The sequence below is a fragment of the Oncorhynchus tshawytscha genome, linkage group LG18, assembly GCF_018296145.1.
Source record: "Oncorhynchus tshawytscha isolate Ot180627B linkage group LG18, Otsh_v2.0, whole genome shotgun sequence".
Lineage (NCBI taxonomy): Eukaryota > Metazoa > Chordata > Actinopteri > Salmoniformes > Salmonidae > Oncorhynchus > Oncorhynchus tshawytscha.
In genome coordinates this window covers 804522-876610 of record NC_056446.1, presented here as the reverse complement: position 1 = coordinate 876610, position 72089 = coordinate 804522, and the positions used below count along the sequence as shown (strand labels likewise).

At 41.1% G+C, this 72089-nt stretch overlaps 1 protein-coding gene across 5 annotated transcripts; it reads right to left on the bottom strand.

The window, feature by feature from the left end:
• Positions 1 to 22295: 22295 nt before the first annotated feature.
• On the bottom strand, positions 22296 to 67656 carry LOC112217304 (C-1-tetrahydrofolate synthase, cytoplasmic). 5 transcript variants are annotated; one of them, XM_042300575.1, is made up of 28 exons: positions 67019 to 67649; positions 66041 to 66172; positions 65362 to 65446; positions 63725 to 63784; positions 63574 to 63627; positions 59683 to 59819; positions 56933 to 57033; positions 56462 to 56598; positions 51149 to 51260; positions 50699 to 50826; positions 48745 to 48842; positions 48174 to 48347; positions 47808 to 47944; positions 47315 to 47361; positions 47119 to 47226; positions 43880 to 43954; positions 43452 to 43538; positions 41472 to 41606; positions 41156 to 41224; positions 38653 to 38764; positions 37572 to 37711; positions 35657 to 35698; positions 34757 to 34857; positions 34124 to 34301; positions 30392 to 30499; positions 27822 to 27974; positions 23762 to 23850; positions 22296 to 23234 (listed from the first exon to the last, which is right to left on the bottom strand). In XM_042300575.1, the coding sequence occupies exons 2-27, from the start codon at positions 66139 to 66141 to the stop codon at positions 23779 to 23781; spliced, it is 2751 nt and encodes a 916-aa protein (XP_042156509.1). In that variant the 5' UTR covers positions 66142 to 66172; positions 67019 to 67649; the 3' UTR covers positions 22296 to 23234; positions 23762 to 23778. The 5 variants fall into 5 exon arrangements, with proteins under 5 accessions (XP_042156509.1, XP_042156508.1, XP_042156511.1 ...); XM_042300574.1 differs by having other exon boundaries at positions 22296 to 22865; positions 67019 to 67648; XM_042300577.1 differs by lacking the exon at positions 30392 to 30499 and having other exon boundaries at positions 22296 to 22865; positions 67019 to 67654.
• Positions 67657 to 72089: the final 4433 nt, after the last annotated feature.

Sequence of the window (72089 nt, the reverse complement as noted above, 5' to 3'; positions counted from 1 at the left end):
GTTTTCGATAGCAGTCACGTTCGTCTTGTTAGTTTGTTTTAGTGTATTTCGTGTTTTTTCCATCTTTCATTAAATCATGCATTCACACCACGCTGCGCTTTGGTCTCCTCAATACGGCGATCGTGACAGTAGGAGGAGGTGGTGGTGAATATAATCTATTCGTTATATTCCTGTTACCGAGGCTACATTGTGAAGTGTTCAAAGAAATAAATGAGATATAAACACAACTTTTCGGGGGCCTTGGCAACTAAAACTGACCACCTGAGGATACTGTACAGTTTTGAGAGCAAAATATAAAATTCAACATTGACAGAAGTCATGGCCATATAACCATATCAATATGGATATTGGCATCATAAAGAAACAGTCTCTAGGTGTTTTGCAATATAATCGGATATTAGGTAATGGTCAGGGTGGTCCATTAAAATGGCTGGTCCTTTAGAACATAGTGTGTTCTAAGTTCTCCTGGGTCAGAACACAAACACTAACTATTTGTTTTCAGACACTAGGTTTAGCCTCCAGCTGCAGAGGAAGGAAAATGTGTATCTTCTCGCTTTGACTTTATTTGTCAGCTTTTGGCTCAAACTATTTGAGATAAAATGGGCATTAGTACTTTTTCCCAAAAAAGCGCACATTTGTTATTTTTCCCTATAGAATTCTGGCAGGCTTTTGTTCTAGCCCTGCACTAGCACACCAGATTGAACAAACCAACTAATATAACAAACCCTTATTTTAAGATTGGGGTTAAATACACACACAACCCACTTTTTTTTCCACTGACACAATAGTTTACCAAAGGGCCACTCATCAGAAAGTGTTTTTTACTGAGTGTGTCATGTTGTGCTGCTGAATGATGTACAGTACCAGTCAAACGTTTGGAATTAACTACTCATTCAAGGGTCTACATTGTAAGAATAATATCAAAACTATGAAATAACATATGGAATCATGTTGTAATGAAAGAAGTGTTAAACAAATCAGCTTCACCTGGAATGTTTTTCCAACAGTCTTGAAGGAGTTCCCACATATGCTGAGCACTTGTTTGCTGCTTTTCCTTTACTCTGCAGTCCACCTCATCCCAATTGGTTTGAGGTCGAGGGATTGTGGAGAATAGATCATCTGATGCAGAACTCTCCTTCTCGGTCAAATAGCCCCTACACAGCCTAGAGATGTGCTGGGTCATTTTCATGTTGAAAGAAAAATGGATAGTCCCACTGAACCCAAACCAGATGGGATGGAGTATCACTGTAGAATGCTGTGGTAGCCATGCTGGTTAAGTGTGCCTTGAATTCTAAATACATAAATTCTAAATAAATGGCTGACAGTGTCACCAGCAAAGCACCCCCACACCATCACACCTCCTCCTCCATGTTTCATGGTGGGAACCACATGCGGAGATCATCCGTTCACCTGCTCTGTGTTTCACAAAGACATGGTGGTTAGAAACAAAAATCTCAAATTTGGACTCCTCAGAACAAAGGACAGATTTCCACAGGTCTAATGAACATTACTCATGTTTCTTTGCCCAAGCAGGTCTCTTCTTATTATTGGTGTCCTTTAGTAGTGGTTTCTTTGCAGCAATTTGACCACAAAGGCCTGATTCACGCAGTCTCCTCTGAACATTTGATGTTGAAATGTGTCTGTTACTTGATCTCTTTGAGGCATTTATTTGGGATGCAATTTCTGAGGCTGGTAACTCCAATTAATTTATCCTCTGCAGCAGAAGTAACTCTGGGTCTTCCTTTCCTGTGGCGGTCCTCATGAGAGCCAGTTTCCTTGTTACTCTCAGTGGTTTTTGCCGCTCCACTTGAAGAAACTTTCAAAGTTCTTGACATTTTCCGAATTGACTGACCTTAATGATGGACTGTTGTTTGTCTATGCTTATATGAGGTGTTCTTGCCATAATATGGACTTCGTCTTTCACCAAATAGTGCTATCTTCTGTTTACCACATCTAGCTTGTCAGAACACAACTGGTTGGCTCAAACACATTAAGAAATTCCACAAATAAACTTTTAATAAGTTAGCCCTAAATATTTCAAAAACTAAAAGCATTGTATTTGGGGCAAAACATTCACTAAACCCTAAACCTCAACTAAATCTTGTAATAAATAATGTGGAAATTGAGCAAGTTGAGACGACTAAACTGCTTGGAGTAACCCTAGATTGTAAACTGTCATGGTCAAGACATATTGATCAAATCAAATCTTATTTGTCACATTCGCCGAATACAACAGTGAAATGCTTACCTACAAGCCCTTAACCAACAAACCTAAAACCTAAAAATACCTAAAAAAATACCTAAAACCTAAAAATACCTAAAAAAAGTAAGCGATAAGAATAACAAATAATTAAAAAGCAGCAGTAAATAACAATAACGGGGCTATATACAGGAGGTACCGGTACAGAGTAAATGTGTCAATGTGCAGGGGCACCAGTGTCGAGGTAATTGACGTAATTATGTACATGTAGGTAGAGTTATTAAAGTGGCTATGCATAGATAATAACAGAGAGCAGCAGCAGCAGCGTGGGGTGTGCGTGTGCGGGGGGCAATGCAAATAGTCTGGGTAGCCATTTGATTAGCTGTTCAGGAGTCTTATGGCTTGGAGGTAGAAGCTGTTTAGAAGCCTCTTGGACCTAGACTTGGCGCTCCGGTACCGCTTGCCATGCGGTAGCAGAGAGAACGGTCTATGACTAGGGTGGCTGGAGTCTTTGACAATTTTTAGGGCCTTCCTCTGACACAACCTGGTACAGAGGTCCTGGATGGCAGGAAGCTTGGCCACGGTGATGTACTGGGCCATACGCACTGCCCTCTGTAGTGCCTTACGGTCAGAAGCCGAGCAGTTGCCATACCAGGCAGTGATGCAACCCGTCAGGATGCTCTCGATGGCGCAGCTGTAAAACCTTTTGAGGATCTGAGGAACCATGCCAAATCTTGTCATTCTCCTGAGGGGGAATAGGTTGTGTCGTGCCCTCTTCACGACTATCTTGGTGTGCGTGAACCATGCCAGTTTGTTGGTGATGTGGACGCCAGGGAACTTGAAGCTCTCAACCTGCTTCACTACAGCCCTGTCAATGAGAATGGGGGCGTGCTCGGTCTTCCTTTTCCTGTAGTCCACAATCATCTCCTTTGTCAAACCGACCCGATGTGTGTTCCTATCACGTCGTGGACAAGAGACCAACTGAATAGCAACCTTTCCCTGAGAAGTGGCTGGGCTATGATGCTCCAGTACAGACTAGAAGGCAACTTCTCTTTCTGTTGTCCACAATCATCTCCTTTGTCTTGATCACGTTGAGGGAGAGGTTGTTGTCCTTACACCACACAGTCAGGTCTCTGACCTCCTCCCTATAGGCTGTCTCATTGTTGTCGGTGATCAGGTCTACCACTTTTGTGTCCTCGGAAAACTTAATGATGGTGTTGGAGTTGTGCCTGGCCATGCAGTCATGAGTGAACAGGGAGTACAGGAGGGGACTGAGCACGCACCCCTGAGGGGCCCCGTGTTGAGGATCAGCATGGCGGATATGTTGTTACCAACCCTTACCACCTGGGGGCGGCCGGTCAGGAAGTCCAAGATCCAGTTGCAGAGTGAGGTGTTTAGTCCCAGGGTCCTTAGCTTAGTGATGAGCTTTGAGGGCACTAAAAGGTGTTGAACGCTGAGCTGTAGTCAATGAATAGTATTCTCACATAGGTGTTCCTTTTGCCCAGTTGGGAAAGGGCAGTGTGGAGTGCAATAGAGATTGCATCATCTCTAGATCTGTTTGTGTGGTATGCAAATTAGGGTGGGTATACGGTTTCTGGGATAATAGTGTTGATGTGGTTCATTACCAGCCTTTCAAAGCATTTCATGACTACAGACGTGAGTGCTAAGTGTTGGTAGTCATTCAGGCAGGTTACCTTAGTGTTCGTGGGCACAGGGGACTATGGTGGTCTGCTTGAAACATGTTGGTATTACAGACTCAGACAGGGAGAGGGTGAAAAGTTGGTCAGCGCATGCTCGGAGTACACGTCCTGGTAATCCATCTGGCCCAGCGGCCTTGTGAATGTTCACCTGTTTAAAGGACTTACTCACATTGGCTGCGGAGAGCGTGATCACACAGTCATCTGGAACAGCTGATGCTCTCATGCATGTTTCAGTGTTACTTCCCTTGAAGCGAGCATTGAAGTTATTTAGCTTGTCTGGTAGGCTCGTGTCACTGGGCAGCTCTCAGCTGTGCTTCCCTTTGTAGTCTGTAAAATTTTGCAAGCCCTGCCACATCCAATGAGCGTTGGAGCCGGTTTAATACGATTCGATCTTAGTCCTGTATTAACGCTTTGCCTATTTGATGGCTCATAGGAGAGAATAACGGTATTTATTATAAGCTTCCAGGTTAGAGTCCCGCTCCTTGATAGCGGCAGGTCTACCCTTTAGCTCAGTGTGAATGTTGCCTGTAATCCATGACTTCTGGTTGGGGTATGTATGTACAGTCACTGTGGGGACTACATCCTCGATGCAGTTATTGATAAAGCCAGTGACTGATGTGGTGTATTCCTCAATGTCATCGGAAGAATCCCAGAACATGTTCCAGTCTGTAGTTTAGCATCTGCTTCATCTGACCACTTTATTATAGACCGAGTCACTGGTGCTTCCTGCTTTAATTTTTGCTTCTAAGCAGGAATCAGGAGGATAGAGTTATGTTCAGATTTTCCAAATAAAGGGCGAGGGAGAGCTTTGTATGCGTCTCTGTGTGTGGAGTAAAGGTGGCCTATAATTTTTTCCCCTCTGGTTGCACATTTAACATGCTGCTAGAAATGAGGTAAAACTGATTTTCCCTGCATTAAAGTCCCCGGCCACGCCGCCTCCGGATGAACGTTTTCCTGTTTGTTTATGTCAGAATACAGCACATTGAGTGTGGTTTTAGTGCCAGCCTAGGTCTGTGGTGGTATGTAAATCAAATCAAATATATTTATATAGCCCTTCTTACATCAGCTGATATCTCAAAGTGCTGTACAGAAACCCAGCCTAAAACCACAAACAGCAAGCAATACAGGTGTAGACGCATGGTGGCTAGGAAAAACTCCCTAGAAAGGGCAAAACCTAGGAAGAAACATAGAGAGGAACCAGGCTATGATGGGTGGCCAGTCCTCTTCTGTCTGTGCCGGGTGGAGATTATACCAGAACTTGGCCAAGATGTTCAAATGTTCATAAATGACCAACCTGGTCAAATAATAATTATCACAGTAGTTGTCGAGGGTGCAACAGGTCAGCACCTCAGGGGTAAATGTCAGTTGGCTTTTCATAGCCGATCATTAAGAGTATCTCTACCGCTCCTGCTGTCTCTAGAGGGTTGATAACAGCAGGTCTGGGACAGGTATCACGTCCGGTGAACAGGTCAGGGTTCCATAGCCGCAGGCAGAACAGTTGAAACTGGAGCAGCAGCACGGCCAGGTGGACTGGGGACAGCAAGGAGTCATCATGCCAGGTAGTCCTGAGGCATGGTCCTAGGGCTCAGGTCCTCCGAGAGAGAGAAAGAAAGAGAGAAAGAGAGAATTAGAGAGAGCATACTTAAATTCACACAGGACACCGGATAAGACAGAAGTTCTCCAGATATAACAAACTGACCCTATCCCCCCGACACAAACTACTGCAGCATAAATACTGGAGGCTGAGACAGGAGGGGTCAGGAGACACTGTGGCCCCATCCGATGATACCCCCGGACTGGGCCAAACTGGCAGGATATAACCCCACCCACTTTGCCAAAGCACAGCCACCACACCACTAGAAGGATATCTTCAACCACCAACTTACCATCCTGAGACAAGGCCGAGTATAGCCCACAAAGATCTCCGCCACGGCACAACCCAAGGGGGGCGCCAACCCAGACAGGAAGATTACGTCAGTGACTCAACCCACTCAAGTGACGCACCCTTCTTAGGGACGGCATGAAAGAGCACCAGTAAGCCAGTGACTCAGCCCCTGTAAAAGGGCTGGAGGCAGAGAATCCCAGTGGAGAGAGGGGAACCGGCCAGGCAGAGACAGCAAGGGTGGTTCGTTGCTCCAGAGCCTTTCTGTTCACCTTCACACTCCTGGGCCAAACTACACTCAATCTGTGTGTCATCCGCATGTAGACAGATATGAAAAATACAGATGAAAACTCTCTAGATAGATAGTGTGATCTACAGCTTGTCATGAGATACTCTACCTCAGTTGAGCAAAACCTTGAGACTTCCTTAGATATCGTGCACCAGCCATTGCTTACAAATATGCATAGGCTCCCACCTCGTATCTTACCGGAGGCTGCTGTTCTGTCCTGCCGATAACCCACCAGCTGCATGTACTTAATGTTGTCGTTTAGCCACAACTCGGTGAAACACAAGATATTACTGTTTTTAATGTCCTGTTGTTATATGTGCTTTCAGTTTGTCCCAATTATTTTCAAGCGATTGAACGTTAACTAGCAGAATGGAAGGCAGATTAGCCACTCATCACCTGGTCCTCACAAGGCATCCTCATCTCTTTCCGCAAAACCTACATTTTATTTTCCACCGAATCACGGGAACAGGGCCTGTTCGGGTGTCTGTAGTATATCCCTCGCGCCCTACTCATTGAAGAAGAACTCCTCGTAAATTTTGAGGTGAGTAATCCCAGAACTGATGTTCAGAAGCTCTTTTCGGTCACAAGAGACGGTAGCAGCACCATTATGTACAAAACAAGTTACGAACGATGCAAAACAAACCCAACAAAATAGCATGGTTGGTAAAGAGCCGATACAGTAGTAGCTAAGATGGTGAGAAATCTGTCCATAATAAAGCAATGCTCTACCTTCTTAACAACACTATCAACAAGGCAGGTCCTACAGGCCCTAGTTTTGTCGCACCTTGACTATTGTTTAGTCGTGTGGTCAAATGCCACAAAAAAGGACTTTGTTAAATTGCAATTGTCTCAGAGCAGGGCAGCACGGCTGGCCCTTGGATGTACACAGAAAGCTAATATTAATCATATGCATGTCAATTCCTCCTGGCTCAAAGTGGAGGAGAGATTGACTTCAAATCAAAATCAAATCAAATCAAATTTTATTTGTCACATACACATGGTTAGCAGATGTTAATGCGAGTGTAGCGAAATGCTTGTGCTTCTAGTTCCGACAATGCAGTAATAACCAACAAGTAATCTAACTAACAATTCCAAAACTACTGTCTTATACACAGTGTAAGGGGATAAAGAATATGTACATAAGGATATATGAATGAGTGATGGTACAGAGCAGCATAGGCAAGATACAGTAGATGGTATCGAGTACAGTATATACATATGAGATGAGTATGTAAACAAAGTGGCATAGTTAAAGTGGCTAGTGATACATGTATTACATAAGGATGCAGTCGATGATATAGAGTACAGTATATACGTATGCATATGAGATGAATAATGTAGGGTAAGTAACATTATATAAGGTAGCATTGTTTAAAGTGGCTAGTGATATATTTACATCATTTCCCATCCATTCCCATTATTAAAGTGGCTGGAGTTGAGTCAGTGTCAGTGTCAGTGTGTTGGCAGCAGCCACTCAATGTTAGTGGTGGCTGTTTAACAGTCTGATGGCCTTGAGATAGAAGCTGTTTTTCAGTCTCTCGGTCCCAGCTTTGATGCACCTGTACTGACCTCGCCTTCTGGATGATAGCGGGGTGAACAGGCAGTGGCTCGGGTGGTTGATGTCCTTGATGATCTTTATGGCCTTCCTGTAACATCGGGTGGTGTAGGTGTCCTGGAGGGCAGGTAGTTTGCCCCCGGTGATGCGTTGTGCAGACCTCACTACCCTCTGGAGAGCCTTACGGTTGTGGGCGGAGCAGTTGCCGTACCAGGCGGTGCTACAGCCCGTCAGAATGCTCTCGATTGTGCATCTGTAGAAGTTTGTGAGTGCTTTTGGTGACAAGCCGAATTTCTTCAGCCTCCTGAGGTTGAAGAGGCGCTGCTGCGCCTTCTTCACGATGCTGTCTGTGTGAGTGGACCAATTCAGTTTGTCTGTGATGTGTATGCCGAGGAACTTAAAACTTGCTACCCTCTCCACTACTGTTCCATCGATGTGGATAGGGGGGTGTTCCCTCTGCTGTTTCCTGAAGTCCACAATCATCTCCTTAGTTTTGTTGACGTTGAGTGTGAGGTTATTTTCCTGACACCACACTCCGAGGGCCCTCACCTCCTCCCTGTAGGCCGTCTCGTCGTTGTTGGTAATCAAGCCTACCACTGTTGTGTCGTCCACAAACTTGATGATTGAGTTGGAGGCGTGCGTGGCCAGGGAGTACAGGAGAGGGCTCAGAACGCACCCTTGTGGGGCCCCAGTGTTGAGGATCAGCGGGGTGGAGATGTTGTTGCCTACCCTCACAACCTGGGGGGCGGCCCGTCAGGAAGTCCAGTACCCAGTTGCACAGGGCGGGGTCGAGACCCAGGGTCTCGAGCTTGATGACGAGCTTGGAGGGTACTATGGTGTTGAATGCCGAGCTGTAGTCGATGAACAGCATTCTCACATAGGTATTCCTCTTGTCCAGATGGGTTAGGGCAGTGTGCAGTGTGGTTGAGATTGCATCGTCTGTGGACCTATTTGGGCGGTAAGCAAATTGGAGTGGGTCTAGGGTGTCAGGTAGGGTGGAGGTGATATGGTCCTTGACTAGTCTCTCAAAGCACTTCATGATGACGGAAGTGAGTGCTACGGGCGGTAGTCGTTTAGCTCAGTTACCTTAGCTTTCTTGGGAACAGGAACAATGGTGGCCCTCTTGAAGCATGTGGGAACAGCAGACTGGTATAGGGATTGATTGAATATGTCCGTAAACACACCGGCCAGCTGGTCTGCGCATGCTCTGAGGGCGCGGCTGGGGATGCCGTCTGGGCCTGCAGCCTTGCGAGGGTTAACACGTTTAAATGTCTTACTCACCTCGGCTGCAGTGAAGGAGAGTCCGCATGTTTTCGTTGCAGGCCGTGTCAGTGGCACTGTGTTGTCCTCAAAGCGGGCAAAAAAGTTATTTAGTCTGCCTGGGAGCAAGACATCCTGGTCCGTGACTGGGCTGGATTTCTTCTTGTAGTCCGTGATTGACTGTAGACCCTGCCACATACCTCTTGTGTCTGAGCCGTTGAATTGAGATTCTACTTTGTCTCTGTACTGACTCTTAGCTTGTTTGATAGCCTTGCGGAGGGAATAGCTGCACTGTTTGTATTCGGTCATGTTACCAGTCACCTTGCCCTGATTAAAAGCAGTGGTTCGCGCTTTCAGTTTCACGCGAATGCTGCCATCAATCCACGGTTTCTGGTTAGGGAATGTTTTAATCGTTGCTATGGGAACGACATCTTCAACGCACGTTCTAATGAACTCGCACACCGAATCAGCGTATTCGTCAATGTTGTTGTCTGACGCAATACGAAACATCTCCCAGTCCACGTGATGGAAGCAGTCTTGGAGTGTGGAGTCAGCTTGGTCGGACCAACGTTGGACAGACCTCAGCGTGGGAGCCTCTTGTTTTAGTTTCTGTCTGTAGGCAGGGATCAACAAAATGGAGTCGTGGTCAGCTTTTCCGAAAGGAGGGCGGGGCAGGGCCTTATATGCGTCGTGGAAGTTAGCGTAACAATGATCCAAGGTTTTTCACCCCTGGTTGCGCAATCGATATGCTGATAAAATTTAGGGAGTCTTGTTTTCAGATTAGCCTTGTTAAAATCCCCAGCTACAATGAATGCAGCCTCCGGATAAATGGATTCCAGTTTGCAAAGAGTCAAATAAAGTTCGTTCAGAGCCATCGATGTGTCTGCTTGGGGGGGGATATATACGGCTGTGATTATAATCGAAGAGAATTCTCTTGGTAGATAATGCGGTCTACATTTGATTGTGAGGAATTCTAAATCAGGTGAACAGAAGGATTTGAGTTCCTGTATGTTTCTTTCATCACACCATGTCTCGTTAGCCATAAGGCATACGCATACGCCCCCGACTTCATCACTACTTGTATTTATGACAGGTTTTGACATGTTGAATGCACCGAGCTGTCTGTCTAAACTACTGGCACACAGCTCAGACACCCATGCACACCCCAGAAGATATGCCACAAGAGGTCTCTTCAGATTCCCCAAGTCCAGAACAGACTATGGGAGGCGCACAGTACTCCATTGAGCCATGACTACATGGAACTCCATTCCACATCAGGTAACTGATGCAAGCAGTAAAATTTGATTTAAAAAACAGATAAAAATACACCTTGTGGAACAGTGGGGACTGTAAAGCAACACAAACATAGGCACAGACACATGCATACACACAAACACGCACACTATACCCCAGAAAGGCTTGGGGGTAGAAGCTGTTAAAAAGCCTTTTGGACCTAGAATTGTCGCTCCGGTACCATTTGCCATGCGGTAGCAGAGAGAACAGTCTGTGGCTAGGGTGGCTGGAGTCTTTCACAATTTTTGGGACTTCCTCGGACACCGCCTGGTATTGTGGTCCTGGATGACAGGAAGCTTGGCGCCAGTAGTACCTTGAGGTCGGAGGCCGAGCAGTTGCCATACCAGTCAGTGATGCCTCCAGTCAGAATGCTCTCGATGGTGCAGCTGTAAAGCCTTTTGAGGATCAGAGGACCCATGCCAAATCACATCTCCATTTACACTGCTGCTACTCTGTTTAGCATACATCCTGATGCCTAGTCACTTTACCCCCTAGACAATTCCTTTAGAAAGTATTCACAACCCTTAACTTTTCACACAATTTTTGTTGTGCTACTGTCTGAATTTAAAATGGATTACCGGCCGACACACAATACCTCGTAATGTCAAAGTGTAAATGTGTTTTTTTGCAAGAATCATTAAAAATGATAAGCTGAAATTTCTTGAGTCAATAAGTATTCAACCCCTTTGTTATGTCAAACATAAATAAGTTTAGGAGTCAAAATTTGCTTAACAAGTCACATAATAAGATGCTTGGAATAGTTGAACATGACTGACTACCTCATGATTGTGGTCAATATGCCCGTGGTAACTGTCTTCGATGCTGTAACAAACCATGCTCTCTCAGATGTGGTATCACACCTGTCAATACCGGCATAGGCAGCCCCATTGAGGCAATTTCCATTTTGAAGTAGTATATTTTCTTCTTCACAATCACTCCAACAGACACAGACACCAGAAGACAAATTCTCCTTTCAGCAGGACAATAACCTAAAACACAAATATACACTGGAGTTGCTTACCAGAACGACATTGAATGCTCCTGAGTGGCCTTGTTACAGTTTTGACTTCAATCGTCTTAAAAATCTATGACAAGACTTGAAAATGGCTAGCAATGATCAACAACCAACTTGGCAGAGCTTGAAGAATTTTTAATAAATGAATACATGTAATGTAATTCATCCATTGACAACCATTCCACTTACTCGCCAACAAATTTGGATTTTCATTCAATAGGGTTTACAGTACATTTTTCTAAAGCCATCCCTTTTAATTCGGGGTGTGCCTTTCATGTGGATTTTGTCGACAGACACTAGAATATATCGAGACAAAATATTAGGTATCAATGAAAGAAAACATTCTAAATCTATTCATGTTCGTGTGGTACCACCATTTGGTAGATTTAAAAATACTCTGACCTTGTAGATTATTGAGGGTTGGGAAAGTAGTTATGAATCATACAAAAAACTGCTTTAGAAAGCCTTTACGCATGAAATATACAGCATTAATTAATAAAAAATACAGTGGTTTGATTCATCCTGAAAGTTGGCAAATTCAATTGTTCAATCCATCTGTAATGACAATGGTCCAGGGTCTCGAATCGTGCGTTAGGCTCCAGGCTTAACTGCACTCTATAATGATTAAAATAGGTTACATATCCCAAATGATTGCACAACGTTAGCCTTACGTATATGATCCACTCTTTCTAGAGACCCTCAGGAACAACCATAATGGACATGACAGAGGAAAGAAAGTAAAGAGAGTAATGTAATGTAATGATGCAAATACTCTACAAACTGAAGAAAACGAACACTCAAGTGCCAGTTATAAATGTATGTGGGTATTGCTGAAGGTGGCTACTGAAGGTGGCTACTGAAGGTGGCTACTGATACTGGATAATATTTAACATGATACAAATAAAAACAGAACTGAGAATAGCCAGAGCATACAATTAAAACACTAGAGCCCTTAAGTCAACTTGGTAGGTTCGGCGCTATGCCTAAACCTAAAGTTTGGGTCTCCAAATTTCATCCCTGGAAATGATGATGACATACAAGTAAAATTCTGAATAATGGCACAGCTATTTATAGCCTACTTCGCTTTGGAAACGGGACCGAAATACTTATGTTGATACGATATTCCGTTAGCTTCCATATAACTTGTTTCAAGTCTCCAGCGATCATAAGTAAAAATGATCTAAAACAATTGCTATTTATATATACATTCCCCTTCTCCAAATAGATTACTCATTTGTCTAGCTCTTGTCAATTAAATTACAGTGCATGGAGAATGGTGTTATTTCAATCTGAAAAAATGTATTATGTGTTTTTCCACTTAGAACCTACAGGAGATTGACCATATTCATGGTTTTCTGGCACTTATTTTTTAAGGTGACGTAATTATGAGGGAATAAAGTCAAGGTCAGTAGACCCACATCTGTAGACACACCCCCTGTAGACACACATCTGTAGACACACCTCCTGTAGACACACATCTGTAGACACACCTCCTGTAGACACACATCCGTAGACACACCTCCTTTAGACACACCTCCTGTAGACACACCTCCTGTAGACACACATCCGTAGACACACCTCCTGTAGACACACATCTGTAGACACACCTCCTGTAGACACACATCCATTTCTGTGATCTCCACCCCAAATGTTTAGCTGGCAGGCACATACGTTTCCCCATGCTTAAGTTCAAAGTCAGAATATGCATAGAGAGAATAGTGTATAAAAAGGGAATTAAGTTCCATTTATGCTTGTGGGTCTCAATTCCCCCCATGTCCCCTTTCCAGACAGTGCATTTGAGGAGGAAAGCGACATCTATTTCATAGTCCTAAATATTGAATGAAACAAGTCAAAATCAAGAGTCCCTGGGATTCAGAGGAAAATTTGATTCACAAATAAATACCAGAGAGAGAGAAAGAGAGAGATGCCGGATGTTAATCAAACAAATTTGAGGGCAAAAAAATTGAGGGCAAAAAAATAGTTGGATGTTGGTTCTAGTGAGTCACGCTTGGATTGGGAGTGACCTTGCTTTCAAGACTTACATAAACTCCCTGAGCTATTTGGGGTTTAAAAAGGCTTCTAAAGTTTGTAATTTAAACTTTGAAATATAAGATTTGATTTTCTCTTTTGAAAAATGTCTCAAACCCCCCATAAAATTCCAATAATTAGAACCCACATAGTAATTGACATTTCCTGTTGCTGAAAGAACAAAGGGGAGAACAAAGCTTACACTGGCCTCTCTCTGAAGTCAACATGAGGAAAGTGTGTGTGTGTGAGCGTGCACACATTTGTGTGTGTGTGTGTGTGTGTGAGTGTGCACACATTTGTGTGTGCGTGTGTGTGTGTGCAAGGAGATCGAGGTAAGTGGTCATTTTAATGGAGAATAACACAACAGATGTCTCATTATCACCGCTGAGGAAGAAGACTTCTTTTTTGCAAAACGTTGTGATGCCTTGACTCAATCGAATTAGCTCCTTTCTGTGCTTTCCAGTGGTAATAAGGAGAGGAGCTGAGGAAAGAAAGCAATGTCCCTTTCCTTATCTAATGAGCCTTTAGTTGTTGGCTAATCTCTCTCCATCTATGTGTGTGTGTGTGTGTGTGTGTGTGTGTGTGTGTGTGTGTGTGTGTGTGTGTGTGTCAATTCTGATAGAATGCAGTTATTAAATCTTGAACCTTAGTTGCTACATCAATTTTGGGACTTATAAATGAATGACACAGTACTGTATTTACCCATTGATCTTGAAGAATATAACTTATGAATGCCTCATGGGCTTAATTCAGCTGTCATACCCCATCAAAACCCCAAATATTAGCATCTTTTACTCTGTAAACAATGTAAACGTAAACAAAAAATTGCCTCACATTTTGATATCATGGATGGTCAGTCCATGCATCCATAACAGAATTTGAGTGTGGTCACATTTATCCAGGCCCATCCCTCAGGTGTTTACCAAAACACAGGCGAGATGACCTCTTTAATAAAGTTTTAATTAAGGATTCTACTTATAAGGTTCTATGCATGTGGCCGCTTTTTCTAAATTCTACAAGGATTGGAGATTCACAAGATTGTCAACATCAGAAAAATGTCACTAAAAACTGATTGTGAATGTGTTCTCACGGCTTCTTAATTTAGGGAATGACTGCATATTGGACTAATTCATTAGGTATATTGATTGGCAATTATAAAAGGCTAAATTATTACATTTAATGATGTTGATAAGTAAGTAAATTAGTACAGGTGGGATTAGCCACATGAAAAAAATACTACAGTTTATGATATATAGAATATTAATATAGAATTCTGTAGTAAATTGTAGAATACTATACTACACACTGTAGTATTCCTCAATCATATGTAGTACTTATTATAGAAGTTTGTGGTATACTGTAATATACTATAGTAAATACTACAGTATACTACAGAGTGCAAAACCACTACAGTAAATACTAAATTATATACTACAGTATTTAATTTGCATATATCCTACCCATTCCCCTCCCCCCATATAAAAAGTTGTGCCTCGCATAAGTGAGAAACCTACATGTCAAGTATAGACTATATATTGTGTTCCCTACAGCTTATGGAAAAGAGCAGAGGCCCTGAGCCTATCTGCTCAGATTTCAGTCCCAGTGGAATGCTTCCACTTCTATGTCAAATATAATAACACAGTAGTAAATATTACAGTAATGTCTGCAGAAACACTACAGTAAATATTATAGTTTGCCTCAGTCTGCAAAAACACTACAGTAAATACTACATTATAAACTGGGTGGTTTGAGCCCAGAATGCTGATTGACTGAAAGCCGTGGTATGTCAGACCGTATACTACAGGTATGACAAAACATTTATTTTTACTGTTCTAATTAAGTTGCTAATCAATTTATAATAGCAACATGGCACCTTGGGGGTTTGCGTCGTGCATAAGAACAGCCCTTAGCCGTGGTATTTTGGCCATATACTGTACCACACCCCCTCATGCCTTAATGCTTAACTATACTACAGTCACCAAATATACTACATTAATTACTACAGTATACTACAGTCCACAAGCACAGTAATTATTTTTACTACAGTATTTATTACGGTATACTAAAGTCATGTCCATAACACAGTAAACACTACAACATCACTGTACAGTGAATACTACAGTAAGGATTGTAAAAACACTACAGTGAATACTATAGTATTTATACCACAGTGTACTATAGTATTTTGTCATGTGGGTACTGTCACTAAAGTGACCATTTTATCATCATGCAGTTTCAGCTCTTGACTCAGTTCATTTACGTAGTGTACAGACTTTATATGTTGTAGGTTGAATTGAATACAATAAGTCCTGTGTGGCTCGGTTGGAAAGAACGTGTGGCCTGCAATATCAAGGTCATGGGTTAAAGTCCCACAGGGATCACATAAGCGTCATTGTTCATATGCAAAACATTTATGCACTCACTGTCTGGACATATGGAGCCTCATTTGGCATTTTCAAAAACTATTACCAGAGGATAAAGAGCCCATGAAATATGTCTTAATTGTATATCCTAAAAAGACAGCATATAACTACAGTACAAAAACACAACAAACAAGATATATTGTATTCACTCCTTCAATTATGCATTCACATTTCTGTAATACTTTTGTGGCCAAATGACATTTCCACATGAAAAGTCAGTAATGAAAGCCTGCAGGAATAAGAAAAGGCCTAAAGCGCTTTGGTGATATCAAAAGTATTAAAATATCAACATCACATTGGTAAAAGTGCTGTTCTTCTTGAAAGTCTTAATATGATCATATTAAACAGCATATGATTGGTCCTGTGGTATCTCAAATTGTGACAACAAAACAGCATATGAGACTTCATGCAAGTAAGTGCGTGCACAGACACACACATTTCCCTTTCAGTCCATGTGGCTAGCTAGGTTCTTCACAATCCCCTTTCACACTAAGTGCTGATGGACAGGCTGGCTAATTCTCCACAGCAGCAGTAGCGCTGCCTGGGGTCTATTCCTGGAGATGCTACCTATGTCTGTGTCCCAAATGGAACCCTACTCCCTTTATAGTGCACAACTTCTGGCCAGAGCCCATTTAGAGTTAGATAAACTTGGAATTTTTGGCAAGGACATATACAGGATACCTACCCTCCACAAGATAACCTTCACTCCAAATCAAAACTCCAAACCTACAACCTGATTTTGGACAAAATAACCTGGGAAGATGCCTACTGCCTGTCACGGATCCCTCTGGAACTTTCCTTACGCACACCTGGCCCCTATTCCCATTGATTAGTAATTGTACAAGTGTGTCCTTTGTTCACCATTGTCCTGTAGATTATTGTTACAATGTCAGTTGGTTCGTGTGAGTACCTGTGCTGTGTATTTAGGCTTTCCTGCCATTGTGGATTGCGCAGACGATTACGTGTCTCGTCCCGTATGTTAATCATTGTGCGCTTGTGTTATTTATTCGAGGTACTCCTCGCTCTTTTGTTTGGATTTCAACCCTGTGTTTGGTTGGTCTTTGTCCCCGTGCAGCAGACAGAGAACACCGGTATAAATACACAGGTAATAAAAGGATCAAAAATGGGAGACACCTGGTGTGGGGTGGAGACATGCACAAGAGAGGTGAAACAAATCAGGGTGTGTCTGTACATTACTTTACTACTTATATTTTTGACAACTTTTACTTTAACTTCACCTCATTCCTAACGAAAATAATGTACTTTTTACTCATTACATTCCCTGACAACCAAAAGTACTATTGACATTTTGAATGCTTAGCAGGACAGGAAAATTATCTAATTCACACACTTATCAACAGAACATCCCTGGTCTTCCCTACAGCCTCTGATCTGGCAGACTCACTAAACACAAATGCTTAGTTTGTAAATTATGTCTGAGTGTTGAACTGTGCCCCTGGCTTTCCATAAATACATTTTAAAAACTAGAAAATCGTATGGTTTGCTTAATATAAGGAATTTTGAATAATTTATACTTGTACTTTTAATTTTGTTACTTAAGTATATTTTCCTGATTACATTTACTTTTGATACTTAAGTAAATGTTAAATCAAATACTTTTACTAAAGTAGTATTTTACCTCGGTAACTAACTTTTACATAAGACATTTTCTATCAAGTTATCTTTACTTTATGACAATTGGGTACTTTTTCCACCACTGCTCATCAGACCATAGGACATATTTCCACCGGTCTAATGTCCATTGCTCGTGTTTCTTGGCACAAACAAGTCTCTTCTTTAGTAATGGATTCACGCAGTCTCCTCTGAACAGTTGATATGGAGACGTGTCTGTCACTTGAACTCTGTGAAGCATTTATTTGGGCTGCAATTTCTGAGGCTGGTAACTCCAATGAACTTACAGTGACTTGCAAAAGTATTCACCCCCTTGGTATTTGTCCTAATTTCTGTCATTACAATAGATGTTTGGGATAGCATTGATTTTCGTTTGTATCATTTGAAGACGCAAACAAGAAATAAAGGCAAAAAAATGGAAAACTTGAGCGTGCATAACTGTTCCCCCCCCAAAGTCAATACTTTGTAGAGCCACCTTTAGCAGCAATTACAGCTGCAAGTCTGTTGGGGGATGTCTCTATAAGCTTGGATTTTTTTCCCATTCTTCAAGACAAAACTGCCTTCAAGTTGGGTGGCTTCCGCTGGTGTACACCAATCTTTAGTCATACCACAGATGCTCAATTTAATTGAGGTCTGGGCTTTGACTAGGCCATTCCAAGACATTTAAATGTTTCCCCTTAAAAACTCCTTAAGGATCGGGGTCCCGGTTCGACTGGAGGGCGCAAAATTCAAATGAATTCGAATAAATATTATGGATTTGAACAATTAGGTACATATGTGTCTTATATCAGCTGAAAGCTTAAATGCTTCTTAATCTAACTGCACTGTTCGATTTACAGTAGCTATTACAGCGAAAACATGCCATGCGATTGTTTGAGGATGGCGCCCCAATCAAAATATTTTTCCACCGGCACAGGTTTCATACATTTACATGTAAAGATTAAATATTGAATTACTTTTGAAAATCTTCCTCTGATTTGTCATCCAAAGGGTCCCAGCTATAACATATACTGTCGTTTTGTTAGATAAAATCCTTCTTTATATCCCAAAAAGTCAGTTTAGTTGGCGCCATCGATTTGAGTAATCCACTCGTTCAACTTGCAGAGAAAGGAATCCGAAAAAACTACCCCTAAACTTTGTTTCAACAAGTCAAAATACATTTCTATTTACTCCTCAGATACCTTAAAATGTAATAAAACTATAATATTTATTTGGAAAAAAGTTAGGAAATTGATTTTTCGTATTTTCTTCATGGCGCGTGCAAACACGGATTTCCAAGACTGTGTCCTTCTACTAAAACTGTTATGTCTTATTCGTCTTTGAAGTTTCAAGCCTGAAACCTTGAAAATAGACTGCTAACACCATATGGAAGCCATAGGAATTGCATAAAGGGAGCTAATTTACAATATGACCTTTCTCTTGCATTTCTAAGAGGATGGTCTCTCTCTCAACAAAAAAATATTTTTTTTTCTTTGGATTTTCTCCTACCATATCAATTGTGTTATATTCTCCTACATTGAAATGTTAAAACAATGTGTTTTCTTTCCAATGGAATCAATTATATGCATATCCTGGCTTCAGGGCCTGAGCTACAGGCAGTTTTACTTTGAGCTCATCATTCAGGCGGAAATTGAGAAAAAAGGGGCCTAGCCCTAAGTTAACGGCTCTCTTCTGGATTTTGATCATTGGCGGGTATCGGCCTAATTCTGCTCACCGTGTATTATTCTGTGTTTTACGTTGTACAGAGGATATTTTTTGCATAATTCTGCATGTAGAGTTTCAATTGAATGTTTTTCCCAGTTTGTGAATTCTTGGTTGGTGAGTGGACCCCAGTCCTCTCAACCATAAAGGGCAATGGGTTCTATAACTGATTCAAGTATTTTTAGCCAATCCTAATTGATATGTCGAATTTTATGTTTCTTTTGATGGCATGGAAGGCCCTTCTTGTCTCTCAGGTAGATCACACCTTTGGAAGATACCTGTGGCGCTAATGTTTAGGCTGAGGTATGTATAGTTTTTTGTGTGCTCTATGCCAAGATTTAATTTCTAGATTTAATTTGTATTTGTGGTCTTGGCAACTGGACCTTTTTTGGGACACCATTACTTTATCTTACTGAGATTTACTGTCAGGGCCCATGTCTGACAGAATCTGTGCAGAATATCTAGGTGCTGCTGTTGGCCCTCCTTGGTTGGGAACAGAAGCACCAGATCATCACCAAACAGTAGACATTTGACTTCAGATTCTAGTAGGGTGAGGCCAGGTGCTGCAGACTGTTCTAGTGCCCTCGCCAATTCGTTGATATATATGTTGAAGAGGGTGGGGCTTAAGCTGCATCCCTGTCTCACCCCACAGCACTGTGGAAAGAAATGTGTGTGTTTTTGCCAATTTTAACCGCACACATGTTGTTTGTGTACATGGATTTTATAATGTCGTATGTTTTTCTCCAAACACCGCTTTCCATCAATTTGTATAGCAGACCTTCATGCCAAATTGAGTCATAAACTTTTTTGAAATCAACAAAGCATGAATATGTGGTCTGTCGTACGGTAATTTGCTAAAAAGTCAATTTGACATTTGATCCGTACATTGTTTTCACTGAGGAAATGTAAGTGTGTGCTGTTAATGATAATGCAGAGGATTTTCCCAAGGTTGCTGTTGACACATATCCCACGGTAGTTATTGGGGTCAAATTTGTCTCCACTTTATTTTTTGCATTACAACCTGTAAATTAAATAGATTTTTATTTGGATTTCATGTAATGGAAATACACAAAATAGTCCAAATTAGTTAACTGAAATGAAAAAAAAAAATCTAAACATTATATAAAATAAAAAACGGACAAGTGGTGTTTGCATATGTATTCACCCCCTTTGCTATGAAGCCCCTAAATAAGATCTGGTGCAACCAATTACCTTCAGAAGTAACATAATTAGTTAAATAAAGTCCACCTGTGTGCAATCTAAGTGTCACATGATCTCAGAATATATACACCTGTTCTGAAAGGCCCCAGAGTCTGCAACACCACTAAGCAAGGGGCACCACCAAGCAAGCGGCACCATGAAGATCAAGGAGCTCTCCAAACAGGTCAGAGACAAAGTAGTGGAGAAGTGGCACCACAACAGATCTGCCAAGAGAGGGCCTCCCACCAAAACTCACGCACCAGGCAAGGTGGGCATTAATCAGAGAGGCAACAAAGTGCTGCAATGCTCCACATCGGAGATCGGAGTATCTGTCCATTGGACCACTTTAACTTCTTATAGGCAGTGTTAGTGTCCCCACCTGGCCAACATCCGGTGAAATTGCAGAGCGCCAAATTCAAAATACAGAAATAGTCCAATTTAACGTTCATAAAAATATAAGCGTTATACATCGCTTAAAGAATAAAATTCCTGTTATTCCAGCCGCTGTGTCAGATTTCAAAAACGCTTTACGGCGAAAGGATACCATACGATTATCTGAGGACAGCGCCCCGCTTAAAAATCAAGTCCCTCTTTATGTCCCAAAAACAACATTTTGTTGGCGCCTTTTGTTCAGTAACCCACTGGCTCAAAGGCGGTCACGACATGCAGACAAATACATCTTAACAGTACAGGTAAAGTTGGGTACAGGTAAAGCACCTCATTCATCCAAAATTCAAAATACTGCCCCCTACCCAGGAGAGGTTAAAACATACACTCCAAAAAGCAGAGTTTACGGAAGAGTGGCCAGAAAAAAAGCCATTGCTTAAAGAAGAAAATAAGCAAACACGTTTGGTGTTCGCCAGAAGGCATGTGGGAGACTCCCCAAATATATGGAAGAAGGTACTCTGGTCAGATGAGACAAAAAAAATTGCTTTTTGGCCATCAAGGAAAGTGCTATGTCAGGCGCAAACCCAACATCTCGCATCACCCCGAGACCAACATCCCCACAGTGAAGCATGATGCTGGCATCATCATGCTGTGGGGATTTTCATCGGCAGGAACTGGGAAACTAGTCAGAATTGAAGGAATTATGGATGGCGCTAAATACAGGGAAATTCTTGAGGGAAACCTGTTTCAGTCTTCCAGAGATTTGAGACTGAGACGGAGGTTCACCTTCCAGCAGGACAATAACCCTAAGCATACTGCTAAAGCAACACTTGAGTGGTTTAAGGAGGGGATTTACTTGAGAAGGGGGTTTCTGGAGTTGTCAAATGAGTTATGCCATAGAATGTTTTGGGGACCAAATTTTGTACAATAAGGACAGTCTTCATAGCAGATGCTGGCTCGGTAATATTCCTTTCTCATTTATCAAGTCTCACCTTGTGACCCATTCCACAGGTCTGTTGTTTGTCATGTAGACTAAAGGGGTGTATCTTGGCTATAAAATATATTTGTATCCTTTGTCTTGGGGCTCTCAACAAGGTTGTTTTGTCGACCAGCCATACAGAGCTCTCACTAATAAAGATTCAGTTTAAGTATAACTCTGATTTGTGTGATAAGTTTTTCTCTCCTCATTTGATAATACAAAAATTAACCCCCACACCCCAAAGAGCCCCAGAACAGCACCACAATTAGACCCATCCAAATAATGAGAAAACAAAAAGATAATTACTTAACACATTGGAAAGAATCAGTTAGCATAGCCTTGCTATTGAGAAAGGCAGCCGTAGGCAGACCTGGCTCTCAAGAGAAGACAGGCTGTGTGCCAACAAAATAAGGTGGCTACTGAGCTGCACTTCCTAACATCCTGCCAAATGTATGACCAAATTAGAGACACATATTTCCCTCAGATTACACAGATCCACAAAGAATTAGAAAACAAATCCAATTTTGATAATCTATTGGGTGAAATATCACAGTGTGCCATCACAGCAGCAAGATCTGTGACCTGTTGCCACAAGAAAAGGTCAACCAGTGAAGAACAAACACCATTGTAAATACAACCTATTTATATGTTTATTTACTTTCCCTTTTGTACTTTGACTATTTGCACATCATTACAACACATGATATGACATTTGACATGTCTTTAATCTTTTGGAACTTCTGTGAGTGTAATGTTTGCTATTAATTTGTGTTAAATTCACTTTTGTTTATTATCTACTTAAACGTATCTACATTAACATATGTTTCCCATGCCAATAAAGCCCTTAAGTTGAATTGAATTAAGGGAAAGAGAACAGTCCAATGAACATGGTCCATTAGGGAGTGGACAGCAGGAGAACAGGTGTGAGATGGAGCATATTGCCTTTTTCCTTCTCATGTCTTTTTTCTTCATTTTTTCTCCTTGTTTGGTCCACATTTAATGAAAGGCGTTGTTACAGTATATCTAAGAATGGTAGCTAGCTGATTTACTGAGTGTGTGGTTGAAAATGGTACTGTGTGTAGAGGCAGTGTTCTTGAGCGTGAGTAGGCTTTTGTTCCAGCCCAGCACTAGCAAACTCGCCTGATGCCTGCACACCCTGTGGGTTCCCCCGGGACCAGGGTTGAAGAACATTGGTTTGGTTCTATTGTAGTTCTCAATGGTTTGATCACTGGGTTTCCTGTTGCACTGTGGTTGACTGTTGCTGACAGTAGTTGGAGGGGACAGAGGTCTTCACTCCTCTTGAGATTAATGATGTCCAACTCTTTTAGAAAAGCACAAAGAAAGAAAAGGATTAAGGAGGGTGGGAGAATGACGGATGGAAAAGAGGAGATGGAGGAGAGAGAGAAAAGAAAGGCTAAAGAGACAGGCAAGAGAGGAAGGGATGGGAGAGAAATGCAGGGGAGGGAGAGATGTGAAGTGGAAAAAAGGAATGGGGTACACTCTTATAAAAAAAGGTGCATTCTAGAACCTAAAAGGGTTATTTGGCTGTCACCATAGGAGGACCCTTTGAATCATTATTTTTAGTTGCAGGTTAAACCCCTTTCGGGTCATGGATCCCGAAGGTTGTACATAGAACAAAACATGGTTATCCTATGGGGATAGCAAGATAATCCTTTTGGAACCCTTTTTCCTAAGAGTGTAGAGTGGGGAGGAGAGACAGAGGGTAGAGAGAGAAAAATAGTGTGGGTGAGAGAAGGAGTGGAAGAGGGAGAGAGAGAGAGAATGAGTTACACACTGACAAACAGGTGCAGCAGGGAACCAACACAGTCAGCAATAAAATGCTTAATAAAAACACATTTTCAAAGCCTTACACAGACCTTGTCTACGGCCCAAATGTCACCATATTTCCTATTTAGTGCACTACGTTTGACCATAGGGCCCTGGTCAAACGTAGTGTACTAAATAAGGAATAGGGTGCCATTTGGGATGCAAGCATATTTTACCATTGGCTTTTAAACTGAATTGGATTCCAGACGAGAAACATTACTATTCAAATGAGAAACGAGATCAAATTACTCACAAGAGCAGAGGCACAACACAACCTCTCATGATTGTAAGTGAATTCATGTTTTTGATTCCATTTAATTATAAATCGATTATGTCAAACAAAGTAAAGGTGGTGATTTAGTCATTCAGCCCGTTGCCCTGTGAACTCACCCGAGAGGAGGCAGGGACTATTTGCTCTCAGTGCTGAAGTCGTTGTCATGGAAACAGGAGAAGGCTGGAGATTGGGGTGGTACACTCGCCTAGTATAGGGCGGATAGAGGAAGATAAGAAATATGTAAGAACAATAATACAGTATCTGGAGAGCAGCAGGTTGCAATATGCTACCTGTTTTCGTTACTACACTCAATAACAAAAAAAGGTGCTAGTTATTACCAGAAAATGGTACTTCATTTTTTCCCTGCACGGAAAATTCTGCCATTTTGAGTTCCATTTAGAACCATCAAAAACAACCCTCTGGTTCCAGGTAGAACCAATGGCAGGTTCTACAGTTATACCCATAGGATACTTCAGATGTGCTAATGGCACACACTGTTAGGTACTCACATGGTACTGGTCAGTACCTTTAAGGGTACTTGACCAGCCCCCAAAAATTATGTTTTACATTTTTTAAACCTTGTACATGTGGGCTACATAGATTAGGTAGACATATTGCACACAGAGTCCATGCAACTTATTATGTGACTTTTAAGCACATTTTTACTCCTGAACTTATTTAGACTTGCCATAACAAAGGGGTTGAATACTTATTGACTCAAGACATTTCAGCTTTTCATTTTGTATTAATTTGTAGAAATGTCAAAAAACACAATTCTACTTTGACAAATCTACTTGTATTCTATTTTAAATTCAGGCCGTAACAACAGAATGTGGAAAAAGTCAAGGGGCATGAATACTTTCTATGTAAAAACACAAAATCACAAAAATCACCTAAATATAAGTGTCAAATGATGAAAACATCAGTAGCCTAAACATCATTATAAGTGCCAAGTGTGCTTGATAAATAGTGAAAATCAGCACCAAAACAATAATGGAATTATAATGAATATATATAGTTTATTGTCAGCCCGCAGTGGCATCAGTTGGAGATTGTCCATATCACATAAATAATGAATGATGGTGAGTGAGTTGCTGAAGTAGTTTTTTTGCTTGAGATGTAGGGTCTGCTGGCTCAGTTAATCGGCCCATAGCATTGTCACCGGCTTGTTCTACCCAAACAGTGCCGTCCCTTCCTCTCTCCTCTCTCACTGTTTCATTTGGTGGTGGTGTAGACACCTGTCACGCTTACTCCCTCTCCCCCTCTCCAGCGCAAGATGTTGCCAGGCTACTAACCACCGGCCCTGGCAACCATTACCACACACACCTGCATCCCATCATTACGCACACCTACTTTCCACCATTACGCACACCTGGACTTCATCATCACCTTGATTACCTTCCCCTTTTTTAGCCCTCAGTATCCTCAGTCATCAGGTAGTATTGGTTTGTTTTGATTCACGGTCTCATGCTTTGTTCATCTGCATTTATCATTATAAAACTCACCTTCTGTACTTGCTTCCTGAATCCCGGTGTATACGTGACAGCACCTGTTTAGTGCGCACCATCCTGGCTTTTTTGCTATTAGGCCTCAGAGATGTATGTTCAGGCTGAGGCTCAGAATCAGAAGAACAATCAGAGATGTCATGATTCATTTCTTCCCCACCATCTGAGTTGTTTTCGTTCAATTTTGTATCAATGCTAATGCAGCATGTGCATCCATTCGCCTTGGTATTCTTGCCATTATAAATTACGCACGGTTTCACTGTGTACTCCAAGTAGGCTAGAGTAGACTGACAAGTCTGCTTGGATTCGGTGGCACTCCTTGGGATAGACAAGTGACAGCAGTTTCCTTCCGTACATGTCCATATTCAGAACCCCGGTGCAACCTAGCAAATATCGTTAAAAATATCCTCTGAGTAATTTTGGGCAACAGTGTCTTGGCTTCGTCAGCACCACAACGCTGTTCAGACAGCTCACCCACATCGATGAAACTCAATCTCAATTAATTTGTCTCCTCAGTTGAATTGTTGTTGTTGTGTGTGTGTGTGTGTGTGTGTGTGTGTGTGTGTGTGTGTGTGTGTGTGTGTGCGTGCGTGCGTGCAAGCGCATGTACAGTTGAAGTCGGAAGTTTACATACACTTAGGTTGGAGTCATTAAAACTTGTTTTTCAACCACTCCACAAAATGTTTGTTAACAAACTATAGTTTTGGCAAGTCGGTTAGGAGATCTACTTTCTGAATGACAAAAGTAATTTTTCCAACAATTGTTTACAATTTCACTTAGAATTCACTGAAGGTACCATGTTCATCTGTACAAACAATAGTACTCAAGTATAAACACCATGGGACCACACAGCCATCAGACCGCTCAGGAATGAGACGCGTTCTGTCTCCTAGAGATGAACGTACTTTGGTACGAAAAGTGCAAATCAATCCCAGAACAACAGCAAAGAACCTTGTGAAAATTCTGGAGGAAATAGGTACAAAAGTACCTATATCCACAGTAAAACGAGTCCTATATCGACATAACCTGATAGGCCGATCCGCAAGGAAGAAGCCACTGCTCCAAAACCACCATAAAACAGCCAGACTACGGTTTGCAACTGCACATGGGGACAAATATCGTACTTTTTGGAGAAATATCCTCTGGTCTGATGAAACAAAAATATAACTGTTTGTCCATAATGACCATCATTATGTTTGGAGGAAAAAGGGGGAGGATTGCACGCCGAAGAACACCATCCCAACCGTGAAGCACAGGGGTGGCAGCATCATGTTGTGGGGGTGCTTTGCTGCAGAGGGACTGGTGCACTTCACAAAATAGATGGCTTCATGAGGGAGGAAATTATGTGGATATATTGAAGCAACATCTCAAGACATCAGTCAGGAAGTCTCAAATGGGTATTGCAAATGAACAATGACCTCAAGCAGACTTCCAAAGTTGTGGCAAAACGGCATAAAGACAACAAAGTCAAGGTATTGGAGTGGCCATCACAAAGCCCTGACCTCAATCCTATAGAAGATTTGTGGGCAGAACTGAAAAAGCGTGTGCGAGCAAGGAGGCCTATAAACCTGACTCAGTTACACCAGCTCTGTCAGGAGGAATGGACCAAAATTCACCCAACTTATTGTGGAGAGCTTGTGGAAGGCTACACGAAATGTTTGACCCTAGTTAAATCATTTTAAAGGAAATGCTACCAAATACGAATTGAGTGTATATAATCTTCTGACCCACTGGGAATGCGATGAAAGAAATAAAAGCTGAAATAATTCTCTCTACTATTATTCTGACATTTCACATTCTTAAAATAAAGTGGTAATCCTAACTGACCTAAGACAGAATTTTTACACGATTTTTTAAAATTAAAATTTCAGGAATTGCGAAAAACTGAGTTTAAATGTATTTGGCTAAGGTGTTTGTAAACTTCCGACTTCAACTGTACGTGTGCGATTATGTTGAAGGAGGGGTTTTCTGAGTCCTTGTGAAATGTCTTCTGATTTTATTGACATGTGACTTCATCCAAAGAAAAGTGACTGTCTAGTGACCTGTGCTTCATTGGGTTTCTGTTTTGTATTTGTCTCTTGAGGGTTTTTTGCACTAAACCAAGGCGAGCCAAACCATGCATTACTGAGCTGGCCTGGTTACGCATCCAACATAGTTGCTAAAAAAGCACAATGTCAGCATGGTAGTGTGAAAATGTTATTAGATTCTTTCTTGCCTTTCAAACTGTGCTTGTAGCAAAATGTGCACATTTTGTGAAGAGGAGACAAAATAATCCTCAAAACAATCGCCTGAGCATGCAACTGATCTTGGAGAAGAGGCTTTTGGTCAAAATAAGAGATACGTTATGTGGCAGGTGTCATCTATCTGTTAGTCAGAGATGGAATATGAGAGACGTGTGTGGCCTTAGTGAAAATCTCTGTGTGAATCGTATTTTAGCTGAATGCTCGTCGATATTACAGGGGAGTTTCAAAAGTGTCTGCAGTGTCTGAATCTCTCTTGCAATGATTCTAAAAAGCTCAAGTCGTCACTCGTTTCAGCATTTTTGCTAACTAGCCTTCCTCACTATACCTATGTGTCACATGCCCATGTATTCCATGTCATGTTCCAGTTCCGCATTCATATGAGTAACACTGAGTAACTCATATGAATGAGTGACAGCCCCAGTACTCACCGTGCCAACCAAGGGGTAGAGAAAACCAGCACCCAAATTGGCATGGATGTCCCTGATGGGCAAGGTAAAGCCGGTGGGCACCCCTTTCCTCTCTGGGTCGTGGGACAGGGACAGGTGGGTCTTGGCCATGCATATGGGCAGGTTGCCCAAGCCCTGGGGGAGAGATGGAGAGACGATGTGGTTCAGTTTCATTCACCCTGGTATGAGTTTATATGCATCACATTGAGAAGCTTTCATTGGCGTACAATGGCCAGTCCAGTGAAGTGTTAGCTAGGAATTCACCATTTGTTGTAGATGGCATTCATACAGAATCACAGCCTTTTTTGTAGGGCAGTATATTTTTGGTTTATTTTACAGTACCAGTCAAAAGTTTGGACACACCAACACATTTTTCTTTATTTTTACTCTTTTCTTCATTGTAGAATAATAGTGAAGACATCAAAAGTATGAAATAACACATATGGAATCATGTAGTAACCAAAAAGTTTTAAACAAATCAAAATATATTTTATATTCTTCAAAGTAGCCACCCTTTGCCATGATGTCAGCTTTGCACACTCTTGGCATTCTCTCATCCAGCTTCATGAGGTAATCACATGGAAAGCATTTCAATTAACAGGTGTACGTTACAAGTTAATTTGTGGAATTCCTTTCCTTCTTAAATGCATTTGAGCAGATCAGTTGGGTTAGGGGTGGTATACAGAAGATAGCCCTATTTTGTAAAAGACCAAGATCAAGTGTCTTCAAGTGCAGTCACAAAAACCATCAAACGCTGTGATGAAACTGGCTCTCATGAGGACCGCACAGGAAAGGAAGACCCAGAGTTACCTCTGCTGCAGAGCATAAGTTAATTAGAGTTAACTACACCTCAGAATGCAGCCCAAATACAGTGGCAAGAAAAAGTATGTAAACCCTTTGGAATCACCTGGATTTCTAAATCACAACAATAGACAAATTCAGTGTGCTTAAAAATAAAACACAATTGATTGTATTTTTCCTGTCTATATTGAACACATAATTTAAACATTCACACTGTAGGTTGGAAAAAGCATGTGCACCCCTAGGCTAATGACTTCTCCAAAAGCTAATTGGAGTCAGGAGTCAACTAACCTGGAGTCCAATCAGTGAGACGAGATTGGAGATATTGGTTAGAGCTGCCCTGCCCCCCAAAAAACACAAAATTTGAGCTTGCTATTCACAAGAAGCATTACCTGATGTGAACCATGCCTCGAACAAAAAGAGATCTCAGAAGACTATTATAATTGACTATTATTATAATTGTTGTTTGTTATTAGTTCAAGCAGACTGTGTGCGTCTATTATTTTGACTTAAATGAAGATCAGATCAAATTTTATGACCCATTTATGAAGAAATCCAGGTAAGTCTAAAGGGTTCACATACTTTTTCTACCCAGGGTAAATTATTCACAGAGTTCAAGTAACAGACAGCTCAACATAAACTGTTCAGAGAAGACTGTGTGAATCAGGCCTTCCCATGGTCGAATTTCCCCAAAGAAACAACTACTAAAGGACACCAATAAGAAGAAGAGACTTGCTTGGGCCAAGAAACACTAGCAACATTAGACTGGTGGAAATCTGTCCTTTGAGACCATATTTGAGATTTTTGGTTCCAACTGCCGTGTCCTTGTGAGACACAGAGTAAGTGAACGGATGATCTCTGCATGTGTGGTTCCCACCGTGAAGCATGGAGGAGGAGGTGTGATGGCGTGGGGGTACTTTGCTGGTGACAATGTCAGTGATATAATTAGAATTCAAGGCACATTTAATCAGCATGGCTACCACAGCATTCTGCAGCTATTCCCCAAAACACACCTCCAGGCTTTGTAAGGGCCATTTGAACAAGGAAAGTCATGATGCTGCATCAGATGACCTGGCCTCCATGATCACCCAACCTCAACCCAATTAAGATTGTTTGGGATGAGTAGGACAGGAGAGGGAGTAGGCAACGAGTGCTCAGCATATGTGGGAACTCCTTCATGACTGTTGTAAAATCATTCCTCATGAAGCTGGTTGAGAGAATGCCAAGAGTGTGCAAAGCTGTCATCAAGGCAAAGGGTGGCTATTTGAGGAATCTAAAATCAAAAATATATTTAGATTTGTTTAACACTGTTTTGGTTACCACATGATTCCATGTGTTATTTCATAGTTTGATGTCTTCACTATTATTCTACAATTTAAAAAAATAGTAAAAATAAAGAAAAACCCTTGAATGAATAGGTGTGTCCAAACTTTTGACTGGTACTGTTATTTTTTAGGAAGGAATAAAGCACAAATGGAAGTAAAGGTTATGATGAAAATAGTTGGTGAAAAGAATTCTGGATTTTGAGTTTAATTTTCAGATTTTTTGGAATGAGTGTTTGTCTGGTTCAAGATATTGACGAAGTTTCCCCTTTCCACAGATCTAGGATAAGATTTCCTCAGACCAAGACCTTTAACCAATTGGGGTTTGCCTTAAAATATCTGACCCTGGACCAGCGGTTAGAGGCAAATTCTTCCAACTGAGCTGTCTAACATAAAGGTTGTCCTGTTTTGCATTGTGTGTGGACTCACTTGTTTTGAGAACAGCGCCACCTTCTTTTGGGCCTGAGGAAGGAGCTCCACATCATCCGCTCCATACATTGACTTTGCTATTACTCTGATTTTGTCGTCAATGGGCATCTGAAAAATATATAGATTTTCTCAGTGAGTGTTGTCAACACATAGCTTGTAGCATGACGACACCAACAAGACACTGACTTTATTTGCAATGGGGTAACCAGCAGTACTGAACAACACCTGAAGTAGAAAGCTTGTGACACATTCATTTTTCAGTTTAAATTTAGTCAGTTCGAATATGTTTTATCCAGAAAGACAGCTGTGGTTAATGCCAATGCTATGTTATTTTCAACAGGGTCATCGTGTTCATCAGGGCATGCAACAAAAACTGTTTTAAAACATGTTGGAATACAATGGCAAGAAAAAGTATGTGAACCCTTTGGAATTACCTGAATTTGTACATAAATTGGTCATAAAATTTTATCTGATCTTCATCTAAGTTTGAGTTCATTTTATTTTTACAGGGACAGTACACATTAATCAACATTTCAGTAAAAGTACCGGTTTTAGCCAGCCGGCTAATTTTCAACCGCAGTCCATGGGCAGGTTATAAGTCACAACAATAGACAAACACAATCTGCTTAAACTAATAACAGAAAAACAAACGTTTTCATGTCTTATTGAACACACCGTGTACACATTCACAGTGCAGGGTGAAAATCCAGGAATGCGAACCCTTGTATTTACAGTTGGGATGAGGTTTTGATGTTGATGTGCTGTGGAACCTCCAGTTGCCCTTTTGTGAACTTATCGTAGACTCATCAACAGAGATGTTAGCATGTTCCAGATATTTTTGTAAGTATTTAGCTGACACTCTAGGATTTTTCTTAACCTCATTGAGCATTCTGCACTGGGCTCTTGCAGTCATATTTGCAGGACGGTCACTCCCAGGGAGAGTAGCAACAGCGCTGAACTTTCTCCATTTATAGACAATTTGTCTTACCCTGTACTGATGAACATCAAGGCTTTTAGAGATACTTTTGTAACCCTTTCCAACTTCATGCAGGTCAACAATTATTTATCTTATGTCTTCTGAGATCTCATTTGTTTGAGGCATGGTTCATACCAGGCAATGCTTCTTGTGAATAGCAAATTCACATTTTGTGAGTGTTTGTTATAGGGCAGGGCAGCTCTAACTCCTTCTAACTCCCTTATCTTACCTCATTTGCACTCACTATACATAGACTTTTCTTTTGTTCTGCTGTATTATTGACTATGTTTTGTTTACTCCATGTGTAACTGTGTTGTTGTATGTGTCGAATTGTTATGCTTTACCTTGGCCAGGTTGTAGTTAGCCTACCTGGTTAAATAAAGGTGAAATATATTTTTTTTTAAAACAGCATCTCCAATCATTCATTGTACTCCAGGTTAGCTGACTCCAATTAGCTTTTGGGGTAGTAAGAACATGTTATATGAGATTGAATTTAAGAAATTTTGCCTAATAAAATTAGATACATTTTATGGTGTTTCTATTCCAAGAAAAACAAAAAATTTAAACCTCAGGAAAATATGGCACTGTGCAACGTGACAGTCGGGAGACTAGCTCCTGAGTGGCGCAATGGTCTAAGGGACTGCAGCTCAGTGCAAGAGGCATCACTACAGTCCCTGGTTCGGATCCAGGCTGTATCAAATCTGACCATGATTGGGAGTCCCATAGTGCCTTAGACCACTGTGCCACTCAGGAGCCATAACCAATATGACCAATATATATTGTCCTGCTAATAGCCCATCCTAGAAACATTGTTTGCAGAATTCACAACCTGTTAAGCTTGTGAAAAACAGGGTTATTAATAATAATGCTTATTATTATTTATTTTTTTACATTTGTTTTATTTTACCTTTATTTATACAGGGTTTTCCTCATTGAGTCAACATCTCTATTCCAAGAGAGACCTGGTCCAATAGCAGCAGAGGGAACAACGTTTCAGACAAAACAACTTATATACACTAATACAACATTAAACAAAACCATAAACACACATACAGTACAATAAAAACATTTTACATTAAAAACATGAACGTCTTGACTAACAACAATTTATAACGTTTTTTGGATCAATTAGTATATTTGAGTTTAACCACAATATTTGTTGTATTATTTGTTCTGTCTTTTCTGGTGGTTTAAACTGAAATTGCAACCAACTTTCTATGGCTTGTTTAAAAAATAACAGTATTTTGGAGATTATTTCATTTTCAAATAACTGAAAGTGAGCGAGAAAAAGTCCATTCTTGAACATGGGGTGAGACATTTTTACTAATTTGTAAATAAAGTCAGTTTTTTTATTTAGAATGATTTATTTCTGTTTTTAGAGGGAGAGAAACCAAAAACCCACCGTCGCCTCATGGGTCTCCCAGTCGGCACGGGTATTGAACCGTGATCTGTAGCAATGCCACTCGGGAGGCCCCAGCCACAAAGTTTTTAATGCTGATCAATTGCCTTGCACAAAGTATCTATTGTCCTGTTAACAGCCCATAATGTCGCTGTACAACTTGACCGGTCGCAAGTAGGCTACAGTACTACAGTAAGAGCAAAATAATTCCCAAATTTCCACAATTTCTAATTGTAGTCTAACCTATACCAAAATGGAGATAAAAATCCTATTGATTTATCAAGACCAGTCCCCATGCTTGTCTCAAAGCAGCGCTGTCTTGACCTCTGAATGCTGTCTTTGCCCCCTTCCACCTGCCTCTTCCATTAATTTTGAAAGCGTATTTTCCAGTAAGCATAATCAGTGCTCTACTGTAACTCCCCGTTGTGCTGGTCTGGAGCAGTGATGCACCTTACTAAACCAAAAATTACCTCCAAGTCCTGCAGCATAATCTCCAAACTTTTAGTTGAGCAACCACTGTAGATATATTTGACGTTGTATTATTTTCACTTTCACTTTCTCTTACTTAGCAAGCGAATGCAGCTAGCCAGTTTAGCCTACTCAAACACCCAGCTCAAACAGAGAGGGATGCTCTGTTAGCTAGCTGGCTATGGATATCCAGCACTGGAACTCTTCCAAGTCAAGGTAAGCTTATGGTTTTATTAATTTATTGCCACCAGAGCCCGCCACTGTAACTGCTAAACTACTTGGACTGTCATGTACACTGTACTTCATGATTTTAGAGGGTTTACAATTGCGTTAGTTCTTGTAGCTATGTTGACCAGGATGTTAGCTAATATGGTGACAACAATGTAGACTGTGTGTGTAGCGATTAGCCGTTATGATATGAAAGTTTGGCTTGGAAAGGTTTATTCATCTGGTCACAAGACAGCTGATGTGTAAGGAATATTCAAGTATAATGTGAAGCAGCCTAAACCTATCGATGTTACATTGAGCTGGGTGAATGGAAGATGAATGACAGTCATCCAATATGCTGTAATAGAAATGCTCATAAAAAAATATTGATCCTCCTTCATCTTAACTGGCACCAACCGCCACTGCTTACCACCTTATTACTTTCACCAATCCAACCAACTCAGATCCACCATTACTTCTAGGAAGGACTGATGCATTTCTGAAGTTTTCCAACAGCATCACATCTGTAATGGGGTAGTTGAGGATAGAGTATAGTTTGAGCTCCAGGGTGAATGTTCCCAATGGTACAGATGCAGGAACTGGAAAATGCTAAAACTGACCCAAGATCAACATCTAGGGGCAACTTACCCCTACGCCATAGCTGATAGTGGGAGCTTTTTACCTCCAGGTCATACAGGAAGTTCATCTGATGTGGTGTCTCAGCTGCCCTCTGTACCGCCTGACCCAACGCCACCGCTCCGGCACCCCCTTCAGCCCAGTGTGAGCATGGCACCACCTCCAAGGCCCCCGCCAGTTTAGCCTGCTCACAGACTAGGCCCAACTCTGCATCAGTGTCGGTGCTGTTGTAATCAAAGGACAAATACACCAATGAGTCTGATGCAAGGCTGGGCAGTAAGAAATGTTTCGCCTGTGACAGCAGGAATGAAAGTGTGCAGCTTCTCTTGAGTTGTGGTAAATTCCATTTCAATTCCGCTGAGGACCATTGAACTCTGAACTGACTGAATTGAAATGGAAATAATCAGATCCCAATCTTGGAAATGACCCCAATGGAAATGACCTCAGGGCTTCTCGATCAGACGAGGAAATACACTTCTATTGAAAAGGTCTGTAAAGAGACACCAGCTCTTGAATAAGGTAAAGTCAACTTTTTAATTGGACTGAAAATCCACACCAGACCAACACCCTGAGACCATTCAAGACAGTGACACACTGTGTGTTCAGTGCTGTTTTTAAAATCCGCTAACAGACACCCAAACATCAGTCTGGAATAGGAACACTGGAGACAATGGCCTACCTGAAGGTGTTGATGGCTACAACGACAGGTAAGCCAAAAGCCCGGGCATTCTCCAGCTGCCTCTTCAAGTGGTTGCAGCCATTTTCCAGTAACGTCAGGTTCTGCAAACAAAAATTGGAGAGACAGACCAACTAAAAGTGATTCTGACACAACTTCCATTGATGTGGGACTGTCCTAATATGGACACCGTACACTACTCTTTTTCCTCTTGATGGCTTGATGCACATCTCAACCACAGGAAACAACGTCAACAGCAATAACAACAAAAAGTAATTGGACATCTCATTTCTATCTGTATCTCCAATCCGACCACAACAACCTCTCTCCTCTACAATTCTCATTGAGGTTTAGCTCTGACAGAAAATCTCTAAACCTCCACTAAATAAATAAGTTGAAATGTGTCAATGAAGGTTGTTTTAAAAATCTCCACAGAGTGAAAATAAATCCTGTATCATTTTGAAGGGGGACAGCCTGTGTCACGACTTCCACCGAAGTCTCCTCTCCTTATTCGGGCAGTGTTCGGCGATCGGTGTCACCGGCTTTCTAGCCATCGCCGCTCCATTTTTCATATATCCATTTGTTTTGTCTTGTTTTCATACACACCTGGTTTTCATTTCCCCAATCAATCTACTTGTATTTAACCCTCTGTTTCCCATCATGTTTTGTGTGTAATTGTTTTCATGTCAAGTGATGTTCTTTAGCGCTTTACATTATTGTTCTGTTTTTTGAGCGCGTTTGTTTTGTTGTGCTCCCGGGTTTGGAACTATAATAAAGTGACCTTTATTTAATCATACTCTGCTGCACCTGACTTCGCCTTCATACACATCTTGACAGCCTGATACATATTTCAGCAGCTTGTGAGTGAGTGTATTGCTGGCTGGGAAGCCATGGAGAAATTACCTCCGCTGAGTACTCCTTCGGCATGGCTGAACCTGCCGTGACCTGTGGAAAAGAAGAGGAAAACCAACAGGGACATTACATTTAGTGTGCACGGCCACTACACTGTCAGATGTCTGTCTCTACCACTCTCTTTTTTGCCTTTCTCCTCACTTTGATGGATTGGGTTGTTGGGTTGGGAAATGGTCTCGGTCGCTCTCTTTCTCACTCTCCTTCTTTCTGCTTCATTCTGGCACTCATAGAGATGTGCCATCAACGGTCCACTGTTATTTTCTCTCTCTCACTGTATCGCTTTCTTTCGCGCTCTCTCTCTTTTTCTTTCAATCTCTCTCACACCCCTCAAGAAGCAGGCACCACAGAAGGCAGGCACAACATAAAACAATTTCTTAATTGTTCAGTTTAGATTATGAGAATAAACATTGACTTTATTTATTCAGGGCACTACCCCTGTGTTTTGGACAATTAGCATGTCAAATTACATTGACTACAACAACTCCTGTACGGGTTTACCTCCCCAGTGTAGGCACTCAATGGACTCCGAGCGTCTGTTCAATGAATAAATATCACATGTAAGAATAAATGTGTGACCAGGTGTTAAATTAACGAGCGCTCAGTCCTTGAAGAGTTAGAGATCTCGAGAGATGTTACACGGTGTGTGTGTGTGTGTGTGTGTGTGTGTGTGTGTGTGTGTGTGTGTGTGGTGTTGATGCTAGAGACATCGATGCCAGCCAGTGGTGCCCATTAGCATGTTAAATAATTAGACATCTCTGTGTCATTGCCCAAAATGGAGGCATGTGTGACCTGTGACAGAAGAGGCTTCATGAAGACTGTATGGGCTTGGAGTTTACATCGTACTCTTCGGCTGTCCCCGTAGTTTAACCATTTTTGGTTCCATGTAGAACCCTCCGTGGAAAGGGTTAAACCCGGAACCAAAATGGTTCTACTTGGAACCAAAAAGGGTTCTTCAAAGGGTTATGATATGAGGACAGCCGAAGAACCCTTTCAGGCTCTAGATAGCATGAAGAGTGTATGTGTGGTACAGATTACTTTTCCAAAGTGCAAACTCCGTTTTAAGTTCATTACAGTTTCCCAGTTCAATTCAATTAAATTATTTTTAATTGCCATGGCAGCTTCAGGTTTAGTGCACACTGTCATGAAAGTTCAAACCCATCGCATTTATCAACAGTCGATATCTGTGCGAGGTAGGTTGCCCTTAAACACAGATCTAGGATCCGATTATCTTTTCCCCGATCTTCATCTAAACCATGAGGGATTGAAAACATATCCAACCGTGTATCAGTGGATAGTGGCAATTTATGTCTAATCCTATAGTATGTTTGCGGTGAGAAATGATGATGGATGAGGTCGATCAGTCAATTAATAATTGATATCTAATGAATCCTCAGGGTTAGAAACTTTACATTAAAATGGCACCCTATTTCTTATATAGTTTACTACTTTTAACAGAGCCCTATGGGGCCTGGTCAGAAGTATTGCACTACATAGGGAATGGGGTGCTATTTTGGAGGCAACCATATCCAGGAGCCACTTGCCAGATGTTCTTAGATCTTCAAAGGGAGTGAATGAGAGGGGCCAGTGTTTAAAAAATAAAGTCTCATTTTTATGTTGTCCATGGAGTGCGTTCAGACCCTGGCTCTTTCTTAATTGTATAAGAAATATTTCCTCAACTCACCTCCTATCCTTCATTGCGCTGATCTAAATGGACTGGCTACAGTAGGTGAGACTTAATGATGAGCTTCTAGCATTTTGTTTTCACCTGTCAAGTCTTTTCAAATCAATGCAGATGAAGTGAAAGAAGACAGATTTTTAAGCAATTGAGATTGAGCACTTATCCAATTGACTGACTGGTATTTTCTACTCTCCTCCCATACTAGCACCCCCCCTAGTGGTAGCTCACCGCAGGTCCACCCCCATGCATCTTCAGGGCAGGAACTGAAGCCACCATCACCACCACGTCAGGATGCAGGCCCGAAGAGCGACACTTGATGTCGAAGAACTTCTCCATGCCTAATTCAGCACCTCCTTCTGCCTCGGTGACTGGGGGAAGTTTCATTTGTCCGTGCGTGCGTGCGTGTGTGTGTGTGATGTTTACATTGGTGATGTAGGGTGAAGAGAGGTGAGACACAAACAACAGAATCATTATATATTCATAAGTATATGTCCCATTTATGTAACATTACAAAAATGGATCATTTTATTGAACAGAAGCAAAACCCTGGTCTAATATCCTTTCACTTTACTTTTTCTAACTGACTTTTCTAAACTTTCCCTCTATAATCCGATTGTATGACTTTGTGTCAATACCAGCTTGTGACCATTCTGCAGAGCTGCCTCCCGTAAATGAGTCATCTCATTTCATGCGAGTTGTTTTTCAAAAGCTTTCTGCTATTAATTGTGTTAAATGTTTCTCCTGTTGTCACTTATTTCACTGAATGTCCACCATTGAATGAAATAAAATGTGCTTTATTGTCCATTCAATTGACCTGTGACAGAAAATCACACAAAGTGCATGATACAGTTAGTGTGTCATATGTGTTAAAGGCCCAATGCAGCCGTTTTTATCACACTATCATATCTGGGTAACAGTATCTTACTGTAATAGCTATTCATTCAAACTGTCAAAAATAAACACAAATAGCTTAATAGCAACAAAAAAAATTCTCAAACAATAATTTTTGTTAGGACTTTATGGGAGTGAGGGGTCTCATTGGAGGGGCCTAATGCGAGGGATATGTATGCTGAAACTAGCTGTTATTGGAAGAGAGGCTTGGAACTTTTGATGTCACCAAGCAAGCCAAAACTCCACCCATTCAAAACCTGGTAAAGTCCTGTGTAAATTGTATTTTCAACCATCAGGAAGTAAACATTTTATTTACACTTTTACAGTGTTAGTTTCATCATCTGTTTTACAATATGATACAAACACAGGAAAAACAATCATTTTGGCTGCACTAGGCTTTTAACAGCATTTTACTTACCCACAAACCCCTCTGGGCCCACCAGCTTTAAGGCGATCTGGTCAGCCAGGATGGACGAGTTGCCCTGGGCAATATCTGACAATGGACAGGTGTGAACAAACACAGGTGTCCCCTAGAGAGAGAGAGAGAGAGACAGAGAGAGAGAGAGAGAGAGAGAGAGAGAGAGAGGTGGGGGGTGGAGAAGGGGAAGAGAGTCAATAGTAAAAAACGTAAGACACAGAACCTAACCCTCAATCATTTAGCATCAACAATATTAAGAATTTAGGAAGCAATTGTTATCTGGGCCTCACGGCTGTATTCTCTCCCTCCATCCCTTCCTCTGTCGCTCCCTCTATCCTCCCCCTTCCTTTGTCTGTGTCCTACGTGCTTGTCAAGATAAACATACAGTTGCCTGGTGGATGTATACAGTACCAGTCAAACGTTGTGACACACCTACTCATTCAAGGGTTTCTTTATTTTTACTATTTTCTACATTGTAGAATAATAGTGAAGACATCACAACTGTGGAATAACACAGAATTAAAAAGTGTTAAACAAATCAATATATATTTATATTTGGGATTTTTCAAACTAGACACATTTTGCCTTGGTGACAGCTTTGCACACGCTTGGCATTCTCTCAACCAGCTTCACCTGGAATGCTTTTCCAACAATCTTGAAGGAGTTCCCACATATGCTGAGCACTTGTTGGCTGCTTTTCCTTCACTCTGCAGTCCAACTCATCCCAAACCATCTCAATTGGGTTGAGGTTGGGTATTGTGGTATTGTGGAGGCCAGGTCATCTAATGCAATGCTCCATCACTCTCCTTCTTGGTCAAATAGCCCTTACACAGCCTGGAGGTGTGTTGAGTCATTGTCCTGTTGATAGATGATGATGATAGTCCCACTAAGCCCAAACCAGATGGGATGGCGTATTGCTGTAGAATGCTGTGGTAACCATGCTGGTTAAGTGTGCCTTGAATTCTAAATAAATCACTGACAGTGTCACCAGCAGCCCCACACCATAACACCTCATCCTCCATGCTTCACAGTGGGAAATATACATGCGGAGATCATCCGTTCACCTACTCTGCGTCTCACAAAGACACGGCGGTTGAAACCAAAAATCTCAAATTTGGACTCATCAGACCAAAGGACAGATTTCCACCGATCTAATGTACATTGTTCAAGTTTCTTGGCCCAAGCAAGTCTCTTCTTATTCGTGTTCTTTAGTAGTGGTTTCTTTGCAGTAATTCAACCATGAGAATGTCTGATTCACGCAGTCTCCTCTGAACAGCTGATGTTGAGATGTGCCTGTTACTTGAACTCTGTGAAGCATTTATTTGGGCTGCAATTTCTGAGGCCGGTAACTCTAATGAACTCATCCTCTGCAGCAGAGTTAACTCTGGGTCTTCCTTTCCTGTGGCGGTCCTCATGAGAGCCAGTTTCATCATAGAGCTTGACGCTTTTTGCACCTGCACTTGAAGAAACTTTCAAAGTTCTTGAAATTTTCCGCATTGACTGACCTTCATGTCTTAAAGTAATGATGGACTGTTGTTTCTCTGTGCTTATTTGACCTGTTCTTGCCATAACATGGACGTGGTCTTTTACCACATAGGGTTATCTTCTATGTATCACCCCTACCTGGTCACAACACAACTGATTGGCTCAAACACATTAAGAAGGAAAGACATTTCACAAATGAACTTTTAACAAGGCACATCTGTTAACTGTTCATTGAAATGCATTCCAGGTCACTATGAAGCAGGTTGAGAGAATGCCAGGAGTGTGCAAAGCTGTAATCAAGGCAAAGGGTGGCTACCTTAAATAATCTCAAATATAAAATATATTTTGATTTGTTTAACACTATTTCATAGTTTTGATGTCTTCACTACTATTGTACAATGTAGAAAATAATCCAAATAAAGAAAAACCCTGGAATGAGGATTTTATTAAATGTTTAACCTTTATTTAACCAGGCAAGTCAGATAAGAACAAATTCTTATTTACAATGATGTCCTACACCATCCAAACCCGGATGGTGCTGGTCCAATTGTGCGCCGCCCTATGGGACTACCAATCACGGCTGGTTGTGATAGAGCCTGGATTCAAACCAGGGTGTCACTAGAGACTCCTCTAGCACTGAGATACAGTGCCTTAGACCTCTGCGCCACTCGGGAGCCCAAGTAGGGGGGCCCAAAGTGAAGCCGAAGCTTTGACGTCATCTATAGCATGTTACTGTATAGCCACTGCATTCCAATTTAGCCATTTATCATTGCCCAAATCTGTCATTTTGAACCTGTATATGGGTACGAGTGTAAAGTACTGTACTACGATACTCTTTAAAGAGGTAGGGATTCAGATGTTTTCAGAGGGACTCCACTGTCCTGACATTAAGGGAAAGCTTGTTCCACCATTGGGGTGCGCACACACACACACACACACACACAAACAAACAAAAGGCTTAAGGGTCTAATACGAAATATTAATCTCATAGAACGGTCTGGGTCTCTGGGTCTCTTACCTCCATGGTCTGCATTAGACTGGGCTTCACAGCATCTCTCATCAATGTGGCCAGCACTCCACTAATACCCTGTTGGATAAACACAGCAAGAGACTCTAATAACATGTTATTCACTCAGAAACAATAAGAATAGCATTCGCTCCTGTTGCACACCATGATTGGAAATTATATAGAACAAGCGCCATAAGTGGACACACGTTTGTCCGCAAATCAATATTTGCACACTTGCTAACGCATATCGTAAACTCTTTCTCTTCTTTTCAAATACACACACACACACACACACACACACACACACACACACACACACTCTGACCAGGTCCTCTGTTGTGACAGGCTTCCCCTTGCGGCTGTAGGCCACCACCATCCTGGCCAAGCGGCGCGTCATGTCTCCCAGACTGGTACTGAGGGCCAACACCGCCATCATCTCACTGGCCACATATCCACTCAGCTGTTTGGAAGGAGTTTGGAACGAGTTTATTAGATAGAACCTTGCAAATATACCTATTGGCCTACTGCCTGCAGAGAGGTAAGGTATTTGTATTTATTATGGATCCCCATTACCTGCCAAGGTAGCACCTACTCTTCCCGGGGTCCAGCCAAATGAAGGAATATATACAATTCTAAAAACAATACATTCATTACAGAATTCACAACACACTAAGTGTGTGCCGTCAGGCCCCTACTCCACTACCACATATCTATAACACAAAATCCATGTGTACGTGTGTGTATAGTGAGCATGTTATCATGTGTGTGTATAGTGAGTATGTTATCATGCATATGTTATCATGTGTCTGTGCTTACAGCATGTTTGTGTTTCTTCACAGTCCCCACTGTTCCATATAGTGCATTTTTATCTGCTATTTAATTCTGATTCTACTGCTTGCATCAGTTACCTGATGTGGAATAGAGTTCCATGTTGTCATGGCTCTATGTAGTACTGTGCTCCTCCCATAGTCTGATCTGAACTTGGAGACTGTGAAGAGACCTCCGGTTGCATTTCTTGTGGGGTATGAATGGGTCTCCGAGCTGTGTGCTAGTATTTTAAACAGAAAGCTCGGTACCTTCAGCTTGTCAACACCTCTTACAAAAACAAGTGATGAGGAAGTCAATCTCTCTTCCACTTTCCATCTGACCACACTACTGAACAGTAGTCTAGGTGCGACAAATCCAGGGCCTGTAGGACCTGCCTTGTTGATAGTGTTGTTAAGAAGGCAGAGCAGCGCTTTACTATGGACATACTTCTCCCCATCTTAGCTACTGTTGTATCAATATGTTTTGACCATGACAGTTTACAATCCAGGTTTACTCCAAGCAGTTTAGTCACCTCATATTGCTCAATTTCCACAATCATTATGAGATGTAGTTGAGGTTTAGGATTTAGTGAATGATTTGTCCCAAATACATTTCTTTTAGTTTTAGAAATACTAAGGACTAACTTATTGCTTGCTAACCATTCCGAAACAAACTGCAGCTCTTTGATAAGTTTTGCAGTCATTTCAGTCGCTGCATTAGCTGATGTGTAAAGTGTTGAGTCATCCACATACATAGACACTCTGGCCTTACTCCAAGCCAGTGGCATGTCGTTAGTAAAGATTGAAAAAAAGCAAAGGGCCTAAACAGTTACCCTGGGGAATTCCTGATTCTATCTGGATTATGTTTGAGAGGCTTCCATTAAAGTACACCCTCTGTGTTCTGTTAGACAAGTAACTCTTTATCCACATTATAGCAGGGGGTGTAAAGCCATTACACATATGTTTTTCTGCAGCAGACTATGCTTGATAATGTAAAAAGCTGCAATGAAGCCTAACAACAGCCTCCACAATAATTTAATCATCAATTTCTCTCAGCCAATCGTCAGTCATTTGTGTGCCGTGCTTGTTGAGTGCCGTGCTTGTTGAGTGTCCTTCCCTGTATGCGTGCTGAAAGTCTGTTGTCAATTTGTTTACTGTGAAATAGCATTGTATCTGGTTAAACACATTTTTTTCTAGCTTATCTCCAAATCCATTGATCTTTAGTCAAGCATGAATTCACAGTTGTTTTAAGAGACATTCAGTATCTCTATGTGTTACATTCAAAATGTCACGGTATACAGTCGCTGAAGGAAGAATACTTGTGAATGGATGTTTATGAGGGAATCATTAGTACTCCTCATGTAGCCTGGTCCCAGATTTGTTTCTGTGTTCTTGTCAACTCCTATCATCATTGTCATGCAAATTCTCAAACAATAGGAGTTGCCAAGACAATATAAACAGATCTGAGACCAGGCTCCACCTCATGATAAGTGACATACCGTCTTGGTCTCTGGATCAATGTCCAAACGGATGAATCGGTATATATCCTCTGGTTTCAGGGTTTCTGGTTTCTCTATACCCAGTCTCTACAAACACATCACAAGGCAAACAATCATCTGCAAGAATGACAAGACCCCCCAACAAAAAGAATGAGCCCTTTAAACATGTCCCCCACGGCCCATTTGTCGGCTGCTATTTGTTTTAAACCCATTAAACCCTACATTTGATTTAAACTCTTTACATTCACTTGTACATTCACTATTCCTTCGTTGTTTTTTCGACAATGGTCTACACCCTTGACATTTTCTGTAAGTATTTTTCTTTACAGAAATGGCCCCTTACACAAATTTGCTTTGAGATGTCTGCTTTAACTTAACTTTACTTTGTAATAACCACATCAATAAAGAGAGGAAGATATTCCACTTGCCTTCAACCTATTGAGTTGGGACAGGGAGAACTTCCTGTGACCGTCCCTCAGTGGCACCAGCCAATCAAAGAGAGCCTGTGCGGGCATGGTAAAATTAAATCGCACCCTGTCATGAATTACACACAACTTGATTAACAGCCATTCCTCCTCCAATATATTTTGGTTTTACAAATCTGCTACGCATCTCGAATCTACAGTGCCTTCAGTAAGTATTCACACCCCATGACTTTTTCCACAATTTGTTTGGCAGCGTGAGTGAAGGAGGCATCGTTGCAAAATAGGAAGCCGATTCTAGATTTAATTTTGGATTGGAGATGCTTATTAATATGAGTCTGGAAGGAGAGTTTACAGTCTAGCCAGACAAATAAAATAAAATAAAATTGTTTAGCAGATGTTAATGTGAGTGTAGCACAATGCTTGTGCTTCTAGTTCCGACCTTGTAGTAATATCTAACAAGTAATCTAACAATTCCCCAACAACTACCTTTCACACAGAAGTGTGAAGGAATGAATAAGAATATGTACATAAAAATATATGGATGAGCGATGGCCGAACGGCGTAAGCAGGATGCAGTAGATGGTATAGAGTACAGTATATACATAAGATGAGTAATGTAGGGTATGTAAACATTATATAAAGTGGCATTGTTTAAAGTGGCTAGTGATACATTTACTACATCCAATTTTTAATTATTAAAGTGGCTCGAGATTTGAGTCAGTATGTTGGCAGCAGCCACTCAATGTTAGTGATGGCTGTTTAACAGTCTGATGTCCTTGAGATAGAAGCTGTTTTTCAGCCTCTTGGTCCCAGCTTTGATGCACCTGTACTGACCTCGCCTTCTGGATTATAGCGGGGTGAACAGGCAGTGGCTCCGGTGGTTGTTGTCCTTGATGATCTTTTTGGCCTTCCTGTGACATCGGGTGGTGTAGGTGTCCTGGAGGGCAGGTAATTTGCCCCCGGTGATGCGTTGTGCAGACTTCACTACCCTCTGGAGAGCCTTACCGTTATGGGCGGAGCAGTTGCCATACCAGGCGGTGATACAGCCCGACAGGATGCTCTCGATTGTGCGTCTGTAAAGGTTTGTGTGTTTCTGGTGACAAGACAAATTTCTTCAGCCTCCTGAGGTCGAAGAGGCGCTGCTGTGCCTAGGTATTTGTGGTTGTCCACATATTCTAAGTCAGAACCGTCCAGAGTAGTGATGCTAGTCGGGCAGGCAGCAATTGGTTGAAGAGAATGCATTTAGTTTTACTAGCATTTAAAAGCAGTTGGAGGCCACAGAAGGAGTGTTGTATGGCATTGAAGCTTGTTTGGAGGTTTGTTAACACAGTGTCCAAAGAAGGGCCAGAAGTTTACAGAATGGTGTCATCTGTGTAGAGGTGAATCAAGGAATCACACGCAGCAAGAGCAACATCGTTGATATAATGTCAAAGTGGATTTTAATTTTTTGAATTTGTACAAATGAATAATTCATTAAAACTGAAATGACTTGAGTCAATAAGTATTTAACCCCTTTGTTATGGCAAGCCTAAAGAAGTACAGGAGTACAAATTTGCTTAACAAGTCACATAATAAGATGTATGGACTCACTCTGTGTGCAATATTAGTGGTAACATGATTTTTGAAATACTACTCATCTCTGTACCACAAAGACCAGGGAGGTTTTCCAAAGCCTCGCAAAAAAGGGCACCGATTGGTAGATGGGTGAAAATAAAAAAAGCAGACTGAATATCTTGAGTATGGTGACGTTATCAATTACACTTTGGATGGTGTATCAATACAATTCCTAACTCAGTTGCCAAAGACGAAGGAAACCTCTCAGGGATTTCACCATGAGGCGAATGGTGACTTTAAAACAGTTACAGAGTTTAATGGCTGTGAGAGGAGTAATCTGAGGATGGATCAACAACATTATAGTTACTCCACAATACTAACCTAAAGGACAGAGTGAAAATAAGGAAGCCTGTACAGAATAACAGTCTTTCAAAACATGCATCCTGTTAGCAATAAGGCACTAAAGTAATGCTGCAAAAAATGTTTGCAAAGAAATTGAAAGAATGCCAAGAGCATGCAAAGCTGTCATCAAGGAAATTTCACACCCTGACCATAGAGAGCGCTTGGTTCTCTATGGTGTAGTAGGTCAAGACGTGACTAGGGGATGTTCTAGTTCAATATCTCTATGTTGGGGTTTTGTATGGCTCCCAATTAGAGGCAGCTGGTTTCGTTGCCTCTAATTGGTGATCATATTTAGGTAGCAATTCTTCCCACCTGTGTTTGTGGGATATTATTTGTGTTTGTGCTTTTAGCACCACTGAGGTTAAGTTTCGTTGCTTGTTTATTGTTTTGTTTTAAAGTTTCACTCAAATAAAGATGTGGAACTCAACACAAGCTGCACCTTGGTCCCGTCCTTATTACGAATGTGACAGGAAAAGGGTGGCTACTTTGAAGAATCTCAAATATAAAATATATTTTGATTTGTTTAATACTTTTTTGGTTACCACATGATTCCATATGTGTTATTACATAGTTTTGTTGTCTTCACTATTATTCTACAATGTCGAAAAGAGTAAAAATAAAGAAAAACCCTGGAATGAGTAGGTGTTCGAAAACTTCTGACTGGTACTGTAAATTGGCTTACAAATGGCTATCTGGCAATGATCAACAACCAATTTGACAGAGCTTGAAGAATTTTGAGAAGAATAATGGGCAAATATTGTACAATCCAGGTATGCAAAGCTCTTAGAGACTTACCCCAAAACACTCACAGCTGTTATAGCTGCAAAAGGAGATTCTTACATGTATTGACTCAGGGGGTTGAATACTTATCTAATCAAGATGTATTTTTCATTAAATTGTTTTAATTTGTAAATATTTTTTTCCACTTTCACAAGACATATTGTGCGTGGATCATTGACAAAAAAGTTATAATGAAATACATTTTAATCCCACTTTGTAACATAACAAAAGGTGTGAAAAGTTAAGAGGTGTGAATACTTTTTTGAAGACAATTTTATAATAAAGTAAAACATTCTATAATGAATCCCTTTTGTTTTTAGTGTGAGTAATGTAAATAGGCTTTTACATACAATTTTAAATAATGCAGTTTTGCAAGTTTTGGCTTGGAAGTAACAGAAAGCACACATACCACATACCTTCCTAGTAAACAAAGTAAAGAACAATTGAAATAGGTTTTGAAATAGAGAGACCAAATAATATTGGTCTAATATGATGTTTTGTATTACCTTATCTGACTGTGTTGACTCGCATAACACACGTGCATTGATAGTGTCCACCACCAGGCTATTGGCTGCCATAACAGCTTGTATATCACTAGTGAGGTGGAGACTGACCTGGAATCAGTGAGGTAGAACAGATTAAAAAGACTGCACTCAAATGTGAACATTGATGTATCTTAAAGGAGGAGTAGAAAGTGCTTACCTCTTCCATAGGAATGACTTGGCAATAACCACCTCCAACAGCACCACCTACATAGAAGTTATAATCAAAGTACATTTTATAATTGTTTAAACATGTGTGTATAACTATCTTTACAAATAATGGAGTAATTATTAATAAATCATTTAACAAACAATTTACAAATCCATAAATAAAGCTTTATGAAAAGGGGTATACAGAGTACACTTTGAGGGCTGAAACTTAACTTGAGAAACACGTGGTCACGCTAAGTTTTGCATAAATAATGTGCTTTTTATATGTGGAAGATTTGTGCATGTGTATGAGACTACACAACAACAACTGAGTATGCTTTCTTGTGATTATTTTGATTCGTCAGTTAAAGGCTTGTGATTTGTCAGATAAATTAGTTGGATGGATATATTTTTTAAAATAAATTAACAACTGGGTAATCCAGTGGCAAAATAATTTCAAAGACAGAAACACCAAGCAGTATGTTTTGTAAAAAAAAACTCACCTTTGACCCCAAAGTTTGAGCCCCGGCTGGGTTGGCGCACACAGGCAAAACTGTTGACATGAAGGTGTGCCCCTAGGGCCTGTGCCAACCCCAGGGTGGTGGTTGTCGTTCCCTCACCCAGTGGTGTGGGTGTGATCCTGCAAGGAGGAAGTCAAAGGACTTGGCACAGATACGATGCTGTGCCATTTGCCATAAAACATTTGATATTTCCGGGCACAGAGGCCAGGGCATATCCCATACAGGCTCATAATGAACTTTCCGTGCCAATATTAATTGGTACACATACTGCATATCGGTATGTGATGTGACCTAGAGTATTGCATACTGTCCCATTGGGCCCAGTCTTTCAAGTTTTACTACCCTTACCCTGTGACCACCAAATATTTCCCATTAGGCTGTGTCTTGAGGCGGTTCAAGGCCTCCAGACGAACTTTGGCTCGGGTCGTCCCGTAGGGCTCCACCTCCTCTGAGAAGAGGCCAACCTCCCGGGCCAGACGGCCAATTGTCTTTGGCGTGAAGGAGTGTGCGATGGCGGCATCACTGAAAAAGGTCACACTAGCTACAGCATGTAGAGAGCTTCTTTGATCTCATAAATGACATCATACTGATATAGGCCTACAGTGATGACAATTCTCCCCATTCTCTTTACTAATGTGGTTGTGTCCTTATGGCCACCACTGTTAGGACATGACCCTTACTTATTGTCAAATTGATAATGTAGGAGCAATATTAAAATATAACTGTATTCGCTGTATTGGCTGGCTGACTGACTGACTGACTAAATGGCTGACTGATCGATTGATTTATCATTTAATTTACTGAATATCGCGGGGTCACCTATATGAAACATAAATCCATTTGAGATAAGCGTAAAAGGCACAACTGTGGCAAGTCCTCTAAATTGTGTGAAGATGTAGCAAGGATATCAAGTCTATACCTGGGTTGAGGTTTCTGTGGCTTTAGCTTGGCGTAGGAAATGTTCCACTTTCCTGGCTGGTATGTCTTGAGAAAGCGCTTTGCACTCTGGACAGTGTTCTAGAAATGACAAAGAAAGAAAACACGAGATTAAATAGTTAACAGTTGTTGTTTTTATTTAACCGGGATAGCCCCCATTTTTTCAATTTTCGCCTAAATGACATACCCAAATCGAACTGCCTGTAGCTCAGGATCTGAAGCAAGGATATGCATATTCTTGGCTCCATTTGAAAGGAAACACTTTGAAGTGAATTGAATGTGAATTGAATGTGAATTGAATGTAGGAGAATATAACACAATATATCTGGTTGAAGAAAATACAAAGAAAATAAACAACCAGTATTTTTTTACCACCATCTTTGAAATGCAATAGATAGCCATCGCGCTGTTATAGCCATCACTCTGGTTGTAATAGTGTCCACAAGATGGAAGCAGTGTATGTGCAACGTTTCAGATGGATAACTTCAAGTATAACTGAACCTCGAGACTTTTAGTGTGAAGTCACCAGGTACATTTGGGCAAATCGCAAAGGAGACATGCACATTCATATTCCATTTTTATGCAAGAATATCGTCAAATCTGTATACTTGGACTTTGATTTAGCTTTCCAAGTATTAGTAGCCGTATAATGTTCCACATTTGCAAAACAACCAGTTTTAATAATAACTACATAACTCTGAATATCTTTATCATTTTTGTCCCAAATGAAAAGGCATGCTGTCGTACAAGGTTGGAAACTACATTTTACGATATATACATGGTTTCCCATATACGTGATACTCCCGTAAAGCCCAGCTCATTGTCTATCTAGCTAGCTTTGTTTGACCCCGATTGGTGCTTATTTGACAAAGATACAGTCATTCAAGTGGTGACCGCCCACGTCATTGGCGTGCCATGAAGACGTCGCTCCCTGACCAAATATGGTGTCCTATAGGATATACGACACGCCTAATGAAATAGTGAAGTCTTGTTAGCTTCTAGGATCTCTGAGGAATAGATTCGAAAGTGATTTGGCGTGTCGAAACAACGTTTAGGGTGAGATTTTCACAGATTCCTTTCTTTGCAAAATGTACAAGTGGAAATACAAAATTGATCTTGCATGCTATATGGACCTTTTTAGGATATGAAAAATGATTTTATCTAACAAAAGAACACTTCATGTTATCTCTGGGACACTTTGGATGATACATCAGAGAAAGATTTCAGAATGTAATTACACATTTCAGCTATCAAACCTATCACGATGAAAAAGCTGTTTTGTTGTTAGGCGCTCTCCTTAAACAACAGCATGGCATTTTTTCGCAGTAATAGCTACTGTAAATTGGACAGTGCAGTTATAAGAATTTAACCTTTCAGCCGATATATAAGAGACTTACATTTACCGAAATTTGCTGTTTATCTAAAATCTGTGATCTTGACATAACACGCTGCATGATTTACAACTGTCCTGTTGACAGGACGCCGATCCTTAAGATTAAGAAAACAAAAATCCCCAAAAGATAAAAACATCCTCATTTAAAACTACACAGAGAAAAAAGGGCATTTGTTTTGTAACTATAGGTGAACATTGAACAGGGTCAAAGCCAAGATATTTATGTGGTAAGGCCTATAAAATAGACTGGCAAGAACATTTACGAACATGAAAACATCTATTATTTTGTATTGATGTAGTGTCTTTATCTTAGAGAGGAAACTAAAACAATTTAATCAGAAAGGTTCATTGTCCCCCTTAGCTCAAAATGAGTGTCTGTGCATTATAATATAGCAATAATTTGTTTCAGATCAATTCTTTTAAAACAAAACTTATATCTACACAAATGCAAAAAGCCTAAATAAGTCTGTTTGACGTTCATTGAATGCACTTTTTAGCACGAAAAACACTCAAAAGTAATATAATTGAATTTATGACAGCCTACCTCCATGAGCATAGCAACGGTCATTGGTCCCACTCCCCCGGGCACAGGGGTAATAAACCCAGCCTTCTCCTTGGCAGAGGGGTAATGCACATCCCCCACCACTCGCATCCCGTTGGCTTTGCTGTCATCTGTGGGGGTCCAATGGTCAGGGTCAAAGTTCAAAGGCTGAAGTTGAGGGTCACTGAGAACCCAAGCAGTAGCCTGGCTACTGGACTTTCTACATTCAACATCATCACATTGTTGCATTAATGACACGTTGACTAAAGCAGAAACAGACTAGCACCAGACAAGGAGGAATTTAAAAGGAGACATCTGCTTCCTTCTGAAAGTGTTAAATGGTTTCCTCTCCTCCTCTCCTGTTCTTTATCACCAATGATCGGTATGGACATTGGATGCTATTCAAGACTGTAGCTCTTGGGTTGTGATTGAGAAAACGGTTGTTATACATACCTGGGATGTGGTTGATGCCACAGTCGATAACCACAGCACCCTCCTTCAACCACTCGCCTTTCACCATCTCCGCCATGCCTGCACCCACCACCAATATGTCTGCCCTTCCCACCTGGAAAAGGGTTCAGATGTCATACATTCACGTAGATCAGTCTTATTATTATAGGTTACATCTTATAAAATATGTTTTAACCAGGGGTGGGAACCAAAATTATTTCCCAACTGTTTTGCTCTGAACAGAACCATTATTATTTTTGTTCCGTTCCACAGTTCAGACCAGCAGTTCCACATTTAGCTCGATATTAAATCACTTCACCAATCAGTGTGGATAAAGCAGCGTCTATAGTTGTTTGCATTGGGCAGACAAGTGTGGGGCAAGAGATGCGACTGTAATTGTGGGGAGAGAGGGCCTCAAACATGAATCCTTAAAGAGATGGGTGGGGATAAGGCTTTAGAGGATGCGAACAATCCTGAATGGGTGTAGACAAAGATGAGCTTTCTAGTAGGTGTACCAAAATATTTAAGGGCCATTTTATAAAGATTGGGGTTACAAGTTTATCAACTTTCAATGCAGAATAACTTTCCCATTGTTCTTCAACTGCAGTGTATTATATACCATGTTGTAATACTATCCAATATAAAAAAATACCACTTCAAATGTTGCTACATAAGACAATCGAGGCGGTTGGTCACATAAACAGTACATTCGTGAAAGTATTCAGACCACTTGACTTTTTCCACAATTTGTTATGTTACAGCCTTATTCTAACATTGATTATTGTTTTTCTCCCTTATCAATCTACACACTATATCCCATAATGACAAAGCAAAAACAGGTTTTTAAAAATGTTGGCTAATTTATAAAAAATGTAAACTGAAATATCACATTTACAAAAGTATTCAGCACCTTTGGCAGCAATTACAAAGCTTGACAAACCTATATTTTGGGGAGTTTCTCAGATTCGTCTCTGCAGATCCTCTCAAGCTCTGTCAGGTTGGATGGGGAGTGTTACGTTACCCAGTTCCTGTGTGGTTGTGGGTTTGTATGTATGCGTATGTATTTCAAGAAATGGCTTCCTGGATTCCCCTAAGCAGCTGATTGGTCGGCCCCCATTGCTAATTGGAGCTGACCCCGCCCTCTCGTCAGGGGATACAGCTGTCTGCAATCACAGACTCCTTCTCCAGCTGTATAAAAGTCAGTGTTCCTTTGCTCAGAGGGAGAGCTTCTGGGTATGCACCAGCATTGGTTGTTGTGCAGAGAGAGTATCGTTGATGCTCTGTGTTGCTCAAACCATTTTTGTAAAGTATTTTGTAGCCGGTCCTGCTGAGGTATGTTTTTGTCACAAGGGCTGTGTTTTGATTATTGATATTGTTCACGTTACGTTAGTATTATTCTGTTTTTGTTCCCAGGGGGGAAGGGGAAGGCACCTTGGGAGTGTTTAGGCAAGAGACCATACATATACCTGCAGTATGTACTGTCTATGCACACTAGGTAAGACCTGGGCAGACCACCCCCTGTAATTTGGTTAGTGAGCCAGGTGGTGCTAGTTAGGTAAGTTGTGGGTAGGTAGGAGAGGGGGCTCTTTAAGTTTTACTTTTGTTGCTTTGCACCAGTCCAGCCCCTTTCCCCCAAAGTACAGTGTGTAAAGGAATAAATTCCCTGTTAAAGGTAACATTCTCTGCCTCTGTCATTCTTACCCGCACCTACAGTCACATACCTCTTTCACTCCAAGGGGAGTTGAGTGTAGAAGGGTGTTGCGTTCCCCCCTCCAAGAGGTGTGCGTAACAGGGAGCATTGCTGCACAGCTATTTTCAAATCTCTCCTGGGATGTTCGATCGGGCTCTGGCTGGGCCACTCAAGGATATTCAGAGACTTATCTCGAAGCCACTCCTGCGTTGTCTCGGCTGTGTGTTTAGGGTCGTTTTCATGTTGCAAGGTGAACCTTCACCCTAGTCTGAGGGCCTGAGCGCTCTGGAGCAGGTTTTCATCAAGGATCTCTCTGTACTTTGCTCAGTTCATTTTTTCCCTCGATCCTGAATACAATGGTTGCTCAATGAAAAGTGTTGTGATTATACTGCTGGACTTAGAGGTCATTTGTGGTTTAGTACAGTACCCTGCATCACTGCTTCATTTCTCCAGACCAGTGCAAGGGGGAGTTAGAGCACTGATTTATGATTTTGGGTCCCAAGGCTCTACTGTGGCTCTAACTGACAATGAATGGGCGTTCTAAACCAAGTAGAAACTGATAATTGTGCACTACTTCAAAATTGAATGATGAGGATGATGAGGATGAAGAAGGTGATTGAATTTAGAACAATAGTGTAAGAATTGCTATTCCTCTGTCCTGCACGTGCACACCCTGTTTGTTTCTACTCGTCAGTATTTACTTACTAAAACTGTTGTTACACTAAGGTTTTTATTCTAAGAGAAACAAAAATGTTTGATTATATTCCATGATATTCTTAAGATATGTGTTGACTGAATATAAGTGATGTCTGCTAAATAATCAAGTTGATGGCACAGTCATATAGCCTCGGCACCTACATAAAGCTGAGTGACTCAGTCATATAGCCTCGGCACCTACAAAAACAGAAATAAATAATTCTAAATAACTGGCTTTATTTACAAATTGGTAAGAATGTCTCACCCCATGTTCAAGAATGGCCTTTTGAAAATGAAATCATTTCCAAAATATAGTTTTTTGAAACAAATTGATTATTAATTAATTTAGAATGATATAAAAGCCCCTTAGATATTTTCACAGATCAGATTTGCCCTAATGAAAAATGCCCCTTAGATATTAATTTAGAATAATCCAATCCTCTAAATGTAATTATTGTTGGAGAGTCACGTCATTGAAAAACAATATTTTCGATATACTGGTGGTCTACCATAGGCGACATGAGTCTCACTAGTGTTGAGTAATGTGGTGTAGGTCTTATTTATTTAAAGAGCATATTGAAGTTAGAAGGAACACGTTTTGAAGCATTAGTCTACAACTATTTTATCACCGTTTCGTGCTGCTCTGAGACAAGCATTGGGACTGGTCTTGATAAATCAATGAGATTTTTACTTTCACTATCTCCATTGGGGCATTGGTTAGACTACAATTAGGGTGTGGAAATGTTATGCTCGTTGTACAGTAGCCTACTCCTGACTGTCACTTTGTACTGTCTCAGAGCTCTATGGACAATTCCTTTGAACTCATGGCTTGGTTTTTGCTCTGACATGCACTGTCAACTGTGGGACCTTATGTAGACAGGTGTGTGCCTTTCCAAATGACGTCCAATCAACTGAATTTACCACAGTTGGACTCCAAGTTGTAGAAACATCTCAGTGATGATCAATGGAAACAGGATGCACCTGAGCTCTTATGTAAATAAGGTATTTCTGTTTTTGATTTTAATACATTTGCTATTTCTAAATACCTGTTTTTGCTTTGTCATTATGGGGTATCGTGTGTAGATTGATGAGAGAAAATTATAATTTAATAAATTTTAGAATAAGGCTGTAATGTAAAAAAAAATAACGGTCTGAATACGTATGTATATATATACACACTACCGTTCAAAAGTTTTGGGTCACTTAAAAATGTCCTTGTTTTTGAAAGAAAAGCAAATTGATCAGAAATACAGTGTAGACATTGTTAATGTTGTAAATTACTATTGTAGCTGGAAATGGCTGATTTTTAATGGAATATCTACATAAGCGTACAGAGGCCCATTATCAGCAACCATCACTCCTGTGTTCCAATGGCATGTTAGATAATCCAAGTTTATCATTTTGAAAGGCTAATCGGTCAATAGAAAACCCTTTTGCAATTATGTTAGCACAGCTGAAAACTGTTGTTTTGATGAAAGAAGCAATAAAACTGGCCTTCTTTTGACTAGTTGAGTATCTGGAGCATCAGTATTTGTGGGTTCGATTACAGGCTCAAAATGGATAGAAACAAAGGACCTTCTTCTGAAACTCGGTCTATTCTTGTTCTGAGAAATGAAGGCTATTCCATGTGAGAAATTGACAAGAAAAGGAAGATCTTGTACAACGCTGTGTACTTCTCCCTTCACATAATAGCACAAACTGGCCCTAACCAGAATAGAAAGAGGAGTGGGAGGCCCCGATGCACAACTGAGCAAGAGGACAAGTACATTAGAGTGTCTAGCTTGAGAAACAGACACCTCACAAGTCCTCAGCTGGCAGCTTCATTAAATACTACCCGCAAAACACCAGTCTCGACGTCAACAGTCAAGAGGCAACTCCAGGATGCTGGCCTTCTAGGCAGAGTTGCAAAGAAAAAGCCATATCTCAGACTGGCCAATAAAAAGAAGAGATTAAGATGGGCAAAAGAACACAGACACTGGACAGGAACTCTGTCTAGAAGGCCCGCATCCCGGAGTCGCCTCTTCACTGTTGACGTTGAGACTCTGTACAATGCCTACACTGTATTTCTGATCAATTTGATGTTATTTTAATGGACAAAAACAAGGTAATTTCTACGTGACCCCAATCTTTTGATTGGTTGTGTACATACTGAACAAAAATATAAACACAACAAGTGTTGGTTCCATGTTTCATGAGCTGAAGTAAAATATTCCATAAATGTTCCATATGCACAAAAACATATTTCTCTGGTGCTGAGGAGTATTTCTGTCTGTAGCCCTTTTGAGTGGAAAAACTCATTCTGATTGGCTGGGCCTGGCTCCCAAGTGGGTGGGCCTATGCTCTCCCAGGCCCACCAATGGCTGCGCCCATTGCCCAGTCTTGTAATCCATAAATTAGGGCCTAATTAATTCATTTCAGTTGACTGGTTTCCTTCTATGAACTGTGACTCAGTAAAATCTTTGAAATTGTTGCACGTTGCTTTTATATTTTTGTTCAGTATATACAGTATATTTTTACACACATTACATCTAAATAAAGGTGCTTAGCCAAATAGAACATAACTGAGCGCATTTGTGGAGTTAGCTGATGAACGCAACTTTTTTTATGACCATTTTGAATCTATTAAAAAATAAGTGCACTAAATGGTGCTGAAGGATTCAAAAGCAGGTGACGATTACAAGAGGGGACCATTTCATGCTTCAACAGATGCAGTAATAAAATCAGTGAGAGGAAGGACGTGAACTTTCAACCAAGTGATTATAGGACGCAGTTGGAAGATTGTTCAAGAAGGGGATGGGATGCTAGCCTGAGTCCAGATATATTAGTGCTGTTCTGCCGTCTCTTTATTTCTATCACTGTCACACCAAATGACAGCAATGCAGTCGGCAAGACAGCGCACACAGATCTGGGGTCAGGTTAGATGGTGTTACTTGTGCAGCCAGGTCAGTTGTTTTGGAATGACAGGTGGTCACGGTGGCATGGCTCCATAGAAGCAGGTCATGCATGGGCGCTCCCACAATCTTGCTACGGCCAATCACCACAGCGTTCTTCCCTGCCACTGACGTGCCTATACGTGCAGACACAATTGGGGACCATTACACATTGCTCCATTTTATTCTCACACATACACATACTTGGCAATTTTCAAGTGATGATTTTTTAAATTATTACGTACATTTTTATTTTAGAATGTTATATAATGTAAATATTGTCAGGTCCGGTCATACAGTATGATACATTTATCAATAAAGCACAAACCCAATTAAGACCCTGACAAGCATCCTAAACAAGGAAAAGTATCCAGTTTCGTGCTTATGTGCGTTTCAAGGGAAGTGTTTGTGTATCGTTCGGCTATTATACAATAATCTCCATGGCAACAATAAGAGGTGTGTGACCCTCACCTGTCTGACTAATGAGCTTCATGCAGCCTTTAGGAGTACAGGGGATGAAACAGTCCCCCAGGTCCCCCCGAGAGAGCTTCCCCGCGTTGATACTGGTCAGCCTGAGAACACACACACACATACAAATCTATAGTATCACATTTCACATGCAATGGATGCTAAGGAATAGGTAGCATCTCTCTCTCTCTCTCTTGATCCCCCACCCCACACTCTCGCTCTCTATAAAACACACACACACAATCAAACAAACAATGCCGACTGTGCCAGACACACACACTTCCATAAACTGAGAGCTTCCGGAAATGTTCTAAACTTCCAATCGGCGGAAGGTATTTTGGGGACATGGATTGATATTGGGGCCTCCTCTGACTTGTGTCATAGTTTATACGACCTGCAGAACAAATCACTACTGCCCTAAGATGTGGACAAGGAATCAATTGTACTCATCACTTGCCTAAATTGGACCAGCTCGTCTAAATTGGACCAGCTTGTCTAAATTGGACCAGCTTGTCTAAATTGGACCAGCTTGTCTAAATTGGTCCAGCTTGTCTAAATTGGACCAGCTAATCTAAATTGGACCAGCTTGTCTAAATTGGACCAGCTTATTTTCCAAGCTCTCCCACAGTGTGAGAAATGACTTGTACAAGTCTGCCTAAACACTATCCAAACCCCTTCAAAGAGTCCACTCTGTCGCCTCCAACAAACCTTACTGATGCGCTAGCTCGATCACGTACCCTCAATATATTTGCTCTAGTTCCACACCAGTGCTTGAATCAAACGGCTGTGTACACACACAAGAAAAGATACTACACTATTTGCCCTTAGGAGGTCTGCGTCCTGAATGGCACCAAATTCCCTTTATAGTGCAATTATTTTGACCAGATGCCCAAATGGCCATGACCATAGAAGTTGGCAAGACAGCACAAATCATGGTGGCTGAAACCAGACCAAAGGGAGTCAGATGGAACTGGAAGAGACCGGAGCCTCAGGGAGTGTTTGTGGTGTGTGTGAAATGTTTGTTTTTTATGTGTTTGGGAGTTGTTTTTTTGGGGGGGGGGTCGTAGTGGTGGTGGTGTTTGTGTGTTGGGTGGGGAAACGCTTATTATTATTTTATTTAAAAAATATATTTAACCTTTATTTAACTAGGCAAGTCAGTTAAGAACACATTCTTATTTACAATGACGGCCTAGGAACAGTGGGTTAACTGCCTTGTTCAGGGGCAGAACGACGGATTTTTACCTTGTCAGCATTATGACCAATAAACATATATTTTATATGTTTACGATATTTACAACTGACAGACTTATCTTTTGCTCAGAAACTGAAGAACAATTAAACTAAATAGAGACTGATTTCAGCAGGTCATGTTACTCTCAAGACAGGTCAAGAGCGTCCATTGTGCTAATAGGCTGCTGGATTGCAAGTGCAGTAAAATGACTCTTTTGCTCAAATTAGGTTTGTCCCTCAAATATAAATAACTATACACTGTGTTAATATCTAAGTATTTGTTAAGTGTAAAAAAGTAAACGAGTGATTACTTAAAAACCCTGGTGACAAACAGCTCCTCACTGCCACTATGAGCTTATTGTGAAAGGTGTGACTGTGTAAGCTAATAGTAACAGTAGCAACAGAAGTAACAGTAGGCCTACTACTCACAGTACAAACAATAGTAATAGTATGTTTCAATGTTAATATCAATAGTAGCATACAGGGGTTGGAACCGGTTCAGGGAACAGAACTGAAAACTGGAAAAGAAAGGCATCAACAAACAGGACCAGAACCCGTTACGAAAGTGATCTATCTGTTCTGGAACATAACTGTTATTTTAAAAGCATGTGAACCGGTTAATAAAGTATTTTATCCAGGCATTTTTTTCTAGTCCCACAAAAAAATGCAACAAAGCACCTATGCAAAGCCCTCCCTTTTTGTCAATCAGAAACTTATTCCATCATCTGCCTGCCAGCTGAAAATCTTGCTAATATGTGTGCGTGTGGGCTATCTACCCATCCCCCTCCGAAACATAGCAGTAGCCTACTGATGTTACAAACGTGATTCAGAAGATCCGGAGCGTGATTTTTAATTAGAGAAGAATGGATGAACCTTTCCAGTGCTAGTTAGGGATACTATAGTTATCACATGTCACATTAGATCCATTATCTACAAAAAGGTAAGAAGGGTTTTTAATTTTGGTGCCGCTCTGCACACACACGCTTGTTAGCTAGCTAGCTTCTCTGGTCCAACATTAAGCCAACTCTGAAGTTAAAATACATTCAAAGTTCCTCCATAAAAGCCATAGGTAGAATTCTGTGGGCCTAATTCAGAGAATGCATGTCATCACAAGATGCCCAGTGCTTCAAACAAAGCCTTCTCGTCCACCCTCTCGCTCTTTCCCCACCCGCAAAATCTCAGCTGCATCTTGTGCCTGACACTTGTCTTTCCATCATGCGTTGTAAACAACGCACTGAGCTATAGCTTGTCTGCTCCATAGCACACTGCATTGTTGGTGAAGTAATTTAATGTTGAGCTAAATGTAAAGAAAAGAGAAGGATTTCAGAGGTTTAAAAAGGACAGAAAGGAACGACATGAACCGGTACTTTTTTGGGGAGTTCGAACTTGTTCAGAACTTTATTTTGCTGGTCGAAACGGGAAAAAAATAACAATGGTTTTGTTCAGAACAAAACAACTGGAAAATGATTTAGGTTCCAACCCCTAGTAGCACATGCAGGCTCCCTGTGAGAGTTGTCACTTACCCATCCACATCCTTTTCTGGGGCCACGGCATTAGTCACCTTCTCTGTGTCCATGGGGTTGATAGAGTCCAGGGGCAGCTGGACAATGAGGCCGTGGACCTCTAGGTTCTCATTGACCTCTACAATTCTACGGAGGACCTGTGCAGGCCAAGGTTTTAGAGTGGTGGTCAGGGATTGGTGAAGAAGTGCTAGTACAGAATAACAACATAGCCCTATTATTAAAATAATATCAAACTTGTTTAAAAGTTAATATCTGAGGAGTATTCACAATATCAAACTTGCTTGATTTTTTATATTTCAAATGCTTTTCAAGGCCTGTATTTTTTTTGCTTAGGTACAGGATTCAATGCCCCTCTTACGCAAATGTGCCAAATGTTGTATCCATATCTATGTTATATTTTAGATGCTCCTTGTTCAGGCTCTTCCCATTGGTCACAAACATCAATTCAACGTCTATTCCACGTTGGTTCAACGTATCTTCATTGAAATGATGTAGAAACAACATTGATTCAACCAGTGTGTTCCAAGTAGGTTGAAATACACACACTACTCTGGCCGTATAGGAGCATGTACAATACCAGTCAAACGTTTGGCACACCTACTCATTCAAGGGTTTTTCTTTATTTTGACTATTTTCTACAACTAACCACAATTTTCTAGTAACCAAAAAAGTGTTAAACAAATCAAAATATAGTTTATATTTGAGATTTTTCAAAGGAGCCACCCTTTGCCTTGATAACAGCTTTGTACTCTCTTGGCATTCTCTCAACCAGCTTCAACTGGAATGCTTTTCCAAGAGTCTTGAAGGAGTTCCCACATATGCTGAGCACCTTTCCTGCTTTTCCTTCACTCTGCTTCCCAACTAATCCCAAACCATCTCAAATGGGTTGAGGTCGGGGATTGTGGAGGCCAGGTCACCTGATGCAGCACTCCATCACTCTCCTTCTTGGTCAACTAGCCCTTACACAGCCTGGAGGTGTGTTGGGTCATTGTCCTGTTGAAAAACAAATGATAGTCCCACTAACGGCAAGCCAGATGGGATGGCGTATCGCTGCAGAATGCTGTGGTAGCCATGCTGGTTAAGTGTGCCTTGAGTTCTAAATAAATCACTGACAGTGTCACCAGAAAAGCACCCCCACACCATCATTATGCTTCACGGTGGGAACCACACATGCAGAGATTATCTGTTCACCTACTCCTCCATGCTTCACGGTGGGAACCACACATGCAGAGATTATCTGTTCACCTACTCCTCCATGCTTCACGGTGGGAACCACACATGCAGAGATTATCTGTTCACCTACTCCTCCATGCTTCACGGTGGGAACCACACATACAGAGATTATCCGTTCACCTACTCCTCCATGCTTCACGGTGGGAACCACACATGCAGAGATTATCTGTTCACCTACTCCTCCATGCTTCACGGTGGGAACCACACATGCAGAGATTATCCGTTCACCACTCCTCCATGCTTCACGGTGGGAACCACACATGCAGAGATTATCTGTTCACCTACTCCTCCATGCTTCACGGTGGGAACCACACATGCAGAGATTATCCGTTCACCTACTCAGCGTCTCTCAAAGAAACGACGGCTAGACCCTAAGATCTCACATTTGGACTCATCAGACCAAAGGACAGATTTCTAATGTCCACTGCTCATGTTTCTTGGCCCAAGCAAGTCTCTTCTTATTATTGGTGTCCTTTAGTAGTGGTTTCTTTGCAGTTATTTGACCATGAAGGCCTGATTCACTTATTTGGGCTGAAATTTCTGATGCTGGTAACTCTGATGAACTTATCCTCTGCAGCCGAGTTAACTCTGGGTCTTCCTTTCCTGTGGCGGTCCTCATGAGAGCCAGTTTCATCATAGCGCTTGATGGTTTTTGCATCTGCACTTCAAGAAACTTTCAAAGTTCTTCAAATTTTCCGCATTGAATGACCTTCATGTCTTAAAGCAATGATGTACTGTCATTTCTCCTTGCTTAATTGAGCTGTTCTTCCCATAATATGGACATGGTCTTTTACCAAATAGGGCTATCTTCTGTATACCACCCCTACGTTGTCACAACTGATTAGCCAAACGCATTAAGAAGGAAATAAATTCCACAAATTAACTTTTAATAGGGCTCAACTGTTATTTGAAATACATTCCATGTGACTACCTCATGAACTGGTTGTGATAATGCCAATAGTGTGCAAAGCTGTTGTCACACCAGCCTTCGCTTTGGCTCCCCCTCCTGTCCAACTCAGGCATTCGGTGTCGCCGGCCTTCTAGCTGCTGGCGAACCTACTGCTGGAAAACGCCTTTCACTCATCAACCCTGGACTTGTCTCGTCATCATTACACACACCTGGTTCCAATCCCCACTCTATCACTGTATACATACTCCCTCTGCCATTTGTCTTTGTCAGTCATTGCAAATGTTACTTCTTTTCCTGAGTGGAATCTCTCCTACTATTTCCTGAATGCTTTATATTTTGCACTTTGTGTTCACCCTGTGCCTTTTTGTTTCTGAAGATGTATTTTTTCACAACAGCATTTAGGTTTCTTCCCGCTTTAATCTATGTTGTTAACTTCTTGGATATAGGGGGCGCTCTTTTAATTTATGGATAAAAAAACGTGCCCGTTTTAAGCGCAATATTTTGTCACGAAAAGATGCTCGACTATGCATATAATTGACACCTTTGGAAAGAAAACACTCTGACGTTTCCAAAACTGCAAAGATATTATCTGTGAGCACCACAGAACTCATGCTACAGGCGAAACCAAGATGAAACTTCAAACAGGAAATGAGCAGAATTTTTGAGGCTCTGTTTTCCATTGTCTCCTTATATGGCTGTGAATGCACCAGGAATGAGCCTGCCCTTTCTGTCGTTTCTCCAAGGTGTCTGCAGCATTGTGACGTATTTGTAGGCATATCATTGGAAGATTGGCCATAAGAGACTACATTTACCAGGGGTCCGCCCGGTGTCCTTTGTCTAAATTGGTGCGTAATCTACAAGCTGCACGCAGTCATCCAGTGATTGAGAGGAGAGAGGAGGCTTCCACGAACGATATATCATGAAGAGATATGTGAAAAACACCTTGAGGATTGATTCTAAACAACGTTTACCATGTTTCAGTCGATATTATGGAGTTAATTTGGAAAAAAATTCGGCGTTTTGATGACTGAATTTTCGTTTTTTTTTGGTAGCCAAACGTGACGCACCAAACGGAGCGATTTCTCCTAAACAAATAATCTTTCAGGAAAAGCTGAACATTTGCTATCTAACTGAGAGTCTCCTCATTGAAAACATCCAAAGTTCTTCAAAGGTAAATGATTTTATTTGAATGCTTTTCTTGTTTTTGTGAAAATGTTGCCTGCTGATGCTAACGCTAAATGCTACGCTAGCTACGCTAGCTGTTACACAAATGCTTGTTTTGCTATGGTGGAGAAGCATATTTTGAAAATCTGAGATGACAGTGTTGTTAACAAAAGGCTACGCTTGAGAGCTAGCATATTAATTTCATTTCATTTGCGATTTTCATGAATAGTTAACGTTGCGTTATGGTAATGAGCTTGAGGCTGTATTCACTAGAATCAAGAGGTTAAAATAAACTCAGTAGTACTAAACCTGCGACTGCCTCCTGCCTCCTCCTCTCTACTACCACAGTGACAGCTGTCATCTAGGCTCCTTTGAAGAATCTCAAATATAAAATATATGTTGATTTTTTTTAAACGCTTTTTTGGTTGCTACATGATTCCATATGTGTTATTTCATAGTTGTGATGTCTTCACTATTATTCTACAATGTAGAAACTAGTAAAAATAAAGAAAAACCCCGGAATTAGTAGGTGTGTCCAAACTTTCATCAAAACATAACATGGATGTAGTGGCTGTACTTCTTACCTCATCCTCAGTTGCAGTCTTTGGCAGTCTGACATGGCTGGCATTGATTCCAATCTATAGAAATGGTGGCAGTGATTAGCATTCTCATTGCAAGTATACATCAAATAGCTAGCATGTGTTACTATCGACGCTCTGCTGCCACAGTGCTTACCTCAGCTGCGGCTTTTAGCTTCATGCTAATGTAGAGGTTAGAATCGTCTCTGTCACCCACCTGAAACACACACACAGTCCTGTATAACTAACCTTGTGCGGACACACAATTCAGTCCCATTCAAAATCCTATTTTCCCTAACCCTAGATACTAAAACTAACCTTAACTCCTAACCCTAACACTAATTCTAACCTTAACCCCTAGAAATACTATTTGTCCCCAGTTGGTGAAATTTTGGTTTGCTTAAAATAAGTATAGTTAAACACATCTAGAGATACACACACCAAATAGGATTTTAATAACAAAACAATACTGAATATACTGTATGTATGTTGTTTTATCAAGTTACACAGCTTCAAATACTAAACATGGAGATCGAATGCTCTCCAGCTACACATCAACAACAAATAAAGAGCATGTTCCCAAGTCTGTATATCAGCTGTCCTACCACAGAGTAAGCAGAGCAAAAACTGATGAATAAGTGTAGAGATGACATTAATTACTAAATGTATAACTAAATGCAAATGATTCATTGTAGTTGATAAAAACAGAAGTTATACAAAAGAAATAGAAAACAGCAATCTACTTGTGGTGTTGGGATACATGTTACTCAACAAAACAATGTTTACAATTTGAAACAAAAAAGAACACTGAAAACATTTCATTATTCACCGAGTGCACAAAACATTAGGAACACCTGCTCTTTCCATGACAGACTGACCAGATGAATCCAAGTGAAAGCTATGATCCCTTACTGATGTTTCCTGTGAAATCCAGAAGGGGTTGAAGTGGAGGAGACAGGTTAAAGAAGGATTGTTAAGCCTTGAGACAACTGAGACATGGATTGTTTATGGGCAAGACAAGATATTGAAGTGCCTTTGAACAGGTTATGGTAGTAGGTGCCAGGCACACCGGTTTGAGTGAGTCAAGAACTGCAACGCTGCTGCATTTTTTAAATACTCAACAGTTTCTCATGTATATCAAGAATGGTCCACCACCCAAAGGACAACCAGCCAACTTGACATAACCGTGGGAAGCACTGGAGTCAACATGGGTCAAGCATCCCTATGGAACGCTTTCGACTCCTTGTAGAGTCCATGCCCTGATGGATTGAGGCTGTTCTGAGGGCAAAAGTGGGTGCTACTCAATGTTAGGAATGTGTTGCGAAGGTTTTGTACACTCACTGTACATTCTGTTGTTTTGAAAGAATTGGGCTTCTGAATATTTTAGCAAGGTTATTTAAGACCTGGAAGGGTTACAGAGAGGAAACCTCAGAGTTAGAAAACAAATCAACAGTAAAGTAGCCTATGAGGAGAGCAAAACAATCAACACATTTACCTAAAGCTCATCTGAAGAAGTGTGGAATTAGAAAAGAAGAAAAAGAATTAAGTAAAGAAAAACAGCTCAAAAGAAACACTCTGGTAATGAAATAAGGAAACGTCCACAAAAGGGCCTTTCACACTACTGTGCAGAGTTGAGCCAAACTGAAGCAAGCTGTACTGAGCCGGCCTCATTATTAATCCTCCACAACACAGTTGCTGGAATTGTGCTGGAAAGGACAAAGTGAAGAGAAAATATCCAAGCGAGCACGACACAGTTTGGGTTGGCAGGATAATGGGAAAAGGGAAAAGACACACCTGCAACACTACCAGACCTGGCCGGAAGCCAGGGAACTGGCCCCTCATCTGGTCCAAGTCCTCTTTCAACCTTTCTCTCACCAGCCTGTGTTGTACAAGAACAACCACATTGTAACATTAGTTACACTTCCTATGAAGCTGATATAATGCATTATAAACACACTCGTAGAACGAACAACCACATTGAAACATTGGTAACATTTTCAATGAATCCCATGCCCATAATACCTTATAAACACACTCATTACACTACCTTCTTGCCCTTTGTGCTGTTGTCTGTGCCCATTAATGTTTGTACCATGTTTTGTGCTGCTACCATGTTGTGTTGCTATCATGCTGTGTTGTCATGTGTTGCTGCCTTGCTATGTTGTTGTCTTAGGTCTCTTTATGTATTGTTGTCTCTCTTGTCTCAATGTGTGTTTTGTCCTATATTTATACATATATATTTTTAATCTCAGTCCCCGTCCCCACAGGAGGCCTTTTGTCTTTTAGTCAACCATCATTGTAAATAACAATTTGTTCTTAACTGACTTGCCTAGTTAAATAAAGGTAAAATAAATAAATAAGAAAGAACAGACACAATATAACATTCAGCACTCCCCCGTATCAAACTCCATGACCTCCATGAGGCACCTTCACTCCAACATGCTGTGATATCACAGAGTCATAGGCTACTCACTGAGACGTCTTGTTGCCCGAGACAATTGTCGCCAGGTTGCGCCTGCCTCCTCTGCATCCTGTGGACCCTAGACGGAGGGTGAGGGCGGCGAAGGAAAGCATGGCTGACAACTGGAGAAAGATGGCTGGATGGCTGGATGGATGGATGGATGGGTGGAGAAATGAAGAGAAATAATAATGGATAGATGGTAATGGGATTTTAAAAGGCCCAGAGAACAGAAAAAGGAACTGCATCCACTACAACTACAGTGCAACATATATCCCATTATGAACAATTGAAAACATCACAAGTGCCATTTACAACTATAATAATAATAAATTACATTTGGAGAGTGCTTTTCATTTACCAATGTAAATCACAAAGCTCTTATACTGCAAGCCAGAAAACTGCAAACCCATACAGCAAGCCAGAAAACTGCAAACCCATACACCAAGCCAGAAAACTGCAAACCCATACAACAAGCCAGAAAACTGCAAACCCATACAACAAGCCAGAAAACTGCAAACGCATACACCAAGCCAGAAAACTGCAAACCCATACACCAAGCCAGAAAACTGCAAACCCATACAACAAGCCAGAAAACTGCAAACGCATACACCAAGCCAGAAAACTGCAAACCCATACAGCAAGGCAGAAAACTGCAAACCCATCCAACAAGGCAGAAAACTGCAAACCCATACAACAAGGCAGAAAACTGCAAACCCATACAGCAAGGCAGAAAACTGCAAACCCATACAACAAGCCAGAAAACTGCAAACCCATACAGCAAGCCAGAAAACTGCAAACCCATACAAAAAGCTAGAAAACTGCAAACCCATACAACAAGCCAGAAACTGCAAACTGAAACATGCAATGTTGCAATATCTTATAATAATGTAATAACAGATTACAATTACAACTATATTATTATACAATAATTGTATTATTATTTTTGTTATTATAAATATTTGAAAAGTAAGAGACATAAGAATGACTTACCAGAGTTAATGCAATGTCCAGAAGTGGATCTAGTCTCTTGAGGACCAGGTCAGCCACCAAGTGATCCACACTCCAACATAGTGGTCTAGGCAACTCCTCTTATCAGTGTGTGTGTGTGTGTGTGTGTGTGTGTGTGTGTGTAGCGCCCACTCTTTCTCACTCTCTGTCTCTCGTTCTCTCTCAGTGCAACTGGGGAGGCTTCCAGCAGTATCTTATCACAGTCTATGGACTTTTCCGTGGCATTCCTGCCTACTCCGGACTGAACGTGAACTAGGTACATACATTTCTCACTGCCAAGGCTATTGGGTTAGAGAGAAGGTCAAACGTAGGTTGCAACTCGTAGGCTCAAACCAAAAAATCCAAGGGGAATGGAGTTTGGTTAAACAGAAACCCAGAGGTTGGGAAGTGTATTGGGCCATCCCACTACTGGGTCTACTCCCAGCCAATCAGAATCCATTCTGACAAGACAGTCTGAAATGTTTTTGGCAACCAAGCTTGTTTCTTTCCCTCCTTTACTACCAAAAGTTGCTACTTTTCCACAGAGTTAAAGCAATTATTTATATCCAAGGAAGATTAACTTAGGTTGCTTTCTCTTCAGGAATGAGCCCTCTGCTTTCTCTGTTATTTCTCTTTCAGCCATAACTTTCTTTCTCCTCCTTCTTCTGTCAAAGACAACAAAACAACCTCCCGCGAGAACTCAGCTTTGGCCAGCGTAAGAGCAAAGGCCTGGGACATGTTCATTGGGCACCAAACAGGAAAAAAACTGACTGGAACAGGGAGGGACTACTGCGGCTTGTCCAGTAAGTAACACTTCATTTCATGTTCCATTGCAAAGCATTTTAAAACATTTTCCATTGTATGCACTAACGAACGCAAGCTCTGCTAACCCTGTTCTTTCTCTGTGTGTACATTGCAATAAATGAAGCAGTCTGATTTAGGTTTGTCCAGTTTCACAACATGGCATAACCAAAGCCTCAGTGTTGACCACAGTGGGTGTTAATCTCCACTACTACAACCAACACATTCAATAACCAGACCAGACCAGACTTACTGGAGTGAGTACAAAGGTCCTCTTGAGTTACTGAGAAACGGTTGCTGAAAAACAACACGATTTTCCAATGGTAATAAATCTGGAGAAACAAAACTTATCAACAGTTTGCATTTGGGTAGATGAAACCATGACTTGAAAAATAAAAAGCTCCATTAGGCATTGCCTTAGTGCACATGTGTACTTTTCACTAAACCTATTTGACTCCATTCTTTTGCATCTCTTTGACGAACTCAGTCAGAGGAACCAAACAGAACACACTTACAAAATGGAGCCATGATGTGAATTGATCATTGAAGCCAGAATACTTTAATTACATATTGTTTATAAATGTGTTATCAATTATTATAAAGGACATTCATTTCAATGCTTATAAATGTTCACAAACAACAATGACCGCTAATCTTCAAAAGAGACACAATTAGCCTACCTGTCAATAGTGGGTTCAATCTGCTTCTTACATATTTATATCACTTCATTGCCTCTGGATTTGCTTGGTTGGTTTTAATGCCTTTTTTCTCATGTTGTCTCCCACTCCCCCAGCTGTTTGATAGAGATAGTAGCCCTGTTTTAAGAGCCATAGCGCCCTCCAGTGTTTACTTACTGAATTACAGTGGTTTTGAAAACATTACCACCACACATGTGGACACCCTTGGTCGATTGCAAAAAAAACAGGCATAATTTAACGTTGGTTGTCTCTTGATTTCTTAAAATGTTACTAACGGGAGATTACATTCACCTGTTAAAACACACTTGATTGAAGCCAATAGATCTCTTGCTGTTTCCATGTCAAGTGATATGATACTAGACAGCTGCGTCTATGTTCTGTGCTCCCGCCTCCAATGAAAAACCAAACTATCAGGAGTATGGGAAAAATTATTAAACTTCTATAGTACTTTTCATAATACAAATTGTGAAGCGCTTCATTAGCAAACAAACCAACAATAATGCAGCTAGATAAACTAGCTAGCTGCATTAGCTAGCTGGCTGCAATATATAACTTTTTTGTCGAAGCAACCAAATTCATATAGAAATGTGTGTTATAGATCTGTCATTATCATTGAAAGCAAGTCTAAAAAGTGTTAGACCTGTACTATGTGCTCTATTTCTATGCTTTCCGTTCTTAGATATTTCTTTTTTTGCATCTTTTATGTTCGGTTTTGTACACCAGCTTCAAACACCTGAAAATACAATATTTTTGGTTATGGGAAATATATTTCACAGAGGTTTAGACGGTACAGTGATTCTCTACTTGCTTGTTTTGTCACAATATGAAGTTAAGGGAACTATTAGAATTTTCTGTATAGTGCATATTTAAGTAAAAGCATTTTTTTAAATACTACGAAATACAGCTCTCTCTTGCTCCTCCATTTTTGAAGAAATTAATTTGTTGAAAACTATTGTCTTTTTCTCTGAGTCAACTACTCACCACATTTTATGCACTGCAGTGCTAGCTAGCTGTAGCTTAGGCTTTCAGTACGAGATTAATTATCTGATCCTTTGATTGGGAGGACAACATTCATGCAGTCAATTCATGCAAGAGCTGTGATAGGTTGGATGACGTCCTCCAGAAGTTGTCATAATTACTGTGGAAGGTGGTGGTGAGAACCATGAGCCTCCTAGGCTTTGTATTGAAGTCAACGTACCCAAAGGAGGACAGAAACTAGCTGTCTACCATCAACACTATGGTGCAACCCCAGAGAGTACTTTTGAGGCTACAGTAGACATTCATTGCAAAACAGTGTGCTTTAATCAATTACTTGGTGACGTGAATATATTTAGTATATTTTATATAAAAAGTATAACTTTTTAAATGTGGTGTGGGTGCGCGTACGATGGTGACAGGTGTGCGCCATAACGAGCAGCCTGGTGACCTAGGACGTGCAGCTCCAGCCGCATGACGCCGTCCAAAATGACGATTACGGGGATCAGGAGCAGACCGGTCACCTCTGCTGAGGCGCGGGAAACCTACCAGTCCGGCTGAGACACAGGAGCATGGCGACCTAGAGCGGCGGAGATAGCATACGTGATGGTACCCCCTCCCTGACGCGTTCGGCCCCAGCCACAGGACGCCAACCAAAGGGACAATCCCGGGGATCAGGAGCGGACCGGTCACCCCTGCTGATGAACCTGACAGACCGGCCGAGGCAGGGGAGCCTGGCAAACCGGCTAAGGCCTGAGAGCCTGACGAACTGGCAGAGGCAGAGGAGGCCTGGCGATCTGTCCGAGGCATGAGATCCTGCAGCAGCTCCCGGATCCGGGGTCATTCCCACCGGGGATTTTTTTTTAAAACACTCCCTGTTGCTTCCTTTAGGTGAGATGTCATTCTGTGACGAGCATGCTGAGATTCGAGTTCAGAGAGTAAGTGTTTTAATAAATAAACGGAACATAATACAAACAAGAAACACTAACAGCAGACAGACATGAAACAGAAACAATGATGCCTGGGGAAGGAACCAAAGGGAGTGACATATACAGGGAAGGTAATCAGGGAAGTGATTGAGTCCAGGTGAGTCTGACGACACACAGGTGTTCATAACGATGGTGACAGGTGTGCGCCATAACAAGCAGCCTGGTAACCTAAAGGCCGGAGAGGGAGCACACGTGACACACAATCTTGTAATTATTCTACCATACTGCCGTAGGAGTTCACCCTTTTAATTTAATTATGTTAATCTATTATCTATTTATTAATATATATTAACTCATCTATTAATGCAAGGTGATGTTTATAAATGTATACTTTAGATTAAAGATCATAAACTAGTCACGACAATGATAGCGTTTGTTGACTTATTAATGAATTGCTGTTAGCTCACTGATATATCCTAGCTACCTAATTAACTATTGGCAAACTGAGCATTTTAGACTATATCATTTCTGAGGAGGTGTCATTTCAGAATGAGTGGAGCTGTAGCTCTGCTGGTGTTGCTCTTCTGTCTGTTGAGGGCATGGGCTCAGGAAAGGAGGAGAGTGGAGGGGTCACAGAATGACATCACAAATGTCTGGCCAGGTCACCACACACACTCCTGCAGTAGACTCCTCTCCCTGCCCCGTTCTCCTGCCTACCACTTGCTTACTCACACACATAACATTTAGGGGAGATCTAGGCCTGTATTCACAAAGTGTCTCAGAGTAGCATTGCAGATATAGGATTACTAATCAGGTCCCCCTTGTCAATGTAATCAGCAGATGCAGATGCTATCTCAGCACTGTTCAGCACTCAGGACCAGTCCCCTGGTTGAGTTATCATTATAGGAAAAAGGTCCATTAACAAATTATCTTTATATTGAACTGTTGTGTCCACATTTTAACATAGGGAACATCATTGAAAGCAACTGATATATCCTGTTGTACAAAATGTGCAAGACATTTAATTTATTTTTCATGCAGAACTTAAACTCTTCAGAATGGCAATCAGATACGTGCTTTGATTGATAGAAACAATGATTTTAGGGGTTCTTATCAATAATTTCCGAAAAAGGCCTATTTAATTCATTGCAATTGTATATAATATTATGTTAAATTCTACTAGATGGCTGTAATGAGCAGCAATTAACCCTGGACACTATTTGAACCCTGTTGGTATCTTGTGTCAGACTTTTGTATCACTATGCTTACGTTATGGTTATTTAGCATTTTACCCATGCACCCACTAGCCGTCAAATCCTTGCTTCTTCTGTCCTTGTTTCCTTCATTCCTCACTACTCTTTCAAAGCGCATTGGATGAGGAGGAGGACTGAGGGGATGAACCTTCAACCGCCAGTTGAGCACAAGTTCTCATTTACAACTGCGACCAGGCCAAGATAAAGAAAAGCAGTGCGACAACAACACAGAGTTACAAACGGGATAAACAAATGATAAACAAATTGACTAATGGACATTCAATCTCACATGAGATTGATCTGTCTTGTCCAATCATAATCATGCATGCCTTTGCAGAATATAATGCAATCTATCACTGGTCTTTTAGCTGGCGGGCTGATTGAGCTGATCTGCCTGGCTCTCCAACACACATCTACT

Coding starts and splice junctions, on each gene's coding strand:
- LOC112217304 (XM_042300575.1), bottom strand. CDS start 66,141: ATGCTTTCCTTCGCCGCCCTCACCCTCCGTCTAGGGTCCACAGGATGC. Junction 57,034..59,682: donor CCAGAAAAGGATGTGGATGG/GTAAGTGACAAC, acceptor GTGTGTTCTCAG/GCTGACCAGTATCAACGCGG. Junction 47,227..47,314: donor AAGTCATTCCTATGGAAGAG/GTAAGCACTTTC, acceptor CACTGATTCCAG/GTCAGTCTCCACCTCACTAG.